The 72,089-nt window shown below is 46.5% G+C and overlaps 1 protein-coding gene across 2 annotated transcripts; it reads right to left on the bottom strand.

Moving 5' to 3' along the window:
• Window positions 1-36,399: 36,399 nt before the first annotated feature.
• On the bottom strand, window positions 36,400-43,399 carry LOC100194293 (leunig-related7). Of its 2 annotated transcripts, XM_008678413.3 has the most exons (5): window positions 43,101-43,399; window positions 40,797-41,694; window positions 38,846-38,947; window positions 37,649-38,275; window positions 36,534-37,127 (listed from the first exon to the last, which is right to left on the bottom strand). In XM_008678413.3, exons 2-5 carry the CDS (start codon window positions 41,589-41,591, stop codon window positions 36,855-36,857), a joined length of 1,797 nt encoding a protein of 598 aa, XP_008676635.1. In that variant the 5' UTR covers window positions 41,592-41,694; window positions 43,101-43,399; the 3' UTR covers window positions 36,534-36,854. The 2 variants fall into 2 exon arrangements, with proteins under 2 accessions (NP_001132804.2, XP_008676635.1); NM_001139332.2 differs by lacking the exon at window positions 40,797-41,694 and having other exon boundaries at window positions 36,400-37,127; window positions 43,101-43,383.
• Between the last annotated feature and the right edge of the window lie 28,690 nt (window positions 43,400-72,089).

Genomic DNA, 72,089 nt, shown 5'->3' with positions numbered 1-72,089 from the left:
ATACTTATTAGGTATTTTACTAGGATTTTCTAAAGTTTCTAGCCAAAGGGGTGCTTTCTACTACCACTATATTTGAAAAATATCAAACAACAGATTTCTGATTTTTCCTAGCTTCTTATTTGTGCAAGAGCAATCATTCTGAAGTTTGGCATCGTTTTGCTTAAGGGAAGGGGTGGTATGCATTAATTGGATTAAATGGCCTTTCTTATAAAATATTGGCAATAGGTATTATTTTGCATTTTTCCAATGGGTTTATATTTTTCTCTAGTGGCCTATCTCTTTATTGGCCTAGCAAAATTTTATTTGCCCATTATTGCATTATTGTGGGTTACTCATGATTTAATTGAACTATGGCTCATTATCATGTTCTATTTATTTACCCTACTTAAAATGATGGGCTGGGGTGTTTATTATTTTTGTAGTGGGGTTTTAGTAGTTACAAGTGCACTGGATTTTTATTATCAATTTTGGGTCTGGTTTTGTAATTCTAATAATTGATTTCTAGTTGGAATAATGCTAATTAAAACATTTCACTTTGAATCTGATCTGGAATAGAGGTTCCTTTATTTTCCTAGGTTCTTTGTTACTTAAGCAAACTAGGAAAAATAATTTCATCCACTGGTCATTAATTTCTAAGGCCTTTCTGATTTTCCTAAGGTTTGGGCAGAAATGGCTTTTAATGGATATCTATACTAAAATTTTCAATACTGGGTTCTCATTATTTTTAAATAGTGTTTAAATGGGGTTTGAACATCTATAAATTTTCTTAGGTTCAGCACAGGAGCATAACTAATTTTCCTTAATTAAATAAGGTTTGGTCAGTTTCTGTATTTAATTTTAAACTCTAAAAATTAGAACAGAAAGCATAGGGTTCAGTATTTTTAATTGATAGTTCATAATATTTAGAATTGAGCAAAATTGGTTTGACAACTTTTGATTAAGTATTCATCAAGTTATGAATTTTCTAAGTTCTCTGTTCATTAAAAAGATTAAACAGAAATGATTAAATGGAAAACTACTTTGCAGCGGGGTCCCTGGCGGGTGTTTTAAGTTTTCCTTACAGACTAGTCCCTGGGATATTATTCAATTGAGTCACTGACATCTCAGAAAACCCCCTGGATTCTTCTAATCCTAACCCGAGGTCCTTCCCCCAAATTAAACAGTACCCGCGGCGGAAGAAAGGTCGGAGGGGCTTACCGGCGGCGAGATTGCTCCGGTGAGGTGGCCGAGGGTGTAGGGGAGGTTCTGAGGGTCACGGCGATGTGTGGGTCGCCGTTAGGGATGGTCGGAGTTGGTCGGTCCGCGTGCGCAGGCGGGGGAGCTCGTCGGCGGCGAGGAGTCCGGCCTATCCAGGGCACAATTGACCAATCAAACGGGTCAGAGAGCTTCACCAGGGATCAAGAAAGGTGTGTGCGCGAGGAATTGAAGAATGGCTCACCGGAGTGTCCAGTCTACACGCGCAGGCGGCGGCCGAAGTCCGGTGAGGTCGATCTTCGCCTTCCGGTGAAGTTCTGCCAGGTCCGAGGGCTTGGAAAGCTTCACGGGCCAATGACGGAGCTAACCGAAGCGCTGTCGCGACTTGGGGGTGACTGGAGTGGGCTGGCCACGGTGGCCGAAGCTCTGGCGACAATGGCAGGCGGAAAGGAGCTCGCTGGAGCTGAGGAGGGGTGTCTAGCCGGAGATGGTGAGCATGGGGTGAAGTGAGGCGCGCCCGAGGTGGCTTTATAGGCGCGGGCGAGCACGGCCGAGGGCGGGGCTCTAACAAGCGCTCGGGGCGTGCGCGGCGAACGCCAGTGCGCGCTCTGGCGTCTGGCACAGCGTCGAGCACGAGGCAGCGCAGAGAGAGGTCGAGTTCAAGCGCGGATTGGCCCCAAATCTTTGAGATTATGGCCATGATCCCGTTGAGAGATCTCTTCCTCTCAGGTTCCTTTGCCGTTTGTGTGTGGAGGCTAGCAGGTTTGGCTGACTGGATTAGGAGATAGAGAGGGGAGAAATCTGGTTTGTCTCACTGCCGCACACAGGGAGAAGATCTCTGGTTTGACGTGTCCAAGGCATGCGTCCCGATGCCATCTTCTGCACAGGACAGAGAGGTTAGTTATGCATGTTTTTGTCAATGGGGCCATTAGGATTTGAGTTAGGGATCAAGGTGAACACGCTTGATCTTTGGCTCAAGGTCTGAAATTTAGAATTCTAAATTTCAGAATTCCCTAATGAAATCCCACTTGAGAGGCTTGTTTAGGGTTTTATTTAAATTGTTTTGGCCAAGCTTCCATAATATTTGTTGTTGCTTATTTAGTATACTTTAATGTTTATAATTGGCCCAAGCCATGATTCTATGTTCTTCACACTCTTTTGCCCTTTCTCTTGAATTTTGTTTATAGGGCTCAATTAGGGTTTTTATTGGGGTTGCACATTTTGCCTTTTTGAAAAACCCATTTGTTTTGAACATGATACTTTTAAGTATAAGCTTAGTGGATCCTTTATTCTTAAGTCAATTTGATGTTCATGCTCAATTTTGGTTCACATAAGATGATGGTTCTTGGGTTAGCACTTGAGAGAAACCCTAGGTGACACTGGGGTGTCACAATGGCTTTAAGCTCTATTAAATGGACGTGAAAAGTGCCTTCCTCAATGGACCAATCAAGGAAGAGGTCTATGTTGAGCAACCTCCCAGCTTTGAAGATAGTGAGTACCCTAACCATGTTTACAAACTCTCAAAGGCGCTTTATGGGCTCAAGCAAGCCCCAAGAGCATGGTATGAATGTCTACGAGACTTTCTTATCACTAATGGCTTCAAAGTCGGTAAAGTCGATCCAACTCTCTTTACTAAAACTATTGCAAAAGACTTGTTTGTATGCCAAATTTATGTTGATGATATTATTTTTGGGTCTACTAACAAATCAACTTGTGAAGAGTTTAGTAGGATCATGATTCAAAAATTCGAGATGTCTATGATGGGGGAGTTCAAGTATTTCCTAGGATTTCAAATCGAGCAACTCCAAGATGGCACCTTCATCAGCCAAACTAAGTACATTCAAGACATACTTAAGAAATTTGGGATGAAGGATAGCAAACCCATCAAGACACCCATGGGAACAAATATGCATCTCGACCTCGACACGGGAGGTAAATCCGTAGATCAAAAGGTATACCAGTCGATGATAGGATCATTACTCTATTTATGTGCATCTCGACCGGATATTATGCTTTATGTATGCATGTGTGCATGATTCCAAGTCGATCCTAAGAAAGTTTACCTTAGGGTCGTGAAGAGAATCATGAGATATTTAGTTTACACTCCTAAGTTTGGGCTTTGGTACCCCAAGGGATCCACTTTTGATTTAATAGGTTATTCTGATGCCGATTGGGTAGGGTGTAAAATTAATAGGAAGAGCACATCAGGGACTTGTCAGTTTCTAGGAAGATCCCTGGTGTCTTGGGCTTCAAAGAAACAAAACTCAGTAGCTCTTTCTACTGCCGAAGCCGAGTACATTGCCGCAGGCCATTGTTGTGCGCAATTACTTTGGATGAGGCAAATCCTAAGGGACTATGGCTACAAATTGAGCAAAGTCCCTCTCCTATGTGACAATGAGAGTGCAATCCGCATGGCGGATAATCCCGTTGAACATAGCCGCACTAAGCACATAGACATTCGGTATCACTTTCTGAGAGATCACCAACAAAGGGGGGATATCGAAATAACTTATGTAAACACCAAGAATCAATTAGCCGATATCTTTACCAAGCCATTAAATGAGAAAACCTTTAGCAAACTTAGAAATGAGCTAAATATTCTTGATTCTCGGAACTTTGATTGAAACATTGCACACATAGCTCCTTCATAATACCTTTGATCATATCTCTTTCATTTTGGTACAAATGCATATCTCTTATTATTTATGTACCAAGGCTAAGACTAATGTGCTCTCAAGTGTATTTTTATCCTTAGTCTTAGATTGAAAGGGAAATGGAGTATTCGGCAAAGACAACGCTTCCACTCAACTCCATCTGTATTATTTACCCCTTTGTCGGTATTCCAACAACACTCTCAAATTGGTATAATGTTTCACTCATATTTACTTGTACCAATGGGGGAGAAATTATTGTAGGGCTCTCAACGTCTCCGTTTTTGGCGTTCAATGCCAAAGGGGGAGAAAATATTAAGCCCAAAGCAAAAGGACCGCACCACCAATTTTTTTAAAAAATCAAAATGAAGCTTTAATTGATATTTTTTTCATTGTTATCTATGTCATGACAATATATCAATTGATATCTTTATCTTGAGAAAGCAAAATCTCAATTGGTATTGTTTTAAACTTCAATTGGTATCTTGTAATGGCAACTTCTTCAATTGGTATTGTTTTCAATTTCAATTGGTATCTTGTAATGGCAACTTCTTCAATTGGTACATGTAAAGATAAATTTTCAAAACTGATATCTATTAAAACCCTCTTGAAAACTAAGAGGAGAATTTCATTTAGGGGAAGTTTTGTTTAGTCAAAGGAAAAAGCATTTGAAAAAAGGGGGGATAAATTTCAAATCTTGAAAATGCTTCTTGCAATCTTATTTATATGCCTTTGACTATTTGCAAAAGACATCGAAAAGATTTTCCAAAAAGATTTGCAAAAACAAAACAAGTGGTGCAAATGTGGTCCAAAATATTAAAGGAAAGAAAAGCAATCCATTCATATCTAGTAAGATTATAAATTGGTTTAATTCAAAGTAACCTATGCACTCACCTTATGCAAACTAGATAATTTCTGCACTTTATATGTTTGCTTTGGTTTGTGTTGGCATCAATCACCAAAAACGGGGAGATTGAAAGAGAAATAGGATTAACCTTTTCTCACAATTAATTTTGGTGGTTGAATGTCCAACATAAATATATGAATTAACTAGTTTACTTTAGAATACATGTTCTACAGGTGCATAAAGGTTCAATACAAACCAATAAATATTCAAGTTACGGATCCAATTTAAAGGAGCAAAAGAAACCAAGTGTGCTCTGGTCTGGCGCACCGGACTGTCCGGTGCACCAGGCCCATACAGGGTTGAACCAGCCACTCTTGGGTTTCAGCAGGCACGCTCCGCTATAATTCATCGGACTGTCCGATGTGCCACCGGACTGTCTGGTGTGCCACCGGAGCAATGGCTAACTCGCGCAATGGTCGACTCTGCAAAGTTGAACAGTGCACCTACAGTGCAACGCAGAAGTCAGAGCAGAAAGTCAGAGGGGCACCGGACTGTCCGGTGTGGCACCGAACTGTCCGGTGCCGCAAGAAGACAAAGCTCCAACGGTCGACCAAGCTCCGAACCCTAACAGTTGGGTGATGTGGCGACGCACCGGACTGTTCACACACTGTTCACTTTTGCAGACGACCGTTGGCGTTGTTAGCCATTGCTCCGCATGGCACACCGGACAGTCCGGTGCTACACCGGACAGTCCGATGAATTATAGTGGAGTGGCTCCCCAAAAACCCGAAGGTGGTAAGTTCGGAGTTGATCTCCCTGGTGCACCGGACACTGTTCGGTGGCACACCAGACAGTCCGGTGCGCCAGACCAGGGCAGCCTTCGGTTGCTTTGCTCCTTTATTTTTGGACCCTTTCTTTTAACTTTGTATTGGTTTATTGTGAACCTTTGGCATCTGTAGAACATATTATCTCGAGCAAACTAGTTAGTCCAATTATTTGTGTTGGGTAATTCAACCACCAAAATCATTTAGGAAAAGGTTTGACCCTATTTCCCTTTCAATCTCCCCCTTTTTGGTGATTGATGCCAACACAAACCAAAGAAAATATATAAGTGCAGAATTGAACTAGTTTGCATAAGGTATGTGCAAAGGTTGCTTGGAATTAAACCAATTTACATTTTTATAAGATATGCATGGATTGCTTTCTTCATTTTAATATTTTGGACCACGCTTGCACCACTTGTTTTGTTTTTGCAAATTCTTTTCAAAGTCTTTTTGCAAATAGTCAAAGGTATATGAATAAGATTTTGAGAAGCATTTTAAGATTTGAAATTTTCTCCCCCAGTTTCAAATGCTTTTCCTTTGACTTCAACAAAACTCCCCCTTAATGAAATTCTCCTCTTAGTGTTCAAGAGGGTTTTTCAAATTGAAAGAAGATCAAATATTTTAGATACCAATTGAGATAGAATTTCTTAGAGGAAAACTTATTTCAAAGATACCAATTTTGAAATATCATAAATACAATACCAATTGAAAATAACATTTAAAACTTTTGAAATTGACGTGGTGGTGCGGTCCTTTTGCTTTGGGCTAATACTCTCTCCCCCTTTGGCATGAATCGCCAAAAACGGAGTCATTAGAGCCCGTTTCAAACTCTCTCCCCCTTTGGCAAATAATATATGAGTGAAGAATTATAACAAAGTTGGAGAGCGATGCGGAGTGACGGCGAAGGAGAAATAATACGATAGAGTTGAGTGGAAGCCTTGTCTTCGCCGAGGACTTTATTTCCCTTTCGATCTATGACTTATCATGAAATACACTTGAAAACCGCATTAGTCATAGCAAATGAAAGATATGATCAAAGGTACATAAATGAGCTATGTGTGCAAAGTATCAATCAAAATTCCGAGAATCAAGAATGTTTAGCTCATGCCTAAGTTTGGTAAAAGTTTTCTCGTCTAATGGCTTGGTGAATATATTGGCTAATTGTTCTTTGGTGCTCACATAGGCTATCTCGATATCCCCCCTTTGTTGGTGATCCCTCAAAAAGTGATACCGAATGGCTATATGCTTAGTGCGGCTGTGCTCAACGGGATTATCTGCCATGCGGATAGCACTCTCATTATCACATAGGAGAGAAACTTTGGTTAATTTGTAACCATAGTCCCTAAGGGTTTACCTCATCCAAAGCAATTGCGCGCAACAATGGCCTGCGGCAATGTACTCGGCTTCAGCGGTTGAAAGAGCTACTGAGTTTTGTTTCTTTGAAGCCCAAGACACCAGGGATCTTCCTAAGAACTGACAAGTCCCTGATGTGCCCTTTCTATCAATTTTACACCCTGCCCAATCAGCATCCGAATAATCAATTAAATCAAAAATGGATTCCTTGTGGTACCAAAGACCAAACTTAGGTGTATGAAGTAAATATCTCAAGATTCGTTTTACGGCCCTAAGGTGAACTTCCTTAGGATCGGCTTGGAATCTTGCACACATGCATACGGAGAGCATAATATTCGGTCGAGATGCACATAAATAGAGTAAAGAACCTATCATCGACCGGTATACCTTTTGATCTACGGATTTACCTCCTGTGTCGAGGTCGAGATGCCCATTGGTTCCCATGGGTGTCTTGATGGGCTTGGCATCCTTCATTCCAAACTTGGTAAGTATATCTTGAGTATACTTGGTTTGGCTGATGAAGGTGCCCTCTTGGAGTTGCTTCACTTGAAATCCTAAGAAATACTTCAACTCCCCCATCATAGACATCTCGAATTTTTGAATCATGATCCTACTAAACTCTTCACAAGTAGATTTGTTAGTAGACCCAAATATGATATCATCAAAATAAATTTGGCATACAAACAAATCATTTGCAATGGTTTTAGTAAAGAGAGTAGGATCGGCTTTTCCGACTTTGAAGCCATTAGCGATAAGAAAATCTCTTAGGCATTCATACCATGCTCTTGGGGCTTACTTGAGCCCATAAAGCGCCTTAGAGAGTTTATACACATGGTTAGGGTACTCACTATCTTCAAAGCCGAGAGGTTGCTCAACATAGACCTCCTCCTTGATTGGTCCATTGAGGAAGGCACTTTTCACGTCTATTTGATAGAGCTTAAAGCCATGGTAAGTAGCATAGGAAAGTAATATACGAATTGACTCAAGCCTAGCTACGGGTGCATAGGTTTCACCGAAATCCAAACCTTCGACTTGTGAATATCCCTTGGCTAGAAGTTGGGCTTTGTTCCTTGTCACCACACCATGCTCATCTTGCTTGTTGCGGAAGACCCACTTGGTTCCTACAACATTTTGATTAGGACGTGGAACAAGATGTCATACCTCATTCCTCGTGAAGTTGTTGAGTTCCTCTTGCATTGCCAACACCCAATCCGAATCCCTTAATGCGTCTTCCACCCTGTATGGCTCAATAGAATACACAAAGGAGTAATGTTCACAAAAATGAGCGACACGAGATCGAGTGGTTACCCCCTTATGAATATCGCCGAGGATGGAGTTCACGGGGTGATCTCGTTGTATCGCTTGGTGGACTCTTGGGTGTGGCGGTCTTGGACCCTCATCATCTTCCTTATCTTGATCTTTGGCATCTCCCCCTTGATCATTGTCCTCCTCTTGAGGTGGCTCTTCTTGATCTTCATTTTCATCATCTTGAGCTTGATCCTCATCTTGAGTTGGTGGAGATGCTTGTATGGAAGAAGATGGTTGATCTTGTGCTTGTGGAGGCTCTTCGGATTCCTTAGGACACACATCCCCAATGGACATGTTCCTTAGCGCGGCGCATGGAGCCTCTTCATCATCTAGCTCATCAAGATCAACTTGCTCTACTTGAGAGTCGTTAGTCTCATCAAACACAATGTCACAAGAAACTTCAACTAGTCCAGTGGACTTGTTAAAGACTCTATATGCCCTTGTGTTTGAGTCATAACCAAGTAAAAAGCCTTCTACAACCTTAGGAGCAAATTTAGATTTTCTACCTCTTTTAACAAGAATAAAACATTTGCTACCAAAGACTCTAAAATATGAAACATTGGGCTTTTTACCGGTGAGGAGTTCATAAGATATCTTCTTGAGGATTTGGTGAAGGTAGAGACGGTTGATGGCGTAGCAAGCGGTGTTGATTGCTTCCGCCCAAAACAGGTCCGAAGTCTTGTACTCATCAAGCATGGTCCTCGCCATGTCAAGTAGAGTTCTATTCTTCCTCTCCACTACATCATTTTGTTGTGGTGTGTAGGGAGAAGAGAACTCATGCTTGATGCCCTCGTCCTCAAGAAAGCCTTCTATTTGAGAGTTCTTGAACTCTGTCCCGTTGTTGCTTCTAATCTTTTTGATCCTTAAGCCGAACTCATTTTGAGCCCGTCTCAAGAATCTCTTTAAGGTCTCTTGGGTTTGAGATTTTTCCTGCAAAAAGAACACCCAAGTGAAGCGAGAATAATCATCCACAATTACAAGACAATACTTACTCTCGCCGATGCTTATGTAAGCGATCGAGCCGAATAGATCCATGTGGAGTAGTTCAAGCGGCCTGTCGGTCGTCATGATGTTCTTGTGTGGATGATGGGTACCAACTTGCTTCCCTGCTTGACATGTGCTACAAATCCTGTCTTTCTCAAAATGAACATTTGTTAGTCCTAAAATGTGCTCTCCCTTTAGAAGCTTGTGAAGATTCTTCATCCCAACATGGGCTAGTCGGCGATGCCAGAGCCAACCCATATTAGTCTTAGCAATTAAGCAAGTATCAAGTTCAGCTCTATTAAAATCAACTAAGTATAGTTGACCCTCTAATACTCCCTTAAATGCTACTGAATCATCACTTCTTCTAAAGACAGTAACACCTAAATCCGTAAAAAGACAATTGTAGCCTATTTTGCATAATTGAGAAACAGAAAGCAAATTGTAATCTAAAGAATCTACAAGAAAAACATTGTAAATAGAGTGGTCAGGTGATATAGCAATTTTACCAAGTCCTTTGACCAAACCTTGATTTCCATCCCCGAATGTGATAGCTCTTTGGGGATCATTGTTTTTTCATAGGAGGAGAACATCATTTTCTCCCCAGTCATGTGGTTTGTGCACTCGCTATCAATTATCCAACTTTAGCCCCCGGATGCATAAACCTACAAAACAACTTTAGGCCTTGTTCTTAGGTACTCAAACGGTCTTGGGTCCTTTGACATTAGAAACAAGCACCTTGGGAACCCAAACACAAGTCTTTGAGCCCTTGTGTTTGGCCCCCACATATTTGGCAACTACTTTGCCTAATTTGTTAGTTAAAACATATGAAGCATCAAAAGTCTTAAATGAAACAATAGGTTCATTTGATGAAATAGGAGATTTCTTTTTAGGCATTTTAACATGTGTAGAACGCCTAGAGCTAGAAGCCTCATAAATAAAAGCATGGTGAGAAACCGAATGAGTCTTCTTAGCATGAATTCTCCTAATCTTGTGCTCGAGATAACCAGCAGGATATAAAATATAGCCCTCGTTATCCTGAGCCATGGGATCCTTACCCTTAACAAAACTAGACAATCTTTTAGGGGCATTGAGCTTGACATTGCCTCCCTGTTGGAAGCCAATGCCATCCTTAATGCCAGGGCGTCTCCCACTATAAAGCATACTACGAGCAAATTTAAAATTTTCATTCTCTAATTCATGCTCGACAATTTTAGCATCTAATTTTGCTATATGATCATTTTGTTGTTTAATCATAGCAATGTGATCATGGATAGTATCAACATTAACATCTCTACATCTAGTGCAAATAGAGACATACTAATAGTAGATGTAGAGGGTTTGCAAGCATTTAATTCATCAATCTTAGCATGTAAAATAGCATTCTCATCTCTAAGATTGGAAATAGAAATATTACAAACATTTAATTCTTTAGCCTTAGCAATTAATTTTTCATTCTCAATTTTAAGGCTAAAGAGTGATGCATTCAATTTGTCAATCTTAGTAATTAAACTAGCATTATCATTTCTAAGACTAACAATTGAATCATCACAAACATCTAACTTCTCAACCTTAGCAATTAATTTTGCATTTTCATTTCTAAGGTTTGAGATAACATCATGGCAAGTGCTTAGCTCACTAGTCAATTTTTCACACTTCTCTACTTCCTGAGCATAAGCATTTTTAACCTTAATATGCTTCTTGTTTTCTTTAATACGGAAATCCTCTTGGCTATCCAAGAGTTCATCCTTCTCATGAATAGCTCCTATCAAGTCATTTAGTTTTTCTTTTTGTTGCATGTTGAGGTTGGCAAAAAGGGCAAGCAAGTTATCCTCATCATCACTAGAGTTTTCCTCATCACTAGATGTTGCATATTTAGTGGAGGCTCTAGATTTTACCTTCTTTTTGTCGTCCTTTGCCATGAGGCACTTGTGGCCGACGTTGGGGAAGAGGAGACCCTTGTTGACGGCGATGTTTGTGGCATCCTCGTCAGAGGAGGAGTCGGTGGAGCTCTCATCGGAGTCCCACTCCCGACAAACGTGGGCATCACCGCCCTTCTTCTTGTAGTACCTCTTCTTCTCCTTCCTTCTTCCCTTCTTGTCGTTTCCCCTGTCACTATCACTTGATAATGGACATTTAGCAATGAAATGACCGGGCTTACCACACTTGTAGCATACTTTCTTGGAATGGGGCTTGTAATCTTTCCCCTTCCTTTGTTTGAGGATTTGGCGGAAGCTCTTGAAGATGAGCACCATCTCCTCGTTGTCGAGCTTGGAGGCGTCGATGGGGAGTCTACTTGGTGTAGACTCTTCTTTCTTCTCCTCCGTCGCTTTGAATGCAATGGGTTGCACCTCGGGTGTGGAGGTGGCGCCTCACTCGATGATTTGTTTGGAGCCTTTGATCATCAATTCAAAGCTCACAAACTTCCCTATAACTTCCTCGGGAGACATTAGCTTATATCTAGGATCACCATGAATTAATTGTACTTGAGTAGGATTAAGAAAAACGAGTGATCTAAGAAAAACCTTGACCATTTCATGGTCATCCCATTTGGTGCTCCCGAGGTTGCGCACTTGGTTCACCAAGGTCTTGAGCCGGTTGTACATGGCTTGTGGCTCCTCTCCTTGGTTGAGCATAAATCGACCGAGCTCCCCCTCGATCGTTTCCATCTTGGTGATCTTGGTCACCTCGTCTCCTTCGTGCGCGGTCTTTAGTACGTCCCAAATCTCTTTGGCACTTTTCAACCCTTGCACCTTATTATACTCCTCTCCACTTAGAGAGGTGAGGAGTATAGTAGTTGCTTGGGAATTGAAATGTTGGATTTGGGCGACTTCGTCCGCATCATAATCTTCATCCCCTACGAATGGTACCTGTGCTCCAAATTCAACAATGTCCCATATGCTTGTGTGGAGTGATGTTAGGTGATACTTCATCATTTCACTCCACCTACTATAATCTTCACCATTAAAAGTCGGTGGTTTGCCTAATGGGACGGAAAGTAAAGGAGTATGTTTAGAAATGCGAGGGTAGCGTAGGGGGATCTTACTAAACTTCTTGCGCTCATGGCGCTTAGAAGTGACGGACGATATGTCGGAGCCGGAGGTGGAAGGCGACGAAGAATCGGTCTCGTAGTAGACCACTTTCTTCATTTTCTTCTTCTTGTTGCCACTCTAGTGCGACTTGATGCGGGGAGGTGATTCCTCACTCTTCTTGTTGCCGGACTCCCCCGATGGAGCTTTCCCGTGGCTTGTGGCGGGCTTCTCGCCGGTCACCATCTCCTTCTTGGCGTGAGCTCCCAACATCACTTCGAGCGGTTAGGCTCTAATGAAGTACCAGGCTCTGATACCAATTGAAAGTCGCCTAGGGGGGTGAATAGGCAAATCTGAAATTTATAAACTTTAAGCACCACTACAAGCCGGGGTTAGCGTTAGAAATAAAATCGAGTCCGAAAGAGAGGGCGAAAACAAATCACAAGCAAATGAAGAGTGTGACACGGTGATTTGTTTTACCAAGGTTCGGTTCTTGCAAACCTACTCCCCGTTGAGGTGGTCACAAAGACCGGGTCTCTTTCAACCCTTTCCCTCTCTCAAACGGTCACCTAGACCGAGTGAGCTTTTCTCCTTAATCAAATGGGACACTTAGTCCCCACAAGGACCACCACACAATTGGTGTCTCTTGCTTTGATTACAAATGTCTTGGGAACAAGAAATGGGGAAGAAGAAAAGCGATCTAAGAGACAAGAACTCAAATGAACACGGGCAAAACTCTCTCTTCTAGTCACTAATTGCTTTGAGTGGAATTGGGACTTGGAGAGGCTTTGATTGAATCTATTTGTGTCTTGTATTGAATACACTAGCTCTTGTATTGAATGTGTTGGCTGAAAAACTTGGATTCCTTGAAGTGTGGAGGTTGGGGGATATTTATAGCCCCAACTACTAAAGTGGCCGTTGGGGAAGGCTGCTGTCGAAGGGCGCACTGGATAGTCTAGTGAGCCACCGGACACTGTCTGGTGCGCCAGCCACGTCACCCAACCGTTAGGGTTCGACTGCTGGAGCTCTGACAAGTGGGGCCACCGGACAGTCCGGTGGTGCACCGGACAGTCACTATTCACTGTCCGATGCGCCTTCTGGCACCTGCTCTGACTCTGCACGCGCTGTCCGCGCACTGTTCACGCACTGTTCACTTTTGCAGATGATCGTTGGCGCTGTTAGCCGTTGCTCCACATGGCACACCGGATAGTCCGGTGCTACACCAGACAGTCTGGTGAATTATAGCAGAGTGGCTCCCCAAAAACCCGAAGGTGGCAAGTTCGGAGTTGATCTCCCAGGTGCACCGGACACTATCTGGTGCGCCAGACCAGGGCAGCCTTCGGTTGCTTTGCTCCTTTCTTTTTGGACCCTTCTTTTAACTTTGTATTGGTTTATTGTGAACCTTTGGCATCTGTAGAACATATTATCTCGAGCAAACTAGTTAGTCCAATTATTTGTGTTGGGCAATTCAACCACCAAAATCATTTAGGAAAATGTTTGACCCTATTTCCCTTTCAAATTTGAATGAATATAAACATTTTAAATATTCAACTTTAAGAATACGAATACGGATAAAGATCAGATATGAATCGGATACTAAGTACTCGGATTCGGATATGGATAAGATTTCAGCTCTTTTAGGCCTTGTTTGGTTAGGGGTAGATTGGAGGGGATTAAATCATTTCCTTGCCAAAATTGAATAGATAGGGATTTAATCCCTCTCAATCTCCTGTGATTTATATGCAACCAAACATAGCTTTAGACAGGTCGAATTTAAATACAGATGGACAATATTCGTATCATTTTGACCTCTAGTAAAGACCCCACTGAACCCAGGACGCTCTAATTCCAGTGCAAGGTTGTTCGCTTAAAGTCAGTTGTTCGGGCTGTTGCAACTGCAAACCATAAAGACAAAGTGCCCATTTGGTAGGGCTCCTCAGCAGCTCTGGCTCTAGCTTCTTGCTACAGCCCTCCCAAACAACGCTCAGAAAACGACTCTGTGTAGAGAGCAGGAGCTGGTTTATAGGTATTATCGGTGTTTGGGACCCGACCGCGCACCCGGGGTTACCCCTCGAGGTGCTTTTGGGTAGAACGGTGTTACCGACTGTAGCTTGATGGTTCGTGCTAGGCGCACGAGAGACGATAGACAATTTTATACAGGTTCGGGCCGCTTAGAGAGGCGTAACACCCTACTTCCTGGTGTGGATCTTTATGTGGTGGGTTATAGGGGGATCCTCTAGTATGAAGGATGCTAGAGAATGGAGTAGATGGCTAATGAGTGACCTCCCTTTTGATGGGGTGCCACCTAGGCCTTATATACTCGACTGTGGGGCATTACATGCGGGTATGTTAACAACGTGCACCTAAGTAATAGTGAACCGACTGAACTTATCTTCCTATAACTGCCAACTTATCCTCATTTAGTTCCAATGACTGAGGGCACTGCGCGGGAGAATCGGATCAACGCTGTGGATAATGCTTAAACCCAATGAGCCGTCTGGGCTCGAGTTTATCCAATCTTGCGTCAATCCATTCCGCCCGCGGCTCCTCCCCTGGCCCACGAAGGGATGGCCTTGCGAAGTAATGGGCCCAAAGCCTTTTGCGAGGCCTTCTAGCCTTTTAGTGGACCCGGGGGATATCTGTCCCCCACAAGCCCCCATTCTTTGAGTTGATTTCGAAATAATCGGCCCAAAGATTCTAGGTCCAGCTTGCGGTTTTGATTTTAGGTAGTGGATGCTCTGAAAGTACACCTGTTGAATTGTTGCTTCTGAACTCTAATCAATCCTGTAAAAAACAACCTTCTGTTATCCTTCTTTAGCTCTTTCAACAGTCTTCACCTTATACTTCAGAGATCAGTGCTCGGTTACCGGCTTATGCTTTAGAGATCAACATTCTGTCCTTAGGGGTTGAGGATTCATTGGGTGCACTGGAGGTGCACCCAATGGGTGTAGCCCCCGAGCTTTGAGTGGATTACTGAAAATAATCCACTCAAAGGTCCTCATCTCATGCTTTTTAGAAATCATTGGTTTATCTTCGTCTCATGCTTTAGAAATCAGCATTTTGTCGTCGGTCCATGCTTTAGATATCAGCATTCTGTCCTAAGGGGTTGAGGATTCATTGGGTTCATTGGGTGCACCGAAGGTGCACCCAATGGGTGTAACCCCCGAGCTTTGAGTGGATTACTGAAAATAATCCACTCAAAGGTCTTCATCTCATGCTTTTAGAAGTCATTATCTTATCTTTGTCTCATGCCTTAGAACTCAGCATTATATCACCAGCTTATGCTTTAGAGATCAACATGTTGTCTTCAATTCCTGCTTTAGAAACCAGCAGCGTGATCTGCCCATGTCCTGTTAGGTTTGAAATTTATTTGATCGGCGACAGATTGGACGTCTGGTAGATGGCTCTTGGCTGGTCTTCATTTCGCTTTGTGCTTCAATGCTTCTGTTGATTAGACTTGTACTTCAGTAGCTATATTTGGCTTTCCTCTGATCTCCATCGATATCTTTCTTCAGTCTTGATACATTCATTGCGTATACTGTATGTATGTGACTGCTTGGGAAAATCTATTAAAAATTCTTGGACATCCCCTCCCCAATGGGTGTAACCGAGGGACGGCTTGGTACGCCGAGCGTTTAGCAAACTGTCCTTGAGTAGTAACTTGACGTGACCGTGGGGTGTAATCATATCGTCCAAGCAGTTGACCTCAGTCCAAATGGTGTCGTGTTACGCAAAACGACGTCTGCTGCCTGACTTGCTTCCAGACGATTTGAATTGCTTATTGAATACTTGCGACTGTTCGGTGACCGTGGTAGGAGATGAGCGGTTGCTTCTGGCCTCTATAAATAGACTGCCTGCCTCACTGGTGTCTTCACACATCTTCTAGCCATTTGTTGCTTATTTTCCCACTTTTCTCTTCTCTTCCAACCAACCATGGGCAAGAACAAGAAGGGTGGAAGTTCGTCGCACCACTCCGGCAACAAGTGGAAAAGCGAGCCAAGTCTTCCCTCAGAGGACTTTGGGGACTCCGAGTACTCGGAGGAGGAGTTTTCCTCCGAGTCCGAGGGGGCGCCAGTCTACGCCTCTCCCCCGGTGTCGTCCGATGACTCGGACGATTCCCAGGGGATCGCCGCCGAGGTGTGGACGTACATCCGGGTCGTCGCGCGCTTCGGGCTCGAGGGCTCGGATGAGTCGGAGGTCTCCTCGGACGAGGAGAACTCCTCCGACTCGTCCGAGGAGGAGAGCGGCGATAACGACGACGACGAAGGCGATGGAGGTGACGGCGGTGATGACGGCGACAGCGACGGTAAGGGCGACGGAGGCAATAGCGGCAAGGGCGACGACGACGGCGGCAAGGGCGATGGCGACGACAAGGGCAGCGGTGGCAGCAGCAAGGCCAGTGGCAAAGCGCCACTGGTTTAAATATTAGTATAGATAATTAGTAGTAGCAGTAGTAGTAGTAGCAGAATAATGTAGTAGCAGTTAGTAGTATAGTGTAGTGTGAGTAATGTAGTAATGTAATGTAGTGTAGTGAAAAAGGGAGAAAAGGCCGACTCATAATGAGTTGGTCTTTAAGTTTGTGAAAAACTTCCCTCCTCTATATATCCAAGAAAATTTTAGCTTGTTCTAAGTAACCTTTTGCTTTTCCGCCGTTCTTCCTTTATAGTCGATTGATAGTTTGCCTTCGCGCCTAACGCTGCTGACATTATTAGAAATAATTACCAAGCAATAACTGGTAACTGTTGAGTCATGTTTGGTGAATCTCGGCGTTTTTTAGAGAAAACAGTCGAGTTATGACAGACACTGTCGGCGTTTTAAAGGTAACAGCCGAGTGGCGCTTGACGTTGTTTGCGTTTCAGAGGTAACGGCCGAGTGGTGTTTGATCCCGTCAGCGTTTTAGAGATAACAGCCGAGCTATGGCAGACACTGTCGGCGTTTTAGAGGTAACGTTCGAGTGGTGTTTGATGTTGTCGGCGTTTTAGAGGTAACAGCCGAGCTATGTCAGAAATCTCGTTTTCCCGAGTGATGACTTGGCACTTCTTTAGAAACGGTGCCTAACACGGGAAAACCCCATTTATACTCATGTCGTCGTGCGCTTTTGAGTTCTGAGCCCTAACTTCACGTTTCCGCCTCAAACCACTCTGTTTTCCTCCGATTTCGCCCTTGTTCGACCCGCCGGCGAGATTGGGATGGCGCCCAAGCGGAAGAACCAGAGTTCTATTGTGGTAGTCATTCCTCCCATCGATCCCAACAGCCAGTTGTCGTCCATATGTCTGTTATCTCGGAATCAGATCTCCTCCACCTTGTTGATGTCGGAGTTCTTCCTCCAAAAGAGCTCTGCTCTTGGTGGATTTATCGTGGGGTCACTGTTCCGATAGAAGATACCCACGAGTCCGTCGTCTACGTTCCTTTTCTCATCCGCGGTTTTGCTCTTCCCATTTCTCCCTTCTTCCGCAGCATCCTTGATTTTTACAATCTAAACCTGGCTCACCTGAATCCCAATTCCATCTTTCAAATTTCTATCTTTGTACATCTGTGTGAGGCCTACTTTGGAATTCTTCCTCATTTCGGATTATGGAAGTATTTGTATCACTGTCGGCCTAGGATGACTGGGGGGCAATACCAGCATGTTGGTGGTGCAAGTCTGGTGATGCGCCGCAGGAGGAAGATGGAATACCTTGACATTCCTCTCAAGGACAACATTAAAGGGTGACGTCTTGAGTGGTTTATTGTGGAAAACCACGACAAGTCCCTCCCCCCTCGGTCGGGGAGACAGCCAAATGTACGCACTCCAAGTTGGGTTGAGTCTCCCACTGCCTTGGAGGTGACGGAGGCTAGGGTTCTGCTTGCTGAGATCTGTCTGCTAAAGGAGAGAGGTATGACTGCCGAAGCTGTGGTTGCTGACTTTGTTTTCAAGAATATTCAGCCTTTGAAAGACAGAGAGTATCTAGCTTACTTGTACAGTGGTATTACTGACTCAACTCGGGTCACCAACAAGAAAATTCCTACTGAGGATCTAGTGAGCTGACTAGACATGATCCTAAGGGGCAAAGTATCAAATGTTGGTGCTCATGTTGCTTATTCTGCTTGGAATCTGCCACCTCCTCGGTCATTTTCAATTTCGTGTCCAACCCTCCTGCAAGTGATAGTGGTCTAGGTCTTAGAGTGCGACCCTCTCCTGAAGACATTGAGGTTCTAGTTGCTCCTCTTCGTGATCTTCCCAATGATGAGAGGCAAGTTCACTTTGAGATGCCGACAAGTCCGAATGATGCAGAAATAGATGTTGTACTCAATATGTTGGCTGGAGAATCTTCTGACTTGGCCCATGCTGAACCGATGGCTGTTACGGTTGGACAAGAGCTTAACAAGAGCTTAACAAAACAATGAACACCCGAAGGCCTGAGGGTACTCGCCCAAAGCGTCCTCGCCAAGTTAGCCGTCCAACTACGCCTGTTGAGGAGAAGAAGAAGAGGCGGCTTCGGCGACTGTCATGCTTGGACCAGGATGCTGGCCCTTCTGCTCCTGTTTGTGAAGAAGTACCAGCAGAGGTCCTTCCTGAGGTTGATCCCAATGGGTGTGACCATGCTAAAGCTGATCCCAATGGGTGTAATCGTGCAGAAGCTGACCCCAATGGGTGTGACCGTGCAGAAGCTGACCCCAATGGGTGTGACCGTGCAGAAGCCGATCCCAATGGGTGTGACCGTGCACCGACTATTGTCCGTATTTTTTATGAGGACGAAGAAGAGGAAGAAGAAGTTCTGCTAATTCGTAAGAATAGCCGGTGTTACAGAGGTAGTAGGGGGGATAGTGATATTCCTTCTCCAGCTCTGTCTGCTCTTGTCAGCCTTCAAGAATTGTCCATAACAGATTTTGATCAGGCCCTTGAGGATGTCGTTCCTGAAGATATGCTGTCGGAGCCGACTGCTGGCGACATGATGGATGTTTTCTCTGAAATTCCAGACGTGGGATTAGAGGTATCTCGAGCAGTGTCTCACGCATCGTCGACTTTGGAAGGCAGTCTTCGATGTCAAGAAGTTGGTCAGGATTGCCCGACTCCCATGGAGGTGGCTGAGGATCCTTCAGCCTTAGAAGTGGCTGTTGCAGAAAACCTAGACCCCGAGGGTGTCGCTGGTAGTGATCCGGCTCTGGTGGGTAGCGCGAGCTACAACACAGCCCCCGAGGGTGTTGCCGGTAATGATCCGGCTCTGGTGGGTGGCGCGAGCTACAACCCAGCCCCCGAGGGTGTCCAAGTGAGCTCTCCTTCCCACACCTCCATGGATGTCCATGTCGGGTCGTCTCCACCACAATCTGATGGGGTGATGGCGATGCATGCTTCTTTGACTTCGAGCGAGCGAGTCGCCTTGGAGGTCAGCGAGCCAGATGCAAGAATTCTGATATCCGCTGGTGGGGCTGAGTCAACCCCTGACAATGTTCTTCAAATTCTTTCGGTTGATCTTCCTTCGTCGAGCTACGACGCAGCTTCTCCTGACTTGGGATTACCCTCCTTCTTCTCCAATCTTCAGGTAACTCAACTCTTTTCGTTTTATCGTTCCTCCTAGTAAATTATCTTCCATATACTCATTTGCCTTTGATCACAGGCTTTGGTTGACGAAATGTCTGCTCAGTTGAGATCACATGGTGCCACTATCCTAGAAGGGGCTCTGTCTCTGACGCAGTGGAACCCATTGCTGCTTCAGAAACAGATAGTTGACTTGAAGGCGTCAAATGCTGGTTGGTAACTTTGTTTCTTCCTTGGCTGATTGATCAACTTGTTTTTAACCGTGTATCCTTCTTCGACTACTTTGTCAGATATGGCCCAGCGGTGCTCTGAGCTTGAGGAAAAACATCTTCAACACCAAGCCGACTCAACCTGACAGTACTATGATCTTGAAGAGAAGTATTCTCAAGGTCAGACTGACCTGGCTCGGGTTTCTGCTTCTTTGGACGATGCGCATTTTTTGAATTTTTCTCTCAATGCTCAGCTTAACTCTGAAAGGACAACTCATGAGGTAAACTTCCTTAATCGGCTCTGCCGTGCTTACTGTTTACTGGATGCTTGAAAGTTGATTCTTGTTTGTAGGAGGAGAGACGAGCACTTGGAGCTTCTCGTGACAATATGGATAGGTTGTATCGTGATGCCAGCAATTCCTTAACCATCTTGGAGAGAAGCCATCGCTTTACTATGTCACATCTGGATCATCATCGTCGTGAACTGCAAGTGTCCCAAGATGAGGTCCTGCGGCTTAGACAGTTGGTGTCAAGCAAGGATTCCATCATCAAAGATCTGTGTGCCTCCAAGAAGTCCGTCGCCCAAGAGCTAGAGGCCGCTCGACTGGCTACCAAAGTTTCAGAGGACAACTGCGCCATTCTGAAGGCTCAGCGCGACAAGGCTATGGACAAAGCCATTCGCGCGGGGCGGATCTTGATGAGAAGGCCCGATGTAGTTGTTCCTGATGACATTGTTGCCGACGTCAAGGCTGCGCCTGATGCCTCGAGTCGCCCTTCTTCCTCAATTGCCCCTGCGAAAGACATTGCCAAATAGAGATGTTTCACCATAGTGACGTGTTTAGAAGATACTGAATGTATTTGTGAATTATATGTGTGTGTGATCATTGTGCTCGGATATTCGGTGGATAGAGCACTATAATGTGCCCCTGGTGCTAACAACTATAACATTTGTTTCTGTTGTCAGGATGTAACAGTCATCTTGAACAATTGCGGAAGTAAATGCGGCGTGCTGGTTTTGGAGTTTTTTCCTGACTTATGCCAATCGTTTGGCTGGTAAGGCATAGTGGTTGCCCTAAGATGAGTAGACGTGAGCATGTTGCACCGTCTTAAGTCATTGCCGACTTAAGTCGATTGCTTCGTTAGTAGGGTATAGTGGCCACCTAAGTCGAGTAAGCGCGAGCATGTTGCACTGTCTTAAGTCAATGCCGACTTAAGCCGATTGCTCCGTTAGTAAGGTATAGTGATCACCCTAAGTCGAGTAAGCACGAGCATGTTGCACCATCTTAAGTCATTGCCGACTTAAGACGATTACTCCGTTAGTAGGGTATAGTGGTCACCCTAAGTCGAGTAAGCGCGAGCATGTTGCACCGTCTTAAGTCATTGCCGACTTAAGTCGATTGCTCCGTTAGTAGGGTATAGTGGTCACCCTAAGTCGAGTAAGCGCGAGCATGTCGCACCATCTTAAGTCATTGCCAACTTAAGTCGATTACTCCATTAGTAGGGTATAGTGGTCACCCTAAGTCGAGTAAGCGCGAGCATGTCGCACCGTCTTAAGTCATTGCCGACTTAAGCCGATTGCTCCGTTAGTAGGGTATAGTGGCCACCCTAAGTCGAGTAAGCGCGAGCATATTGCACCGTCTTAGGTCATTGCCGACTTAAGTCGATTCCTCCATTAGTAGGGTATAGTGGTCACCCTAAGTCGAGTAAGCGCGAGCATGTTCTACCATCTTAGGTCATTGCCGACTTAAGCCGATTGCTCCGTTAGTAGGGTATAGTGGTCACCCTAAGTCGAGTAAGCGCGAGCATGTTGCACCGTCTTAAGTCATTGCCGACTTAAGCTGATTTCTCTGTTAGTACGGTATAGAGGTCACCCTAAGTCGAGTAAGTGTGTTGATTCCAAGTATAATCAAATCGAAGTCAATTGATAACCAATAGTTTGAATGCCTTTGAGAATGAAATCTTTTATCGATGACGTATTTTCCAATTACAGAGTACAACATTGCTCCGATAGCTTTTGAAGTCTTGCTAAGGATAAAACTTCTTGAGATGCTCTATATTCCATGAATTCCCCACTTCTGTGCCATCCATTTGAGTAAGTCGATATGATCCTGGCCGAGTGGCTTCCGATACCATGAATGGCCCTTCCCATAGCGGTGACAATTTGTGTCGTCCTTCTTCCGTTAGAATTCGGCGAAAGACCAAGTCTCCCACTACAAAGGATCAATGTCGTATAGCCTTATCATGATAGCGCCTTAGGGTCTGCTGGTATCTAGCTGACTGAATTACTGTATTCAATCGCTCTTCCTCCAGCACGTCAATATCTTCTAGCCTAGTAGCTTCTACTTCAGCTATGCTTTCAAAGACCAGCCTTGGTGCCCCAAACTTAAGGTCGGCAGGTAGCACTGCCTCCGAACCATAGACCATGAAGAAGGGGGTGTTTCCATGCAGAGCTCGACTGGGTTGAGTTCTTAGGCTCCAAACCATATAAGATAACTCTATGATCCACTTCACTGTGAACTTTTCATTCTTGTCGAAGACTTTCTTCCTGAGTGCTTCCAGTATCATTCCATTAGCCCTTTCCACTTGACCATTAGCTCTTGGGTGTGCTACTGATGCATATTTGATCTAGATGCCCTGTTGTTCGCAGAAATCAAAGAATTCAGAGCTAGTGAAGTTGGATCCCAAGTCAGTTATGATGCTACTCGGTATCCCAAACCTGAATATTATATCTTGTATGAATTCCACTACCTTGGCTGAAGTTAGAGAAGCAATGGGTTTGTACTCTATCCATTTGGTGAATTTATCGATGGCAACCAACACGTGAGTATAGCCTCCCTGAGCTTTCTTGAAGGGTCCAATCATGTCCAATCCCCAGCACGCAAATGGCCATGTTACAGGTATGGTCTGCAGCTGCTGTGCTGGTAAATGTTGTTGCTTCAACAAGAATTGGCAAGCTTCACATCTCTAGACTAACTCGGTTGCATCACTCTTTGCTGCTGGCCAATAGAAACCAGACCTAAAGACTTTCCCAACCAGAGTTCTGGATGTTGCGTGTATTCCACACTGTCCGGCGTGAATCTCATCTAATAGTTGTCTCCTAGTAACCGAGGAAATGCATTTCACGAGGACTCCTGTTGCGCCCCTTCTGTACAGTGCGCCCCCTATGAGGGTGTAGTGGGCCGACTGTCTTGCGATGTGCTCTGCTGCAGCCTTATCATCCGGTTCTTCTTCATTATTTATATACCTGATGATAGGCTCTCTCCAGTCATTAGAGTCTGACTCTGGCTGGCTCAAAGTGTTGCATTCTTCCGTCTGATATGAGGGAACGCTTGGGCGCGACACTTCCTGAACGAAGACTCCGGGTGGGGCCTAGGCTCGACTGGATCCTAGCTTCGACAATGCGTCTGCTGCTGCGTTGCGATCTCTTTCCACGTGATGAAATTCCAGCCCTTCAAATTTGTCTTCTAATTTTCGGACGGCTGTATAGTACTTGCCCATAGAATCAGTCGAGCAATCCCAGTCTTTATTTATCTGGCTTATGACCACCAGTGAATCTCTATATACCATCAACCTCTTAATGCCCAGTGATATGGCAATGTTCAATCCATGGATCAGAGCCTCATATTCTGCTGCATTATTCGATGCTGGGAATGATAACTGAAGAGCATATTTGAGTTGTTCACCTCCAAGGGCAATGAAGAGGATTCCTGCGCCTGCTCCTTGCAGTTTCAGCGAGCCATCGAAATACATTCGCCATACTTCTGTAGCCTCCGGGTTGTCAGGTACTTGCTGCTCGGTCCATTCTGATACGAAGTCAACCAGTGCTTGAGTCTTTATTGTTGTGCAAGGCCGAAACTCGATGTCGTGAGCTCCCAGCTCACAGGCCCACTTGGCTATTCTTCCGATGTCTTCTTTGTTGTGAAGAATATCCCCTATTGGAAAACCGGTGACTACTATGACTTTGTGGTCGTCAAAGTAGTGACGGAGCTTACGAGCAGTTAGAAGGACTGCGTACAATAGTTTTTGAACTTGAGGATACTTCTTTTTAGAGGGCCCTAGAACTTCACTGATGAAGTAGACCGGATGCTGTACTGGATATGCGTGCCCTTCCTCTGCCCGCTCGACTAATAACGTGGTGCTTACCACGTGAGTCGTGCAGGAGATGTATAACAACAGATCTTCCGCCGGCTGATCTGGCATGGCTCGGCGTGGTGGCTTTAGCACTGGTGGCGTGGTTAAGAACTTCTTTAGTGCATCGAGAACTTCCTGTGCTTCTGTGGTCCACTAGAACTTGTCTACCTTCTTGAGCAATTTGTAGAACGGTAAGCCTTTTTATCCTAGCCTTGATATGAACCTGCTCAGGGCTACCATGCATTCAGTAAGCCTTTGCACTTTCTTTTGTGATCGTGGTGCTTCCATTCTCATGATAGCCTCGATTTTTTCCGGGTTAGCTTCAATTCCTCGGTGGCTGACAATGAATCCGAGCAACTTCCCTGCTGGTACTCCAAAGACACATTTTTCTGGATTGAGCTTCCACCGGTATCGCCTCAGGCTGTTGAAGACCAGCTGCAAATCTTCAATGAAGTTTTCTGTTTTAATCACCACATCATCAACATAAGCTTCTACCCGCTTGCCCCAGTGATCGGCTAAGCATGTTTGAATAGCTCTCTGGTAAGTCGCTCCAGCATTCTTGAGGCCAAATGGCATGGAGGTATAGCAGAAAGCTCCAAACGGGGTAATAAATGCAGTTTTTTCCTCATCTTCTTTTGCCAGGCTAATCTGATTGTATCCATAGTAGCAGTCCAGGAAGGACAACATAGAACATCCGGCTGTCGAATCTACCACTTGATCTATTCTAGTAAGTCCAAAGGGATCCTTCGGACAGTGTATGTTGAGATCTGTATAGTCGACACACATGCGCCAATCCACTTTATTCTTTTTAGTACAAGAACAGGATTTGCTAGCCACTCAGGATGCAATACTTCCCTAATGAACCCTACTACGACTAAGTGAGCTAGCTCGGCGCGAATAGCATCTCCCTTGTCAGGCGTGAAACGACGCAGCTTTTGTCGGATCGGCCTTGCTTGGGGATAGACCTTCAGTTTGTGCTCGGCCAGTTCTCTCGGGACTCCCAGCATATCCGCAAGCTGTCATGCGAATACGTCTCGGTTATCTTGCAGAAACTGGATGAGCGCGCCTTCCTATTTGTCGTCCAGGTTGGAGCTAATGATGGTAGTCTTGCGTTCGTCAGCGAACCCAATGTTGATTCTCTTCGTCTCCTCGGTCGGCCGCATAGAGGTCACGTCTTGAGCTTCATTCGCAGGTATCGCGAGGTCTTCCTCAGGCTCTGAGTTCGCCTGCGCGGAAGAAGTCGTCAGTGGTTTGGTGGTGAGGGCCGCCTGAATGGCCACCCGGAAGCATTCCATGGCTCCTTGGAAGTCAGCATGCACGGTGATGATTCCTTGTGGTCCCGACATCTTCAATATCATGTACGAATAGTGTAGAATGGCCATGAATTTCGCCAATCCTAGCCTGCCGATGATGGCGTTGTATCCACAGTCGAAGCTTGCTACCTCGAACCTAAGGAACTCGGTTCTGTAGTTTTTCGGAGTTCCAAAGGTGACAAGCATGTAGATGTGTCCAAGCGGGTATTCTCCTTCGGTCGGCACAATGCCGAAGAAAGGAGTGTCTGACTCGTGGAGCTCTTTGAGTGCAACTCCCAATCCTAAGAGTGTCTGGGGGAAGGTGACGTTGATGCTGCTTCCCCCGTCCACCAACACCTTCTTTACCCTGCTCTCTCAGATCACCAGATCGACGAGGAGTGGGTACTTGCCAGGATGATCGAAGTTGAGCCATTGATTTGCCCGAGTAAAGGTGATCGGGTGCTCTGACCACCGATACGGGGCAGGAGCACTAGTGGTCGCCATCAGTACCTATCGATCGTTGAGCTTCTGCTGCCTTTTGTTCTCTTATGACCCGTGTCCGCCGAAGATGACGTTGACTTCTCCATCGACGCGCGGGAACACTCCGTCTCCTCCCCTTCCTGCTGTTGAGGTTGTCGAGGTTCTCCAGGTCCTCCTTGTGGTGGGGGAGGTGGTAGAGGTTGGAAGGGTAGGTCATACCCGACGGAGTGATTGAAGTCTCTGCAGTTCCGGAGGGTATGACGCATATCCTTGTGGTACGGGCACTGAGCGTCGAGGATGTCGTCCAATGTTCGTTCGCCTCCGTGGGGTGCCCCTTGGGCACGAGAGACAGGTGGTCTAGCGGCATGGACTTCTTCATGAGGCCTTTTCTCCCAGCGCTTGTCGGTCTGCTGGTTCGCGTCGCGCCGTGGTGCGGATGGAGCAGGCTTTGTTCCCCCGATGAGGTCCTGGGCACGCTCGTCGGTGGTGATGTAGAGGTCTGCCTCCCTGAACAGCTGTTTGGAAGTGGTTGGCGCCTTTTGTAGTATGTCTCGGACGAAGGCCGAGTCATTAGACCCCCGGTAGAAGTTCTCGATCACTGCTGCTTCAGCGACCTCGGGAATACAATTTCTCATGGTCTGAAAGCTTTTGAGGTACGACTGAAGAGTCTCATCCCCTCGGCGCCTAATGGATTTGAGGTCCCATGGCTGCGCCGGCTTGTCGGAGAGGGATTGGAAGTTGGTGATAAAACACCGACTGAAGTCACTCCAATCGTCGATGTAGTGTCGGGGTAGGTGTCGTAGCCATTGCAGTGCATCTTGCCCAAGGACGATGGGTAAGTACGCAGTCATCACATCTTCAGTTGCCCCAGTGGCCCGGGCGACAGTGGTATAGACGGCCAACCAGCCTCCCGAGTCCTGCTTGGGCTCGTATTTGTCAACGTTGGAGACCTTGAAGTTTGGGGGGCATTGAATGGCCCTAAGACACGGAGTGAGCGCAGATACTCCACACGTGTCCTCCTATCGACGATTGTGATGTCGGTCCCAGGGAGGGGAGTTGCCGACGTGCTGTCTCGACCGTCCCTGGGTTGTGCCACCAGTTAAAGTCGTTGCCGACTCAACTCTAGTGGCCTGACTTTGTGCAGGGACGCCATGATCTCGATCGTACTCCTCTCAACGTCATATTTCATTCTCATGTCGCCGTTCACGTGAAGCGTTGATGGAGCTCCGCGCGTCCCGTCGACTGTTGATGGCGTGTCGCAGATCGCTCGGAGGATGAGCGAGAGGTAGAAGATGATTAGCTGCCCGGGTGAGCAGCCGTCGATAGCCCTCAGCGTCTGGAGTCCGGGGGAGGCCATCGGCTATCCGAGCCAACACACCACCGACCTCGCTCGGCGTGTTCATGGCTCGGGTGAAGTCAAGGTTCAGGTTTCGTCTGAAGAGAGGGTTCTCTCGGCGTTGTCTCGCATCCTGCTCAGCTTGCTCCTGAGCCTGCCGTCGATCACGTCAGTAGGAATTCCTCCTTTCCCTAAAGACTCGTTCATTAGGAGTTTCTCCCACTTCCGAGATCTCATCTCGAAATACAGGTTGTGCTGGGTCACGTTCTCCGGCTTCATGATGTCGCCGAACATTCTGGCGTCGGTTCCTCCGTCGGCGAGCTTCTCGCTGAGGAGGTTCTTCCCCAGGCACGGTTGGCTCGTCGTCGGAGATGGGGGACGATTCCACTCTTCCCCTGATGAAGAGTATGTCGGGGTAGAATGGAGTTGTCGTGACGACAAGCTTCTCTCTGTTCTCCTTTGAGGGCGAAGGTGCCAGAAGAGCAGCTTGATGGGGCCTTTATTTCGTTTGCTTCTTTTTTCCTTATAATCCGTGTCCATCTTTTCGTGGATGAGGTGGACAACGGGGTTCTCCGGGTAAACAAATTCTCTGCTCCTGGCTTGTAGGAGGTAGTCTTCGCCCGGAGTGCTGGAGGTTGTGCTTTTTCTTGCTCCGTTCTGGCCTTTTCGGAGATTTTCGAGGAAGGCTTCTTCTCCGGTGGATCCGTTATACGATGCAGAATTCCTTCTTCGTCTGCCAAGGATGAGATGGTTCCGAAGCAGAACACGGATCCAGGTCGGAGGGCAATCTTGTGTTGGAAAACGATGGCCATTGAGCTAGCTTGGATCAGCGACACACCCCCTACCTGGCGTGCCAACTGTCGGTGTTTGGGACCCGACCGCGCACCCGGGGTTACCCCTCGAGGTGCTTTTGGGTAGGACGGTGTTACCGACTGTAGCTCGATGGTTCGTGCTAGGCGCACGAGAGACGATAGACAATTTTATACAGGTTCGGGCCGCTTAGAGAGGCGTAACACCCTACTTCCTGGTGTGGATCTTTATGTGGTGGGTTATAGGGGGATCCTCTAGTATGAAGGATGCTAGAGAATGGAGTAGATGGCTAATGAGTGACCTCCCTTTTGATGGGGTGCCTCCTAGGCCTTATATACTCGACCGTGGGGCGTTACATGCGGGTATGATAACAACGTGCACCTAAGTAATAGTGAACCGACTGAACTTATCTTCCTATAATCCTGCCTACTTATCCTCATTTAGTTCCGACGTTTGAGGGCACTGTGCGGGAGAATCGGATCAACGCTGTGGATAATGCTTAAACCCAATGAGCCGTCTGGGCTTGAGTCTATCCAATCTTGTGTCAATCCATTCCGCCTGCGGCTCCTCCCCTGGCCCACGAAGGGATGGCCTTGCGAAGTAATGGGCCCAAAGCCTTTCGCGAGGCCTTCTAGCCTTCTAGTGGACCCGAGGGATATCTGTCCCCCACAGGTATGGAGCCGGAGCCCCGAAATCTGGCTCTGCGCTGCTCCGCTCCCTCTCTCCCATGCACATTTCTCTCTCCCATGGCTCCTCTCTCCTAGGCGGAGTCTGTCGTCGTTCCTCAGCGTCGTTCCTCTCTCTGGAGCAGTCCGGCGTTCCTCGCGCAGTCGTTCGCCGCCGACGTAGACTCTCGCGCTCACATACAGCTTCTCGCGGTCGCGATCGTGGATCCATGGTGGCTAAGACTGAATCTGATGGACTTGGGCCTGGTCGTGGATCCGTGTAGTGGTTTCACAATGTTTCAATTAGCTGTGGCTTCAACAGGTTTCAGCTAGTCGTGGCTTCAGTTAGCACTTCTCAGCAAGTAGTAGGTTTTAGCTTAGCAAGCAGCAGGTTCTAGCTTAGCAAGTAGCATGATTTAGCAGCTTAAGCAAGCAGTGGTTTCATCAAGTGGCAAGTAGCAGGTTGAATGTCATTCTCCATGTTTAGCAGCAAGTAGCAGGTTCAATGTAGTGGCTTCGGACATTTGCCCCATACACAAAATAAAAAATATATAGAATGAGCCATTTTGTCAAACAATTTGTAAAAAAAACATTTTTCTCCTATGAAGGAGCTGCTCCTTTGTAAGAGCCGAAACTAGAACCATTTTTAGAAAAGATGGAGCACTGCAAACAGACCCAAAACACCGTAGAAATAGTAGAGCCCGTTTTAGATTAAGGGGGTGTTTGAATACACTAAAGATAATAGTTATTGGCTAAAATTAGTTAGAGACATCCAAACAACCTAGCTAATAGTTCAGCTATTACCTAAAATAGTAAATTAGCTACTAGTTAGCTAACTATTTGTTAGCTAGCTAATTCTACTAGTATATTTTTAGCTAACTAATAGTGCATTCAAACATATTCTAAAGTCAGTTAAACACCTTGAAAAAAGATTACGTAATAATAAACTACTCGTAAGTTGCTTGCTGAAGCTGACCACGACCAGTGGACCAATCCACCATTTTCAAGCGGTAAACTATACGAGCTCCAGATTCATATATGAACCATTTTCAAGCAGACTTTGCTTTGGCCTTGAGCTCCTCAGCTTTCGTCTTCCTTGCATCCCCTGCTCCCCATTCAATCCTCCATCCATCAGCATACCCAGTGCTCGCTTCACCTGCTCCATCCCCACATCTGCCTCCGCCCTAGCGCCGCCGCCGTCTTTGGCACCGGTCAGCACGCCCTCCGTGGGCTTCGTCACGCCGACAGACACTCTGATGCCCAGCACGCCAACGGCCAGCTTCTCGTTCAGGAACTGCTCGGCGGAGAACGCCAGGTGGCCATCGGCACGCCCGCAGCAACGCTCTCCAGCGTCGAGCCCCACCCACAGTTTGTCACAAAGCCGCCAACGGTCGGGTGCTATTTTGAAACGGATAAAGTATTCGATAAATATTTGAAATATTAGTTTAACAATCTAAACAGCGCATCGTTTTGCATATTTATGTATAAAATAAATAGGTTTAACAGAAAAATATACTAACGTCTAGGGCCCTCTGTTTTTTAGCCTGATGCGGCCACACCCTGGCACCCCCTCAGGTACGGCCCAGGGCTCGCAGCCGTCCGGCAGGCCGGCTTCCATGGCCGGGAACGGGAGCGCGGTGACCGTGGTGTCCGCCGAGCCCGCTTGCCCAGCGCGGTCGTCCACGCGGCTCTGGACGAGCTGCGAGCTGGAGGGCGTGGTGATGATGGTGACCGGGGCGCCGTCCGCGGCGAGGAGGCAGCCGATGTCCACGATAGGAATCATGTGGCTAGTGGCTGGCCATGGGATGACCAGGAAACGAGGCTTGGGGCACAGGGTGACCTCGTCCATTAGTTTCCTGACACCTCTGTCAAGACAAGACTGCAACAACTTTGCACAGGGACAGGGGTGCTACTCCTACTGCTATATATCTGCAGCTGCTTCTCGAGCATCGATCGACCTCACGGGACCAGGCACACGGCCGACACGGCAGCACGCGACCAGACGGCTCTCACGTGTATGCGGATTCCAGTGCATGCGATGTAGAGATGTCCAAACCCACCGGCGGGCGGCCTAAAACCCGGCACGACTGAACGGGGGCCGTGCCGGCCGGCCGTGCCTAGATCGAAGACGTGGCACGGTGGGCTAGGTTCGGCATAGACCGATTTTATTTTTTTCTATTTTTTTATATAAATACATATATTATACTTGAATATACAGAAAAACAAGTTTTTAAAGTGAGGTAACTAAACTTAAGTTATTTAGTCACCAAAAGGATGACTAAAAGGGACTAAAGTAGGATTTTTACCTTATTTGCTCTCTCTATTTTTTAGTGCAGCAGACATCAACTAATTAATAAGAGTAATGCAGTTATTATTTGCACCAATTAATGATTTTTAGTCAGGTTTAGTCACTATAACCAAACGGGGTACTTTAGTGACTAAACTTTAGTTGTTTGGTTTCTTTAGTCTAGGGACTAAAGTTTAGTTAGTGGACTAAAGTTTAGTCCCTAACATGTTTGGTTCTAGGGGCTAAAAATAATAAAATATACTAAATGACTTATAAGAAGACTAAAATGGTCTTTAACATTCTTGTCGGCGTTTCGAACCCGGAGGGTCCCTGGACCGACGAGTAAATTGTCGTCGCGTGCCCCAGCCCAGATGGGTCGGCGCGAGACGGAGCGCGAAGGGGGGAAGAGAAGCCAGAGGGAGACAGGCGTGAGAGGTGAAACCCGCGGCCTTCGTGTTTGTCCCGCGCCCAGGTCGGGTGCGCTTGCAGTAGGGGGTTACAAGCGTCCACGCGGGAGGGAGCGAGCGGCCCTGCGCGAGCGTCGTCCCGTCCTTCTCCGCGCGGCCAACCCTCTGTAAGAGGGCCCTAGACCTTCCTTTTATAGGCGTAAGGAAAGGATCCAGGTGTACAATGGGGGGTGTAGCAGTGTGCTAACGTGTCTAGCGGAGGAGAGCTAGTGCCCTAAGTACATGCCATCGTGGCAGCCGGAGAGGTTTTGGCACCCGGTTCGTGTGGTGTCGTGGCTGTCGGAGGAGCGCTGGAGCCTGGCGGAAGGACAGCTGTCGGGGCTGTCGGGTCCTCGCTGACGTCCTCTTGCTTCCGTAAGGGGGCTGAGAGCCGCTGTCGTTATGGAGCATGCGGGGCGCCATCATTACTTGTTTAGTGGAGCGAGCCAGATGGGACGCCGGTCTTGTTCCCCGTAGCCTGAGTCAGCTTGGGGTAGGGTAATGATGGCGACTCCAGTGACGTGGTCGGTCCGAGCCCTGGGTTGGGCGAGGTGGAGGCTCCTCCGAGATCGAGGTCGAGTCTGTCTTCCAAGGCCGAGGTCGAGTCCGAGCCCCTGGGTCGGGCGAGGCAGAGATTGTCGGCTGAGGCCAGGGCTGAGTCCGAGCCCTGGGGTCGGGCGAAGCGGAGTTCGTCGTCTTCCGGGGCTGAGCCCGATTCCGAGCCCTGGGGTCGGGCGAAGCGGAGTTCATCGTCTTCCGGGGCTGAGCCCGAGTCCGAGCCCTGGGGTCGGGCGAAGCGGAGTTCGTCATCTTCCGGGGCTGAGCCCGAGTCCGAGCCCTGGGGTCGGGCGAAGCGGAGTTCGTCATCTTCCGGGGCTGAGCCCGAGTCCGAGCCCTAGGGTCGGGCGAAGCGGAGTTCGTCGTCTTCCGGGGCTGAGCCCGAGTCCGAGCCCTGGGGTCGGGCGAAACGGAGTTCGTCGTCTTCCGGGGATGAGCCCGAGTCCGAGCCCTGGGGTCGGGCGAAGCGGAGTTTCCTATGGCACCTGAGGCCGGACTTGGCTGCTGTCAGCCTCACTCTGTCGAGTGGCACAACAGTCAGAGCGGCGCAGGCGGCGCTGTCCTCTTGTCAGGCCGGTCAGTGGAGCGGCGAAGTGACTACGGTCACTTCGGCTCTGTCAACTGGAGGGCGCGCGTCAGGATAAAGGTGTCAGGCCACCTTTGCATTAAATGCCCCTGCGATTTGATCGGTTGGCGTGGCGATTTGGCCAAGGTTGCTTCTTGGTGAAGACTGGGCCTCGAGCGAGCCGAAGGTGTGTCCGTTGCTGGAGGGGGGTCCTCGGGCGAGACGTAAATCCTCCGGGGTCGGCTGCCCTTGCCCGAGGCTGGGCTCGGGCGAGGCGTGATCGCGTCCCTCGAATGGACCGATCCTTGACTTAGTCGCACCCATCAGGCCTTTGCAGCTTTGTGCTGATGGGGGTTACCAGCTGAGATTTAGGAGTCTTGAGGGTACCCCTAATTATGGTCCCCGACAGTAGCCCCCGAGCCTCGAAGGGCGTGTTAATACTCGCTTGGAGGCTTTTGTCGCACTTTTTTGCAAGGGGACCAGCCTTTCTTAGTTGCATTTTGTTCCGGTGGGTGCGCGCGAGCGCACCCGCCGGGTGTAGCCCCCGAGGCCTCGGAGGAGTGGTTTGACTCCTTCGAGGTCTTAGTGCGTTTCGCAACGCTTCGGCTGGTCTGGTTGTTCTCTCATGCGAGCTGGCCGTAGCCCGGGTGCACGGTCGGGTCCCAAGTTCTCGGGCTGGTATGTTGACGCTATCAACGGTTTGGCCGGAGCCAGGTTTGCGAGAGCAGCCCCCGAGCCTCTGCACAGGGCGAGAGGACGGTCAAGGACAGACTCGACTTTTTTACATACGCCCCTGCGTCGCCTTTCCGCAAGGAGGAGGGGGGGAAAGCGCCTTGTTGCCCTTGGAGGGCGCCGAACATGGTGTCTCCAGCGAACTGCTGACGGGTAATCCGAGTGGACGCCCGTGCCCCATTTGTTAGGGGTCGGCTAGAGGCCCGGAGGCGCGCTCCAAAAGTACCTGCGGGTGATCTGCCGGACCCGGTCCCCTTTTGACGGGTCCGAGGGCTCGATGTCTCCCTCTGATGGGATTCCGTTACACGATCGTTCCTGCTGGTCTCGGAAATGTCCTAGGGTACCTCGGGAGCGTAGCCCGAGCCTTGGTTATGTATCAAACGTACCCAGGGTCATCCCTTGCTCTGCGTCTAAGGCGGCTGTGAACCCTTCGAGGGCCAGCCTACGAACCCCTGATCAGTAGTGGGCGCGGAGCCCGAGTGGCCTGAGGCGGCCGTTGAACCCTTCCGAGGGGCCGGCCATCGAACCTCTGACCAGTAGTGGGCGCGGAGCCCGAGCGCTCTGAGGCGGCTATTGAACCCCTCCGAGGGGCCAGCCTTTGAACCTCTGATCAGTAGGGGGGCTCGAGGCCTGTTTCCTTCGCGGAGAAGGATCCCTTTCGGGGTATCCCCTTTCCCGGTCCCTGTTGTAAGAGAGAGAAAGAGGAAAAAGGAAAGAATACGAAATCGAGATGATGTGGCGCACCTTTTTTGACGTGGTCATTATGGCGAAGGTGAAGCGTCGCTCGCTTCTCCTGCCAAAGGTGCCGCCTGTCCCGCCGCGGAGTTAATGCGACGGGGCGAGTGGTTCGCGGGGCAGCCGTTGCGCGTGCGTGAGCCGTTCGAGGAACGGAACACGGGCGCGCCGTCTTCACGCCGTGGGAGAGGGTTCCCTTGCTGTCCCTGGATGGGACGTAAGCTTGGCTGACGACGCGACCGCTGCTTCCGCCCGCCTGCCACCGCCATTACTGCCGGCCCATTTTTGGCCGTATTGACCGTCGTGCCTGGCTGGCACTGTTGGGTTATACGCAGGGTTGCCTCGAGTCGCGGTACTGGTTCCGCAGTCGAGGAGGCGCGGTAGTGGCGCGAGTGGCGGTGCAGTTGCTCGCACGTAGCAACTGGCGCGCCGGTTGCATGACGTGTGAGCCTGGGCCTCCATGCTGGGTGCGTTGGAAGTCGAAGGGGTGCGCCCATTTGGCGCGGTTGCATGCCGCCTGCATGGATGTCCGCCCTTTCACCCGCTGGTCTAGGCGATAGTGGAGAAATGCTTCTAACCGCTGGGCAGTTGCATGCACCGCGCGCGGCGGTTTGGCTTCTTCTGCCCTGGGCCCGCTTGCATGATGCGCGGGACCCAGCCCCCGTGCCGTAAAGGGAGGACCTTGGAGCGTGTTGGAGAAGACTCAGCCCGCGATGGCTGAGGACGCAAGTGGGGAGAGTCACCTTTAAAAGGAGGGTGATCCCCTTGAAAGGCGACCATGTCTTTGCGCCCCCTTATGCATCGCGTCTTTCCACCTTCCGAGCCCCCGGATGGGGAACACCCGCAATCCTCCCGCCTTGTCGTTGGAGGAACGCAACTTCGCGGAAGTTGGTACCTTTCAGCCATCGTTCGGCTTCAAGAATTTTCATCATGCAGCCCGGCCGCATCCCCTCGCCGGCGGTCACCCAAGACGGTGACCACCAGCCCCTGGGTGGGGAGAAGCAAGCCGGGCTGCGGCCTCTGCCCCTCCCTCAGCTTCAAGGATTTTCATCATCAGTGTTGGGGAGGGGAGTGCGCCGAGTTGGGGTCGGTCCCTGCGCGGGTGGCGGCCCGCTCCTTCCCTCAGTGATGGGGGGAAGGGCGTTCGCCATTCGTGGCGCTGGCAGCTGCCGCGCGCCCGGCTCTCTGACCCGAGTGGCTTCGGAGCCGCTTCCGGCGCCGCCTTCCGCCACGGCAGCCAGAAGAGGTTTCTCCACGGACGAGATAGCCGGTGCCGCCCACGGACTGACCTCCAACTCTACGGCCTTCTGCTCGTCCTTGCCTCTCGAGTGAGGGCATGGACGAGGGCCTTATGGCAGCAGCATCCGCCCTGAGGTCATCGCTGCTGCTGTTTGGCCCCCCGGAGCAGAAGTCGTCGTCGTCGCTGCTGCGGGAGCGGGCGACGGCGAGCCATCCGTCGGCCTTCTGTTGCTCTGCAGGCCCCCCAATCGTGTGGGGTTGTTTGTACCCGTGGAGGTGGAACCGGAGTTCCGTTTGTAATGGCACCTTGAATACCGGTATTTTGTTCATTGCGGCTGTCGGGGCCTGAACATGTATGTATTTTCGGCACGGAGCCGTGTTTTTTCCTCATTTCGAGCACTAAGACTCGCCTGTCGGCTATCTGAACCGCTTCACCAAGCGTGAGTTGCCTCGTGCAAAGGTAACGAGTGAGGTATCCGTATCCCGGAGGCGTAGGAGTCCCTAAGCTCGGTCGGCCTTGCTGTCCGAGGCTTCTCTTGCTTAGTTAAATGAACCCTCGGCCGCTCTTCGATGAGCCGAAGCCGGAGGTAATGGTGTCGGCACGAACAGAGATAGAGTTGGCTCGAAAATTTTGAATATTTTTAAATATACAAAATGAAAAGGCCACGAAGACCGTCCGTCGTGAAGCGCTCAGCCCGGCGCCGTGCTTTTAAAAGGCCATCTATAATCGTAAACTGCCCTATTTATGGAAGTTAGGGAAATACTTAAGTTTAAGGACTTGTCGAAGGAAATTAAGGGATATTTGATTTGAAGAATCAATCTATTCTAAATCTATTCTAAACGAAGTGGTGTATCATAAATCTATTATATAAATTTGGTATAATAAATTCATTCCTCCTACTATTACTAATTATTAGCCTATAAGAAATACGATAGTGATAGATAAACTCATCATATTTCAGAAAAAAAGTAAGAAGTAAAAAGATGATCATTGCATTCCACAATCTAAACAAAAAAAGTAAGAAGTACGAAGATGATAGACCACCTTACTTCCCACACCCTATAAGTCTCACTAGTTAAAATTAAATTAAATTGAATTATTTTAATCTCTTCCAATCCTTCAATGGTGCGAACACTAATTAGATGCTTGGTTTGGGAAATTATCAACATTTCTATTTACACCAGACATTTGTCTACAGGGAATAATATGACAATCAAACAGACCACTTAATTCATTGGAAATAAATGATCCATGAATCTACTTAAATTTGTGATAAGATGTTCCGTCCCGTTCTTTAGACGGAGCATCCTAGGCCAACATTTGTTTCTTCTCAAGGCAAAATGCAATAAGAGGAGTTAACAACCATCACCACCAAAATGCAGTTACAATCAATCAGAGAGGGCAAATCAAGATATCAAAGATGCAAAGTAATACCATAATTCCATCCCAGCTTGAATTAAGAAATACATGTGATGACAGTCATGAAGGAACAAGGGAAAGATAGCGCACGAAACCTAGCAGGTTCCCCACACTTTGTGCTGCAGCTTTGTTGTTGTTGTCTTAACTATGGCGGTGGCGATTCTTCTTCCACGAGGGAAGTAAAGGACAGGGGGATTTACAGACGCCAGTCAACCATCCATGGGGATACATTGCCCTGGCAAATCATTTGGTGTTGTTCCCGTTGCACTTTTGAACGAAAACGTTGTTATGTGCATTGCCATTCGAGCGAGAACCGTTACTGTTGCAATTGCTGCTCCCAACATCCTTGCGCTTAAGACTGGACTTCTTTGCCCCCCATATACGAACTGTGTGATCGTCGCTCGCTGAGGCGAGCATGTGGGGATTCGCAGGATTCCAACTGACGCAGTTGACTGTGCCCGAGTGACCAGCAAGAGTCTCAATGAGATCGCCAGTGGCTCTATGCCATATGTAGACCTGGAAACATGACAAGTGTTGCATATTGTTCAGTTGAAGAAACGGACAATTTCAACATATTTATAACATACTGAAAAAAACCAGCAGCATGGTTTGGTCAAAGACTGATAGGAAGTGACAAGTATGCTGCATGCCGAATGTATGAAACTATAGAAGATAGGTGGTTGAAACTAGCATGTGCGTGTCAAGTATGCTGCATGCAGACATAAGCACTTGTGCAATGAGGATGGTTCAAATGACAAACATGTTTCTAAACTATAAGGTGTTTTGGCTTTTCTAGGTACATACCTTTTGCTATGCACCTAGATATACGCTATGTCTAGTAATGACATAATTTGGAACACAGGGTAGCTGCATACTCTATTAGATTTGACTCGTTGGACAACAAAAATAATTGTCTAGAACAGCATTTGTCTGGGAGTAACAGACATATTAATAAAAACAGCACATAAAAGACAACAAAATGTAAGTGCATACTATAGCCATTAGGTGGGTCACAAGGCAATCATCAATCATCATACCTGTGAATCTTCACTCCCACTAGCAATGAACGCCTGCTCAAATCCGCCAAAACAAGACCTTATCACAAACCGGGTGCGCTTATGACCATTGTACCGGTTGACACGAACAGGATCATTTCTTATGTTCCACAAATGAATCTCTTCGCTTACAAGATTTACAAGCAGGAAATCACCGTCTTCTGATAGACAAAATGAAGTAATTGTACTACCCTCTTCAATTATTCTCTCCTGTTTTGTCTCCCTATCAAATAGAAGAATTGTGTTCTGCTTGCTCATGCTTATTATAAGGTTTCCATCTTTTGCTACAGCAAAATCAGATGTTCCTGTTGATCCCTGCCCTTTCCAGCAATCTACTTCCTTACCATCTAAATCCCAAATGCAAAAGTTTTGATCAGCTAAACCAGATAATTGCTTTCCATCTGGGAACCAAGCACATGATATCAAACCAGTGGCAGACTTCTCGTAAACATGAAGACATTTGCCAGATTTAACATCCCAGCGTCGGATGGTTTCTTCCTGCCCACATGTGAGGAGCTGACAATCATCAGGGCTCCATGCAACCATCATCACTGACTTTTGATGGCCACTCAATGTATGCCTCAGTAATAGCTCTCCATCCTCATCAACCTAAGAAACGAAAAGATTAATTCATGAAGATATAAATGAAAAAGGGGGAAAGTAAACCGCACAGCATGGTCAATAACATCAGAACAGAAGTAAAAAATCAAACCTACCTTTATCAGTAGCAAATTACAGGATCAAAGTTTCTACATGTACTAGGAAGAAGGACTACAACTCAATCTTCACTGCTGTGTAACTGTAAGATGGTGGGGGCATACACTTCCATGATCAACAAGAACATAGAGAAGTGCCAGGATTCAAACTAGGGAGCAAACTTGGCACACATCTAAATTGAATTTAGTTCCAGAAGCTAACACGATGTAATTAGTAGTAGGCTTTCAGCGGGGAAAAATAATATGAAATGGCAAACTTCTGCCTTCGTTTTGAAAACAAGCAAGGATTTGACAGTCCACTTTTTTGTAAAAACATAACAAACAGGTGATGGAAACAATTAGTAAGATTGCACAAGTTCAGTTCTTGTTATGAGATGTAAAATAGGAACTAAGGAACAGGCCACCCCGTTTGTATGCAGACCATGAGAAAAGAAGACATTAGAAGCACAGGCCACAAGTTTACCTCCCATATAATTGCAGATTTATCATTTGACGCTGAGGCTAAATACTTTCCATTATTTGAGAATTGAATAAACCACACTTCATCGTGATGTGCACGCAAAACCTGCAACATATTTTTTTACTTGTGAACATCAAACTCTAAGATATGCATCTACTAGAAAAATAATGTCTTGACCAAATTATCTAATTCTCACATCCAGTTAGAAGTGAAAACAAAGTACAATACAAGTTGACGGTTTCTATTTATTTTTGTCAAAGTGAAATAAAAGTTTCTTAACAAAGGAAACATAACCTCAGCTAACAGAATATTTTTATGAATTCCAGAGATAAGTGGCACTCTTTTTTTCTGTAATAATACCTCTGCAGTAAACTGAATTATACAAATTATTATTTTGCAACAGATGGTGAGAAGTGAGGAGAAAGGAGATGGTCAGATGAAGCAAGGGGGAGCTAGAAGGAAGCTTAAAAAGGTCTACAATGCTATAAAGCTGGATCATGACTTCAGATTTGCAAACTGCAGCATCAGCATTGTGACTTCCATTGTTTTCATCCAAATTGCTATGTATGGGTAGGGCAGATCCAATGCTAGAGGCTCTCCCACATGAGCGGGGTCTAAGGAAGAGGTAAACCTATGTAACACCCTGTCCAATCCCTGGACCAGCGATACTTACTCCTGGCAGCTCTCTAGGATCATATATTGTCCCCACAGTCCAACACGAGTATTTTATGCGCACTTTGTCCTCACTCATGCGCACCGAGAAAACTTCTCGGTCGGTCACCCATCCCAAATTGCTCCAAGCCAAGCACACTTAACTTGGAGGTTCTTTCGAGATAGGCTTCGAAAAAGAAGATGTGTCTTGTTGGCATGGATACACTATTAATTCTATTAAGCCTTGGGCCAGGACATCACCATCCTAGGGACCAGGACATCACAATCCAGCCCCCTTAGAAGACCGACGTCCTTGTCGGTCAACCTCAATCCAGGAACCTCCCCTCTTAGCCACGTCTGTGTGTCTAGTGTCTTCATATGTCATGACATGTGACCACTCCGGTCCCACATGCACCATGTGCCATGTACCCGAACCCCGTAGCCCACACACACCCGTGAAACCTCGAGAGTCGGCTCTGATACCATTTGTAACACCCCATCCAATCCCTAGACCAGCGGTACTTACTCCTGGCAGCTCTCTAGGATCATATATCGTCCCCACAGTCCAACACGAGTCTTTTGTGCGCACTTTGTCCTCACTCATGCGCACCCGAGAAAACTTCCCGGTCGAGCACCCATCCCAAATTGCTTCAAGCCAAGCACACTTAACTTGGAGGTTTTTTCAAGATAGGCTTCCAAAAAAGATGCACCTTGTTGGTATAGATACTCTATTAATTCTATTAAGCCTTGAGCCAGAACATCACCATCCTAAAGGCCAGGATATCACAACCGAGGCAGACCTTCCCTTGCAAACGCGGAGAGCCTGGAGAGCCTGCTTCGAACCCACACCCTAGTGACTCAATGAGACCTCACCACTGAACCAGGCCTGCCCTTCAGATTTACTATCCCATAAATGCCCTTCAATTGCTATGTATCATAATCCAAATATAGATAAAAAGGATAGATCCAGTGCTGGTGGCTCCCACTGTCCCACATGAGTGTGATCTTGGAAAGGAATAATCGAGACAAGCCTTACCCCTGCATTTTGCAGAGAGGCTGCGTCGAACCCAGGACCTTTGGCTCAGTGGAAAGGCTTCTCACCACTGTGCAGCCAAGCCTGTCCCATTGAGACAATGGTAGTGAAATATAAAACAAAAAGAACCATGGAGAAGTGTTTTAAATAACATACAAATAACAAATCAAGGCAGTACATGAGTGGCTGACCAGCAGACACAGCACTAGCACTTATGTGGGGCCTTAGCGCTCCACACAAACACCAAAGCAGGTATCAGAGTTTTTATACCTGTAGCGTGCAAGATGGTATCTGATCTTTCCCACAGTGATGATCAATGTAAAGTGACAACCCATCAACAGAATTATGGAAATAGCAAGCATCTCTTTGCACAGTAAGTGCTTGCTCAACTAAATTTTCTAACCTCCTCTCTGGCACCATAACAGCTGGAGGAAGCACCTTCTGCAATTCCTCTAGAAGCTTCAACCGTGAACTAGAAGAATCAATTCCAAGCTTTGAAAAACCAAGGAACAACTGCTGTGAAGAACAAGAAATCATACAAGTCGACAGTTCATGCACTCTTTTTCTATTAACACCAAGGGGTGTGATCTCACATCGTAAAGTCTTCATAGCACCCATGACATTGTCATTTTTTAGAAGTTCAAAGAATTTTTGCTCCAATATCAAAAATGCCGCAGATTTCAAGATGTTTTCATCTTGAAGGCCAATTGTATTCATGGTAACCACCGCATTATCCCAATTTCCATCAATCACCTGTTCTCTGAAAAGTTTCACCATAGGGTTATGTAAAATAATCCCTGATTCCTCCTCCAGAACTGCTCCACTTTTTTCATATCCAAGACTATACAGAGTTTTGGTGATTATCCTAACAAATTCCTCCTTCTTAATAACACCCTTGGAACCAACCATAACTTCTTTCCCTTGGGAAGGCAAAGGTCTAGCCATTGTACTTCCCAAAGGATTGGAAAATTTCGAAAACGAGAAACAGTCTGGTAAACTTGCAGATTCTACTGAGGATGTTCTTGCGCGTTTTGAGGGTGGCTCGTCATCTTCAGAACCTCCCATGAAATGCCAAGATCAGCCCATATATTTTTCACTTCAGGGAAGGTGATGGTATGCAATCTCCACACAAACTGTTGCAAACAGTTACCGAAACAGATAGAGGATTCTGCAGAGAATGAATTAAAAAAATGAGTCATGAACTATCAAGCAAGGTCGCAATTCTATTCGTCTCAACCTGGTACAGTATGTGGTGCAAACCCAAGAGAGTTTTCATAATATAAAAGTTAATCACAACTAATGCAAGGAACACACTGCGTTGAGAACAAACTACAAAGTGACAATCAATCCTACTGGATATAATATGTACCACAAATGACAAGGGCCACCTGCCAACCAACAAAAAAAATGAAACCACTAGTACCAAGGAAGTTGAGAGAAAAAATAGCTATAGCTATTAGTATAATCTCAGAGATAAGGGTACCATGTTGAAAATTATATACAGAAATAAATAATTGGCCCCAGCCCCGCTACAGATCTCACCCTGGCCTCGGACTGCACTCACTTGACAGAGGATAAAACACCCATTTGATACTCAGCAAAGGGAGTCATAGATTTCTGGTCGTTAACCTTCGTATCCAACTAGAATTATCTGATTGCTTGGCAGCGTATCCCACAGTGTAATCAAAGGCAGGACAAAAATTAGCTTGCGCACATCAAAGCGAAGCCATGGCAACACTATCTTGTGCCAGGCATCTCTGAATTAAAAGAACCTTGCTACAATGTAGCCAACCGTTGTAGTTGGAGAAACAACCAATGGGTTAGCTGTGATTACCTCTACTACCTGAACCAAAAAGTGGCAAGATGATCCGATTTCACCTAGTAATAGAAAATACTAAAAGGAGTGCGCAGAGCAAACTATTGATATGCCAATCAATATCAGCCAGCCTACGAAGCAGCCAAAAAAGTTCAGCAGCTATTCTAGTCGCAATACCTACAGGTGGTAAATTTATCACTGCAAGCACATTCGACATAGGGATGCATAAGTTGCAGTTTGGTTGTAAATTTAGTACAAACAAAAAGTGTGCATGCTTGGGTAAGCCAAAGTCTCCAACAACCCACTGAATCCTATCTTTGACCATGTCAGTACAGGATAAGGCACGCAAAAATCAACTCCCTAGCTTCCTTGCACACCAAAGATTCCACGCACAGGGGGCACGCATCCCTTCCCAACCGAAGCACAACTTGCAAATGGATCAACACAGAGTCATTCACGGCAATGGCAGATCCCCATCAGCAATCTACCTCTCCGCAACCCACTCCGGGCATCGGACAAGAACACGCAGCAGGCGGCGCCGTGGCACGCCCCCGATCACGGAATCGTTCGCCCCACCCAACCCAGCACCAGTTGTAGAGCAGAAGTTCGCTCGTCTGTTCATCGCACCTAGACAGGGCGGCGAGGGAGCCGGTCGCGGGCAGTAAACCGGTGCACGCAAATGGCCAAACCCCCCGCCCCACGCGGTGGACACCAAGCAGCGAGGGTTAGCAATCGGAGGGTAGAAGGAGGGACCTGACCTTCAGCCGGGAGTCCCGATCCCCGCTGATTCGCCGAGAAACCCCGAGAGGAGCCCCGAATCCGCGCCGAATCTCCAGGGAATCGCCCGCCCCGGCGGTCGGATTGGGTGGGGAAAGCGTCGAGGGGGAGAGGATGCGTAGGGAGGGAGGGAAGGATGGTGGTGTTTGGCTTGGGGGAGAGGGGAACCGACTGAATAGAAACGGGATTGGCACGGGGGTGCAGAGTGCAGACTGCAGACGTCCAGTCTGGGAGAAGAGGTTCATGGCCTCATGGTACTCTCGTCTGAACCATAGTTTCTAGAGCTTTTCGGCGGTTAGTTTTTTTATTTTAAAAAAGTAATAATAATTTTTAGTTGATATTCTTAGTTTTTTAAACTTAGACACTCTATTAGTTGTTAAAATTAGTTAAAAACATTTAAACAGTATAACTAATAATTTAGTTATTAGCTACTTTATTTAAAGACACCCTAGACACCTCCAGCTAATAATCTATCTAATTATTAGTTACGCTCTCAACTACTCATGAGTTATTAGTTGGTTTAGAGTACCTATTTGTTAATTGGATAATTCCAATAGCAATTTTTAGCTAGCTAGGTATTTTCTCTAGTACATTCAAATAGAACCTTAGAGAATGAGGCTTTTAATATTTTATATAAACTCAACTTTTTTAAGCTAAACAAAAGCTGGTTTAGGGTACATATTTGTAGTTTCATCGAAGCCAAACAGAAGCTGGTTGTTTGAGTTGTTCAAAAACTAAAACTAACAGGACCTTAAAATACTCATATTTTTCTCTTTTATTTAAAAGATAAGAAAAAAGTGTCTCGTGGTAAAAGGGAGAGGTTACTTCATTTCCAGTAACATCCGGGCCTATTGTTGTAATGTTTTTCTAGGTATAAAATGTGACTGTAATGCCATTTGCTAAAAAGCTCAAGTAGAAAGAGATAACTATGTCACTCACAGAAGGAAATATAATCTTGAGATATATTAGTTTATGCTTCAAACGTGAATAATTTCACTGGAAGAAAGGAGCTTTTATAAGGCAACAAGAACAATGTACAAGGAACTAGAGCATGCCAGACCCGAGCACATTTCAACAAAGTTAGTGTAAAAATCATTTTCTTTTCTTTGAATTAAAAACTAGAATAAGAGAAACATAATCTCAAAGTGTGGAAACCTTTTTTTTTTAAAAAAAGTACATCATGCATGCATCTATGTTCCTTCCATGGGATGAGAACGAGAGAGAATGCCACAATATAATTGAGGAAGAACATCGTTTACGTCACTGTTGCTAGCAAATATTCAGTACAATTTCGAATTTGGATCAGGATAGTTAGAGTTCGCAAAAAAAAACTTAGATCCTGCGCTCTACCCAAGAAGCTTGTCAATCACCTGTTAGAATTATAGGCATTTTCCATATCATTTTAATTCCATAAATTAACATTATGATGATGACATATAAAAGATAATTAACCATATAAATCGTGATCTCAAATATATCCATAACAATATGGATCATGGGAACACAAAGCATATGAAGCATATAAAACATATAAATATAATAAGCATGTAAACTGACTGAACAATTGAAAATAAACAGATATAAACATAAACAGCATTTAAAACAAACAGATATAACATATTATAATAAGACAGAACAGATGAGATAAAATCATTGCTACATATGAAACATCTCAGATGAATATATGAAACATATATAATCTGCAAAACGTAAAACAGTAAGGAAATAAACTGATCATACCCTCTCATGCGCTCTGATGATCCAGATCCTTGTTTAGCTTCCCTTGTCATGTCGCCAGGAAAAAGATCTTTTGGGCAGTCGCGTAGACGCTCCCCAAAAACCTAATTGTCGATCCCTCATGCAAGGTCTCGAACGGCAAGGGCTTCGAAGGCACCTGCCCTCTCGCTTCTCTATGCGCGCAGAGCTACGAGATGGAAACATCCACACTTGTGCTGGACTGTGATTCTGAAGGTTCTGCTCTCGTGTACCAAGTGCCTGCCTGCCTGCCACGCCCGGCCCGAGCCCGGCCCGGCCGGCGGCGGCGGCGCGTGCGCGCGCGTGTGGCACGCCCTTGTCCGTTTCTTGACTTCTCAAGTTAGGTGGAATAATTCCCACCATATAAGTCAATCCAAACGACCCTTGGACTTCCAATATGGTACTATTGATATTCTCCACCATTACACACCATAGAGTTTATTCAATAAATCGGCCAAGCCCATAAAAGATCCAACAATCCCACCAAACTCTAGGGTTTGTAATGATGAAGTATCAGAATCACAATCCTTTGATATACCAGTGTTTCGATGGAGATTGTTAAGTTGAACATCCATCTAGAATAAGAGTTTCACCCATTCACAACTGAACAATGGACTAAGCCTTGAATTGACAGTTTTGTGTGAAGTGAGATTCACTCAAATCCTTTGCTGATACTAGGCTGCAAAAGGGTATTCCCGCTGTTTAGAAGCTTATAAGTCACACTTCAGTGCCTTTCATGAGTATTTAGGGATTACCCAAGTCCCATAGACTGTGACCAGCAGTCTGACTCATATAGGTGTATTCCTCAAAAGATGTTCTGTAGGACAACATCTCACCTTTATAAGACTCTTGGAATACATTAAGGTAAATACCATCCTGCCTTACAGATAGGAAAGATGTGCATCAGAAATGAGTTAAAGAAGGGATCTTTCCTCACAATCTACTCCTAGATTGTTTCTCCACTCTACTTCACGGGATCTCCGATCACATAGAGCAGGTTACCACTAGAGTAGATTTCACATGGGTCTCATACCCATTTCTCTCGATGCACTTTCTATCACATTGCGTGACAGACCCTTAGTGAATTGATCTGCCAGATTATTAGATGTGTGGACATAATCCACCGTTATAACTCCGGAGTTTTTCAGCTTTCTGACAGATATCAATCTCCTCTTAACATGCCTTGTAGACTTCATGTTATTCCTAGAACTGTTAACCTTTGTAATCACAGTTTGGTTGTCACAGTTCATGGAAATAGCCGGTATCGGTTTTTCAACTACCGGTAAATCCAATAGGAAATCACGAAGCCACTCGGCCTCAGCCCCAGCAGTGTCTAATGCTGCGAGTTCTGCTTCCATTGTAGACTTCGTTAAGATAGTATGCTTGCAAGACTTCCAGGAAACAACGCCACCTCCAAACAGAAACACATATCCGCTTGAGGCATAAAGCTCATTAGCATCAGAAATCCAGTTGGCATCACAATAGCCTTCCAACACTTTTGGATTTCCAGTATAATGAATATTGTATGTCATAGTACCTTTCAAGTACCGCAACACTCTCTCAAGAGCACGCCAGTGATCATCTCCTGGTTTCGACACAAACCAACTCAGCTTACTCACAGCATAAGAGATGTCTGGCCTTGTTGCACTTGCAAGGTACATGAGCGAGCCAATGATCTGGGAGTATGTCAATTGATCCCTTGTTATTCTCCGATTCTTTCTCAATAGCACGCTAGGGTCATAAGGTGTTGGAGCAGGATCACAGTCACTAAAACCAAAGCGACTTAATACCTTTTCCACATAATGGGATTGTAACAAAGTTACCCCACCATCAGCTTCTCTAACAAGCTTGATGTTTACAATGACATCAGCTTCTCCCAAATCTTTCATTTCGAAATTGCTCGATAGAAGATTTTTAACTTCCTCAATCACATTGAGATTTGATCCAAAGATCAAGATGTCATCAACATAAAGGCACAGCATAACAGACTCACCCCCACCATACTGATAATACACACATGTGTCAGATTCATTTACAGCAAAACCAACAGCTGTAAGAGTATTATCAAACTTTTCATGCCATTGCTTAGGTGCTTGTTTTAGGCCATACAATGATTTTATCAACCTGCACAACTTGTTCTCTTGACCATCCGCAATGAACCCTTCTGGCTGATCCATATAGATCTCCTCATCCAACTCTCCATTTAGGAAAGCTATCTTAACATCCATCTGATGAATGATAAGACCATAAGAGGCTGCCACGGCTATTAATGTGTGAATTGTAGTCAATCGAGCCACTGGTGAGTAGGTATCAAAGAAATCTTCACCCTCCTTTTGGGTATATCCTTTGGCCACAAGCCTTGCCTTGTACCTCTCGATTGTACCATCAGGCCTAAGCTTTTTCTTGAAGATCCATTTGCAACCTATAGGTTGACAACCATAAGGACGGTCAACGACCTCCCAAGTTCCATTAGACATAATAGATTCCATCTCACTCCTTACTGCTTCCTTCCATAAGTCAGCATCAGGAGAGGAATATGCCTCACTAATGGTAGTTGGTGTGTCTTCCACAAGGTACACTATAAAGTCATTACCAAAGGATTTTGCAACCCTCTGTCTCTTGCTCTTTCGAGTAACTATAGTGTCATCCACCTCAGGGATGTGCACGTGAAGATCCTCAGCATGATCTATAGGAATAGACAGTTCATGCTCATAGGGAATTATAGTCTCATGACTTGTATCACTAGGTGTATTCTTCATGGGAAACTCATTCTCAAAAAATGTTGCGTCTCTTGATTCCATGATAGTATCAACATACATATCAGGCACATCAGATTTTTATAGTTAAGAACCTATACCCAGTGCTGTGAAAAGAGTACCCAAGGAATATACAATCAACAGTTTAGGCCCAAGTTTACGCTTTTTGTTGATTGGCACATTCACTTTAGCCAAGCAACCCCAAGTGCGCAAATATGAGAGATTTAATCTTCTCTTTTCCCATTCCTCAAATGGTGTGATCTCTTTGTTCTTTGTTGGAACTCTATTCAGGACATGACATGCTGTTAAAATCGCCTCACCCCACCATGCCTGGGATAATCCCGCTGTATGAGTGGCATTCACCAAATCTGTTAGAGTGCGGTTTTTCCTTTCAGCAATCCCATTGGATTGTGGTGAGAATGGCGGTGTCCTTTCATGAATAATACCATGTTCCACGCAGAACTCATCGAACACATTAGAGAAATATTCTCCACCTCGATCGGACCTTAACCGTTTTATTTTCCTCTCAAGTTAGTTCTCAACTTCAGCTTTATAGGTCTTAAAATAATTGAACGCTTCATCTTTTGTTTTTAAGAGATACACATAGCAAAATCTAGTGGAGTCATCTATATGAGAAAGTATCTTTTACCACCTTTGGTCAAAATTCCATTCATCTCGCACAGATCAGAATGAGCAAGTTCTAGAGGTGCCAAACTCCTCACCTCAGCAGCCTTGTGAGGCTTGCGGGATTGTTTTGATTCAACACACACATGGCACTTAGACTTTTTGACCAAGTTAAATTTAGGAATTAAATTTATATTTGCTAATCGCATAAGACAGCCAAAGCTTGCATGACAAAAACGTGAATGCCATAAATCTAACTCATCAGAAAAATTAACAGAATTCACCATTTTATTACACACATCATGCAGTGATAAGCGGAACAAGCCTCCGCAGTCATATCCTTTACCAACAAAAATACCATGTTTCGACACAACACATTTATTAGACTCAAGAACAACTTTGTATCCGTCTCGACATAGCATAGAAGCGCTAACGAGATTCTTCTTGATAGAGGGCACATGTTGCACACTCTTCAATGGCACTGTCTTTCCCGAAGTAAACTTCAGAATGACCGTACCAACACCAAGAACATGAGCACGCGACCCATTTCCCATTAACAAGGCGCCAGACCTCCCGACCTGGTAGGAAGTGAACATAGAGGCATCAGCACACACATGAATGTTTGCACCACTGTCCATCCACCACTCAGGTGAATTACAGACTGAAAGAACAAATGGTAAAGAATTACCATACCCAGATGTTCCATCATCAGTTTTAGTGGTTACAACATTAGCTGATTTCTTGTCCTGTGTGAACTTGCGATTAGGGCACTCTCTAGCCCAATGTTGATCACTGCCACAGACAAAGCATCCTCCCTTTCCCTTGTTGTTGTTGTTCTTCTTTTTAAACTGTGCTGTTTGAACAGGTTTATTTGTATTCTCTTGTTTGTTCTGGGTTTTCTTCTTGTTGAACTTGCGGAAGTTTCTCTTCTGCACCACATTAGCAGTAGAGGTCTCCACACCTTTTCCATTGTCCTTTGTTCTAGCCCTTTCCTCAACATCAAGAGTACTAATGAGCTCTTCCACATTGAACTCTTGTCTCTTATGTTTGAGAGAGGTAGCAAAGTCCTTCCAAGAAGGTGGCAACTTGGAGATTATACCTCCAGCCACAAACTTGTCAGGCAAAGGACAAGGAAAAAGTTCGAGTTCCTTAGCTAGTGCCTGAAACTCATGGGCCTGTTCCACTACAGATCGGTTCTCAACCATCTTGTAGTCATACAGCTGCTCCATGAGATACAGCTCGCTACCAGCGTCAGTCACTCCAAACTTTCCAATAAGTGCATCCCACAGCTCTTTCCCTGTAGGAAGGATGATATAGCTTTTCTGGAATTTTGTATCCAGTGCGCTAATTACTACTCCTCGAAAGAGGTTGTCTTCAACCTTAAACTTAGCCTCATCCTCAGGAGGTAAGTCGGCAGGCTTGCCCTCAGCGGCATGAAAACAAGACATTGCAGTAAGCCACAATTCCATCTTAGCTTTCCAAATCAAGAAGTTTTTACCATCAAAAGGATCAGGCTTTAGCACAGCAGCAAAACCTCTGACAGAAAAATGCCTAACATTAGGTTTTTGGATTGTTAGAATTATAGGCATTTTCCATATCATTTTAATTCCATAAATTAACATTATGATGATGACATATAAAAGATAATTAACCATATAAATCGTGATCTCAAATATATCCATAACAATATGGATCATGAGAACACAAAGCATATGAAGCATATAAAACATATAAATATAATAAGCATGTAAACTGACTGAACAATTGAAAATAAACAGATAGAAACATAAACAACATGACTGTAAAATTAAAACAAACAGATATAACATATTATAATAAGACAGAAGAGATGAGATAAAATCATTGCTACATATGAAACAACTCAGATGAATATATGAAACATATATAATCTGCAGAACGTAAAACAGTAAGGAAATAAACTGATCATACCCTCCCATGCACTCTGATGATCCAGATCCTTGTCCAGCTTCCCTTGTCATGTCGCCAGGAAGAAGATCTTTTGGGCAGTCGCGTAGACGCTCACCAAAAACCTAATTGTCGATCCCCCGTGCAAGGTCTCGAACGGCAAGGGCTTCGGAGGCACCTGCCCTCTCGCTTCTCTATGCGCGCAGAGCTACGAGATGGAAACACCCACACTTGCGCTGGACTGTGATTCTGAAGGTTCTGCTCTCGTGTACCAAGTGCCAGAGGTTCTCCTCTACTTAACCTCTCGCAGAGGGAACCTGAAGGAGAAGGGTCGCATGCTGCACTCCAAGGGACGGGCATCTGAAGAACAAGAGTCTCGCATGCAGCTGACAAAGAGACAGGCAACTGAAAGGTGTACACGGTTAGTGAGTGCTAAAAATTAACACAACCACACCCCGCCCGCTCGCCTGCCTGCCTGCCACGCCTCACCACGCCCGACCCGAGCCCGGCCCGAGCCGGCGGCGGCGGCGCGCGCGCGTGTGGCACGCCCTTGTCTGTTTCTTGACTTCTTAAGTTAGGTGGAATAATTCCCACCATATAAGTCAAGCCAAAAGACCCTTGGACTTCCAATATGGTACTATTGGTATTCTCCACCATTACACACCATAGAGTTTATTCAATAAATGGGCCAACCCCATAAAAGATCCAACATCACCTTTCTTTCGATTCATCAATGGTCTCCTGATTCGTCATGATAACCGAACATGCATAGTCTATTTTCCACTACAAAACCAAAATATATACAAGTCGTCACTTAGTGGTCTCAATGGTCACCTGTCAACAAAAGTTATACCTGTCAATAAATATAAAAAAACAAGATGGAAAACTAAGGCATGGGAGCATTGAGTATAAACATGTGCCTCTAGTTGGTGGTCGAATCCAATTCCAATCACTACATCATCAATAGCATAACCAAAATAATGCAACATATATTTACACATACATATGCTATATAACATCTAGGGTGGAGTTTCACTCAAATCCAATCGACCCAAACGAGGAATCAGGCAATGTGCGGTGATTTTCGGATCCGCACACCATTTAACGGGTCCGTGAATACCCAATCGAGAAATCAGGCCATGTGCGGTGGTTTTCGGATCCGCACGCCATTTAACGGGTCCGTGAATGAGCCCACAAATATCTATACTACTATATTAATGCTGAAAGGGTAGTATATCTCCCCTGGTTTTGCCTTCCACGGATTTACACCGTCCATCTACATCCATCAAATCTAAACCGTCCGTCCGTGTGCCCCCGCCCCTGATCCACCAACATTCCTGGTCCTCGCCCCCACGTCTGATCCGCACACGGATACCCTGGCCCTCAACAACCTCCACTGCAAACGACATGCGCCCCACCCCCACACGATGATATGGAGCCTCTGCGACCTCAACCACCATGCCGCTCCCGCGGGCTCCCTGTCAGCGTCGTGCGTCGCTCTCTCCTCTCCGCACGACGCTCGCGCGACAACTACTCCCTCCGGGTGCGTCTCCTTGTTCTCCGCTCTCTTCCTCCTCTCCTCCCCGCAATTGTTCTCTTTCACCGTGTGGCACCGAGGTAGAGGAAAGAGGGGCAAAAAAACCCCGTCGGCCTCGGTCCGGCCCCCGACCACCCCATGTAGTTTTGAATCAAGCTCCACCTCCCCGACACCAACACACATCGTCGTCTGTTCGCGTTCGTGGTGCCCCGCCTCCGCCACACCCAAGCCAAGCGGAACCTCGGCGGGGAGCGCGTCTCCGTCGATCAATCAAGCGCATGGCCACCGTTCCCAGCGACGCCCCCGCCGAGGTGGCGGAGCTCGTGCCGACAGACTCCTCGCCGGAGCCGGTCTATGGCGCGGGCCACGTGGTGGAAGCCGGCGCTCGCGCTCGTGTACCTGGGGAAGCACCACACGGGGTGCCTGTTCTCGGTCGAGGTCGACACTACTCGCGGCGTGCCGGCCTGGCGGCCTCCATGGAGGGGTTCCGCCTCGCTGTCACTGTGCGCAAGGCGGAGACCAAGGACAGCTCGGTGCAGACCCCGCTGTGCTGGGTACGCAACGTCGTCGCGGACTTCGACGAGACGCTCGTCGTCAAGTTCGCCCTCCCCTCGTGCTCTCTGGATCGGACTGTGGTGGCTTGGACTGTTCCCCTTGCAGTGTCGTCACGGAGGGAGGAACGAGACCATCGCGGCTGCGTCGAGTTACCCACGATCTCCTCCACACGTCTTGTTCTGGTTCAAGGAGGAGTGCGATGAGCCGGTACCAGCGACGCCGTTCCGGACCTTGCTCGACAAAATCTTCGGTGGCGACAGCCCCTACACGGGCTTCCCTCCTGAGCACACGGCAACTGGTATGCTTCTGATATCTGTTAGACAGGAGATCTCACCTTCCATCATTGGCCCCTGTAATCTCGTGTGATTGATTTGGTGATTGATTTGGTAGATTGATTTGGTTGCCCTCCCGGGTTCTGTTTCTATAAACCGGGATGAGGCTTTGTCTATATAAATGTAACTTGTACGCATGATTCAATCAAGCAGTACTACTCTCCCACATATCTGTCTTCATGGTATCGGAGCTTAGTTCTTTCCTCTCCTCGCTTCCGCTCTCCTTCCATGGCTACCGAAGTTCCCATGACCTCTGCTGCTACCGTCGTTGATGCTAGCACCATGTCTCCTGCAGCAGTAGCAGCGATGCTCCCACTCGTCCCGGACAGCGCCAAGGTTGCCGCCGCGGCTGCTGTTCGCCAGAAGCTCCAGGACGCCATCGCTCGTCATGAGCGTGACCTCGCTGACGCACGCCGCCAGCTTGAGGAAGCTGATGCCGCTGCTGACGGCGCCTTCGACGGCGCCATGGACGATGACGCTGCTCCACCCACTAGTGACGCCGACGCTGTAGCTGCTCTCCATACGCAGGCTCTCGATATCCTCAATATCCGCGCCCTCGTCCCGGTCGTCCTCGACCTCGCCACGCCTTCCTTCTCCAAGTGGCGCCACCTCATGCTCCTCGCCCTCGGCAAGTATGCACTTGCTGACCATGTCCTATGCGACGCCTCGTTTCCTGCTGTCCCGCACTGGGTGCGAATGGACCTCCACGTCTTGTCGTGGCTCTATGGCTCCGTCACCGACGACCTCTACGAGATTGTCACAACACGGACTCCCTCTGCCCGCGGCGCCTGGATTGCTCTGGAGCAACAGTTCACCGGCAACCGTGAAACTCGTGTCCTTCTCGTGGATACTGAGTTTCGCACTCTTCAGCAAGGCGCCCTCTCCGTCTCCGACTACTGCCGTCGGATGAAGACCATGGCGGACTCGCTCACCGAGCTCGGCAAGACCGTCACCGACCGCGCCCTCGCCATGAATGTTCTCCGTGGCCTCTCCGACCGGTTCAGCTCTCTCCGCCTCCTCCTCAAGTGCCAGCGGCCTTTCCCCTCCTTCGTCGAGATCCGCTCCGAGCTGCTGTTAGAAGAACTCACCATGGCGCCAACGTCGCTTGCCGCTCCTCCGACGGTCCTCGCCGCAACCACTGCGGCAGCGCCCTCTGCCCTCGTCGCGGGGCACTCCACCCCGCCCCATGCTGGCTCTGGTGGCAGCTCTAAGAACCGCCGCCGTCGCAACCACGGTGGCTGTTCTGGCAGCGCAGCGCCCTCGGCTGGCGGTGGCGCCTCTGCATCCGGCACGCGCCCTTCTGCCCTCGGCACCGGCGGGGCTGCCTGGCCCACGATGTATAACCCTTGGACCGGCACCCTTCAGATGTGGCCCGGTCCGGTCCAGGGGTCTCGCGCTACTGGATCGTCTCGCCAGGCTGGGCCGCAGACTGCCTTCGTCGCTGCTGCGCCTGGGCTGTGGCCATCTCCCTAGTCCTTTCCTGTGGGCTGGCCCACCACTGGTGCCCCCGAGCTGGTCCCGCAAATGCCGCCTACTGGTGGGCCGCCAGCTCCGCCCACGCTTGCCCCCCTACCACTGCAGGCCGTTGGGGGGGGGGGTCTTAGGCCCTAGGACCAAAATGCTCTAGCGTGTGCTTTCAGCACTGTGTCTCTCACTCCTCCAGCTCCTTACGGTGATTGGTACATGGACTCGGGTACCACATCCCACATGGCCACCCACCCTGGTATTCTCTCACTTTCCCACCCACCCTCCCCTTCCAATCCATCCTCTATTATTGTTGGCAATGGCGCTCCATTACCTGTAACCACCATTGGCTCCACGTCCGTTGGCCAACTTCGCCTGGATAATGTTCTTATTTCTCCCAAACTTATTACCAACCTTGTTTCTGTTCGTCAATTCACCATCATAATTCTTGCTCTGTTGAATTTGACCCCTTTGGTTTTTCTGTGAAGGACCTCAGGACCCAACACGTGATCACCAGGTGCAATAGCTCTGGCCCCCTCTACCCGCTTCGCCCCTCAACAGCTGCCACTGGCTTCCTCACCACTGCGTCTCCAAAGCAATGGCACCAACGCCTTGGTCATCCTGGTTCTGAAGCCCTCTCCCGCTTAGCCAGCACTGCTTCCATTACTTGTAATAAAAATATCAATAATGCTGACCTCTGCCATGCATGTCAGTTAGGTCGCCATGTCCGTCTTCCCTTTTCCTCTTCCCAGTCTCGTGCTTGGTACCCTTTTGATCTTATTCATTGTGATCTCTGGACCTCTCCGGTTCCCAGTATGTCTGGTTTTAAGTATTATCTTGCAATCCTCGATGACTGCTCGCACCACCTGTGGACATTTCCTCTTTGTCTCAAATCCGACACGTTCTCCACTATTGCTCACTTTTTCTCCTACGTTGCCACGCAATTTCGTACTACCATTAAGAGTGTGCAATGTGACAATGGTCATGAATTTGACAATTCATCTTCACGCGCCTTCTTTCTCTCCCATAGTGTTATCCTTCGCATGTCCTGTCCATACACGTCCCAGCAGAATGGCAAGGCTGAGCGTGTCCTCCGGACTGTAAACACCATTATTCGTTCCCTCCTTTTTCATGCACATCTCCCCCCTGTCTTCTTGGTTGAGGCTCTTCATACCTCCACCTATCTTTTCAACCATCACCCCACTAAAACCCTCTCCTTTTCCACCCCTTACCAGGCCTTGCACGGTACTCCTCCCGACACACCCACCTCCGTGTCTTTGGCTGTCGATGTTATCCCAATCTCTCTGCCACCACGCCTCATAAACTTGCTCCCCGGTCTTCTCTCTGTGTGTTTCTTGGATACTCCAACAACCACAAAGGTTACCGTTGCCTTGACCTTGCCACCAACCGCATCATAATCTCTCGACATGTCACCTTCGACGAGTCCTCCTTCCCTCTCGCTACTGCGGCCCCCGCCCCAGTAGCTTCTCCCTCTAACCTTGATTTTTTGGATGAGTTTTCCACTGTGCAGGTGAAAGGGAAATGTGCCCTTGGGCCATTTCTAAGTATTTTGGTGATTGAGTGCCAACACAAGTGCTTAAATGTGAATCTATACCCATGGATGGACAAAGTGCAAATCAAGAGTAAAGGTATGTTTCTAAGACTTAGTACATTGTTTTGAAGACTAATGTATTGTATCTAAGTGCTTGAAACAGGAGAAATCGAGTCAGAGAAAAGTTGGTTGTGTACAGCCAAAAGGCTGTTCGGTCTGGGGCACCGGACTGTCCGGTGGTGCACCGGACAGTGTCCGGTGCGCCAGACTGACTCGGGCGAACTGGACGCTCTCGGGAATTTACCAGCGACGTACGGCTATAATTCACCGGACTGTCCGGTGAGCCAACGGTCAGCAGGGCCAACGGTCGGCCGCACGATCTGCGCGGGACACGTGGCCGAGCCAACGGCTAGAAGGGGGCACCGGACTGTCCGGTGTGCACCGGACATGTCCTGTGCGCCAACGGCTCTCTGGCGGCCAACGGTCGGCTGTGCCGTTTAAGGAAAGATATCGGGCACCGGACAGTGTCCGGTGTGCACCGGACTTCCGGTGCACCAGTCGACAGAAGGCAAGATCAGCCTTCCAGATTTGCTCTCAACGGCTCCTAGCTGCCTTGGGGCTATAAAGGGACCCCTAGGCGCATGGAGGAGCACACCAAGCATTCCTACAACATTCCTAAGCACCAAGACATCGATTTTGCGCATTCGTTTCATTGTGATAGCATATAGAGCTCTAGTGGAGTTGTGAACTCATTGAGTTGTGTTGCGAGCTCTTGTTGCGACTTGTGTGCGTATTGACACTCTGATTCTTGTGTCTTGTGTGCGTTGCTAATCCCTCCCTTGCTCCGTGTTCTTTGTGAATTTCAAGTGTAAGGGCGAGAGGCTCCAAGTTGTGGAGATTCCTCGCAAACAGGATATTGAAAGGCAAAGCAAAACACCGTGGTATTCAAGTTGGTCTTTGGACCGCTTGAGAGGGGTTGATTGCAACCCTCGTCCGTTGGGACGCCACAACGTGGAGTAGGCAAGCGTTGGTCTTGGCCGAACCACGGGATAAACCACTTTGTCATCTCTGTGTTTGATCTCTTGTGGTATTGTGTTTTGTTGAGACTCCTCTCTAGCCACTTGGCGATTATTGTGCTAACACTTAACAAGTTTTTGTGGCTATAAGTTTAAGTTTCACAGGATCACCTATTCACCCCCCCTCTAGGTGCTCTCAATTGGTATCAAAGCCGTTCTCTTCACAAAGGGACTAACCGCCCGAAGAGATGGATCCTAAAGGGAAGGGAATCGTGATCAACGACAAGGAGAAGGAGTCCTTCGTCAACGAGCCAAGGGATGACAAGTCCAACGACTCGGGCTCGGGCCACAGACGCAAAGATGGGAAGAAGAAGAAGACAAGACGCATCAAGGAGATCGTCTACTACGACAGCGATGAGTCTACTTCCTCCCAAAAGGACGACGACCACAACGAATACGAGAGAAAGAAACCGGTCAATTCAAACTTTTCTTTTGATTACTCTCGTATTCCTCAAAGTACTAATGCTCATTTATTATCTATTCCACTTGGTAAACCTCCTCATTTTGATGGAGAGGACTACGGATTTTGGAGTCACAAAATGCGTAGTCACTTGTTCTCTCTCCATCCTAGCATATGGGAGATTGTAGAAAGTGGAATGCACTTTGATAGTACGGATAGTCCCATGTTTATTAATGAACAGATTCATAAAAATGCACAAGCTACTACTGTGTTGCTAGCCTCTTTGTGCAGGGACGAGTACCATAAGGTGAGCGGCTTGGACAATGCCAAGCAGATCTGGGACACCCTCAAGATCTCTCATGAGGGGAATGATGTCACCTTGCTCACCAAGATGGAGTTGGTGGAGGGTGAGCTTGGACGGTTCGCAATGATAAGGGGCGAGGAGCCAACTCAAACATACAACCGGCTCAAGACCCTTATCAACAAAATAAGGAGCTACGGAAGCACGCGATGGACGGATCACGACGTCGTCCGCCTAATGCTAAGGTCCTTTACCGTTCTTGATCCTCATTTGGTGAACAATATTCGTGAAAATCCTAGGTACACCAAGATGTCGCCCGAAGAAGTTCTGGGGAAGTTCGTAAGCGGGCGAATGATGATCAAGGAGGCAAGATATGTGGACGACGCGTTGAACGGTCCTATTCATGAGCCTCAACCCATTGCTCTCAAGGCAACGAGGAGCAAGGAGGCGCTACCGAGCAAGGTGGCGCAAGTTGAGGCGGCCGGGCTAAATAATGAGGAGATGGCCCTCATCATTAAGCGCTTCAAGACGACGCTTAAAGGTCGCAAGGGACAGCCAAGCAAGACCAAGACAAAGGAGAAGTGCTCGTGCTTCAAATGTGGTAAGATTGGTCATTTCATTGCTATCTGTCCCGATAATGAAAGTGACCAGGAAAAGGGGAACAAAAGGGAGAAGAAGAAGCATTACAAGAAGGCCAAGGGCGAGGCACATATCGGAAAGGAGTGGGATTCGGATTGCTCCTCCTCCGACTCCGACAATGAAGGACTCGCCGCCACCGCCTTCAACAAGTCATCCCTCTTCCCCAACGAGCGTCACACTTGCCTCATGGCAAGGGAGAAGAAAGTAAGTACTCATGATACTAGTACTTATGCTTCTTCAAGTGAGGATGAGTCTAGTGATGATGATGAGATAGATTACTCATGCTTATTCAAGGGATTAGATAGATCTAAAATTAATAAGATTAATGAGTTGATTGATGCTTTGAATGACAAGAATAGATTACTAGAAAAACAAGAGGATCTTTTATATGAGGAGCATGATAAATTTGTTAGTGCACAAAATTCTCTTGCTCTAGAAATTAAAAGGAATGAAATGCTCTCTAGTGAATTATCTACTTGTCATGAATCCATCTCTAAATTAAAAAGTGTTAATGATGATTTGAATGCTAAGTTAGAAATAGCTAGTAAATCAACATCTTGTGTAGAAATTGTTGAAACTTGCAATAGGTGTAAAGATTTTGACATTGATGCTTGTAGTGAACACCTAGTTTCAATTTCCAAACTTAATGATGAATTGGCTAGTCTTAATGCTCAACTTAAGACTAGCAAGAGTAATTTTGATAAGCTAAAATTTGCAAGGGATGCCTACACAATTGGTAGACACCCCTCAATTAAGGATGGACTTGGCTACAAGAAGAAAGCCAAGAACTTGACAAGCCATAAGGCTCCCATCTCCGCCAAGGAGAAAGGGAAGGCCCCTATGGCTAGTAGTGTGCAAAAGAACCATGCCTTTATGTACCATGATAGGAGACAATCTAGAAATGCTTATAGGAGATGTAATGCATATGATGCTTTTGATTCTCATGACATGTTTGCTTCTAGTTCTTCTTATGTGCATGATAGAAATGTTGGTAGGAGAAATGTTGTTCATAATATGCCTAGGAGAAATGTTGTTAATGTTCCTAGGAAAGTAATGAATGAACCCTCTACAATTTATCATGCTTTAAATGCTTCCTTTGCTATTTGTAGAAAGGATAGGAAAATAGTTGCTAGGAAGTTAGGGGCAAAATGCAAGGGAGACAAAACTTGCATTTGGGTCCCTAAGGATATTTGCACTAACCTTGTAGGACCCAACATGAGTTGGGTACCTAAGACCCAAGCCTAAATTTGCCTTGCAGGTTTATGCATCCGGGGGGTTCAAGCTGGATTATCGACAGCGGATGCACAAACCATATGACGGGGGAGAAGAAGATGTTCACCTCCTACGTCAAGAATAAGGATTCCCAAGATTCAATTATATTCGGTGATGGGAATCAAGGCAAGGTAAAAGGGTTAGGTAAAATTGCAATTTCTAATGAGCACTCTATCTCCAATGTGTTTTTAGTTGAGTCTCTTGGTTACAATTTGCTATCTGTTAGTCAACTATGCAATATGGGATATAATTGTCTTTTTACAAATGTAGATGTGTCTATCTTTAGAAGAAGTGATGGTTCACTAGCCTTTAAGGGTGTATTAGACGGCAAGCTTTACTTAGTTGATTTTGCAAAAGAAGAGGCCGGTCTAGATGCATGCTTAATTGCTAAGACTAGCATGGGCTGGTTGTGGCATCGCCGCTTAGCACATGTGGGGATGAAGAACCTTCACAAGCTTCTAAAGGGAGAACACGTGATAGGTTTGACTAACGTACAATTCGAAAAAGATAGACCTTGTGCAGCTTGTCAGGCAGGTAAACAGGTGGGAGGAGCGCATCACAGCAAGAATGTGATGACCACATCAAGACCCCTCGAGCTGCTACATATGGACCTCTTCGGACCCGTCGCCTATCTAAGCATAGGAGGAAGTAAGTATGGTTTAGTTATTGTTGATGACTTTTCCCGCTTCACTTGGGTGTTCTTTTTGCAGGATAAGTCTGAAACCCAAGGGACCCTCAAGCGCTTCCTCAGGAGAGCTCAAAATGAGTTTGAGCTCAAGGTGAAGAAGATAAGGAGCGACAACGGGTCCGAGTTCAAGAACCTTCAAGTGGAGGAGTTCCTTGAGGAGGAAGGGATCAAGCACGAGTTCTCCGCTCCCTACATACCACAGCAAAATGGTGTGGTAGAGAGGAAGAACAGGACGCTAATCGATATGGCGAGGACGATGCTTGGAGAATTCAAGACCCCCGAGCGTTTTTGGTCGGAAGCCGTGAACACGGCTTGCCACGCCATCAACAGGGTCTACCTTCATCGCCTCCTCAAGAAGACTTCGTATGAGCTACTAACCGGTAACAAACCCAATGTATCTTACTTTCGTGTATTTGGGAGCAGGTGCTACATTCTAGTGAAGAAGGGTAGAAATTCTAAATTTGCTCCCAAAGCTGTAGAAGGGTTTTTGTTAGGTTATGACTCAAATACAAAGGCGTATAGAGTCTTCAACAAATCATCGGGTTTGGTTGAAGTCTCTAGCGACGTTGTATTTGATGAGACTAATGGCTCTCCAAGAGAGCAAGTTGTTGATTGTGATGATGTAGATGAAGAAGATGTTCCGACGGCCGCTATACGAACCATGGCGATTGGAGAAGTGCGGCCACAGGAACAAGATGAACGAGATCAACCTTCTTCCTCAACAACGGTGCATCCCCCAACTCAAGACGATGAACAGGTTCATCAAAAGGAGGCGTGTGATCAAGGGGGAGCACAAGATGATCACGTAATGGAGGAAGAAGCGCAACCGGCACCTCCAACCCAAGTTCGAGCGGTGATTCAAAGGGATCATCCCGTCGACCAAATTTTGGGTGACATTAGCAAGGGAGTAACTACTCGATCTCGATTAGTTAATTTTTGTGAGCATTACTCTTTTGTCTCTTCTATTGAGCCTTTCAGAGTAGAGGAGGCCTTGCTAGATCCGGATTGGGTATTGGCCATGCAGGAGGAACTCAACAACTTCAAGCGCAATGAAGTTTGGACACTGGTGCCTCGTCCCAAGCAAAATGTTGTGGGAACCAAGTGGGTGTTCCGCAACAAACAGGACGAGCACGGGGTGGTGACGAGGAACAAGGCTCGACTTGTGGCAAAAGGTTATGCCCAAGTCGCAGGTTTGGATTTTGAGGAGACGTTTGCTCCTGTGGCTAGGCTAGAATCAATTCATATCTTGCTAGCATATGCCGCTCACCATTCTTTCAGGTTGTACCAAATGGATGTGAAGAGCGCTTTCCTCAATGGGCCAATCAAGGAGGAGGTGTACGTGGAGCAACCCCCTGGCTTCGAGGATGAACGGTACCCCGACCACGTGTGTAAGCTCTCTAAGGCGCTCTAGGGACTTAAGCAAGCCCCAAGAGCATGGTATGAATGCCTTAGAGACTTCTTAATTGCTAATGCTTTCAAGGTTGGGAAAGCCGATCCAACTCTTTTTACTAAGACTTGCGACGGTGATCTTTTTGTGTGCCAAATTTATGTCGATGACATAATATTTGGTTCTACTAACCAAAAGTCTTGTGAAGAGTTTAGCAGGGTTATGATGCAGAAATTCGAGATGTCGATGATGGGCGAGTTGAACTACTTCCTTGGGTTTCAAGTGAAGCAACTCAAGGACGGCACCTTCATCTCCCAAACAAAGTACACGCAAGACTTGCTGAAGCGGTTTGGGATGAAGGACGCCAAGCCCGCAAAGACTCCGATGGGGACCGACGGACACACCGACCTCAACAAAGGAGGTAAGTCCGTTGATCAAAAAGCATACCGGTCAATGATAGGGTCTTTACTTTATTTATGTGCTAGTAGACCGGATATTATGCTTAGCGTATGCATGTGTGCTAGATTTCAATCCGATCCTAAGGAGTGTCACTTAGTGGCGGTGAAGCGAATTCTTAGATATTTGGTTGCTACGCCTTGCTTCGGGCTCTGGTATCCAAAGGGGTCTACCTTTGACTTGGTTGGATACTCAGATTCCGACTATGCTGGATGTAAGGTCGATAGGAAGAGTATATCAGGGACGTACCAATTCTTAGGAAGGTCCCTGGTGTCGTGGAACTCTAAGAAACAAACCTCCGTTGCCCTATCCACCGCTGAGGCCGAGTATGTTGCCGCAGGGCAGTGTTGCGCGCAACTACTTTGGATGAGGCAAACCCTTCGGGACTTTGGCTACAATCTGAGCAAAGTCCCACTCCTATGTGACAATGAGAGTGTTATCCGCATGGCGGAAAATCCTGTTGAACACAGCCGCACAAAGCACATTGACATCCGGCATCACTTTTTGAGAGACCACCAGCAAAAGGGAGATATCGAAGTGTTTCATGTTAGCACCGAGAACCAGCTAGCCGATATCTTTACCAAGCCTCTAGATGAGAAGACCTTTTGCAGGCTGCGTAGTGAGCTAAATGTCTTAGATTCACGGAACTTGGATTGAATTGTAGCATACATGTATTTATGCTTTTGATCATGTTCCTTTTTGCATTTTGTTGTTTAGTATGGTGCTCAAGTTGTACAAACACTCCCTGGACCTCACAAGTCCGTTGCAAAGTGATGCACAGTTTTAGGGGGAGATGTGTTACAACTTGACCCTTTGAGACTAACCATATGCTTGAGTTTGCTTGTTTTAGTCTCGAAGGAGAATTAAAAGGGAAAAGGTGGACTTGGAACATGCAAGACTTCCACTGCACTCCGATGAAAAGAGTAACTTTTCCAAGTTCATCTTTTAACTCTTATTGCCTATTTGCTCTTAATTGAAGATTTTGGTGAGGCAATGGGGTTAAAGGGCCAAGATTGATCCCGTTTTGGTGCTTGATGCCAAAGGGGGAGAAAATAAAGGCCAAAGTGATAAATGGATCAGCTACCACTTGAGAGATTTTGAAAATAGTAGAATAGAGTTTTTTGTTTTGTCAAACTCTTTTATTGTCTCTCTTGTCAAAAGTTGGCTTCTTGTGGGGAGAAATGTTGATTATGGGAAAAGGGGGAGTTTTTGAAATCCTGAATCAAATACTCCTGAAATGACTCTCTTTATGACTTAACATGTGTGTTTGACTTAGAGATAGAAATTTGAGTTTTGATTTGCAAAAACAAACCAAGTGGTGGCAAAGGATGATCCATATATGCCAAAATTGAATCAAAATAAATTTGAGTTTTATTTGAAGTGATATTGCACTTGTTCTAGTTGCTTTATGTTGTGTTGGCATAACTCACCAAAAAGGGGGAGATTGAAAGGGAAATGTGCCCTTGGGCCATTTCTAAGTATTTTGGTGATTGAGTGCCAACACAAGTGCTTAAATGTGAATCTATACCCATGGATGGACAAAGTGCAAATCAAGAGTAAAGGTATGTTTCTAAGCCTTAGTACATTGTTTTGAAGACTAATGTATTGTGTCTAAGTGCTTGAAACAGGAGAAATCGAGTCAGAGAAAAGTTGGCTGTGTACAGCCAAAAGGCTGTTCGGTCTGGGGCACCGGACTGTCCGGTGGTGCACCGGACAGTGTCCGGTGCGCCAGACTGACTCGGGCGAACTGGCCGCTCTCGAGAATTTACCGGCGACGTACGGCTATAATTCACCGGACTGTCCGGTGTGCACCGGACTGTCCGGTGAGCCAACGGTCGGCCGCACGATCTGCGCGGGACACGTGGCCGAGCCAACGGCTAGAAGGGGGCACCGGACTGTCCGGTGTGCACCGGACATGTCCGGTGCGCCAACGGCTCTCTGGCGGCCAACGGTCGGCTGTGCCGTTTAAGGAAAGATATCGGGCACCGGACAGTGTCCGGTGTGCACCGGACTTCCGGTGCACCAGTCGACAGAAGGCAAGATCAGCCTTCCAGATTTGCTCTCAACGGCTCCTAGCTGCCTTGGGGCTATAAAGGGACCCCTAGGCGCATGGAGGAGCACACCAAGCATTCCTACAACATTCCTAAGCACCAAGACATCGATTTTGCGCATTCGTTTCATTGTGATAGCATATAGAGCTCTAGTGGAGTTGTGAACTCATTGAGTTGTGTTGCGAGCTCTTGTTGCGACTTGTGTGCGTATTGACACTCTGATTCTTGTGTCTTGTGTGCGTTGCTAATCCCTCCCTTGCTCCGTGTTCTTTGTGAATTTCAAGTGTAAGGGCGAGAGGCTCCAAGTTGTGGAGATTCCTCGCAAACGGGATATTGAAAGGCAAAGCAAAACACCGTGGTATTCAAGTTGGTCTTTGGACCGCTTGAGAGGGGTTGATTGCAACCCTCGTCCGTTGGGACGCCACAACGTGGAGTAGGCAAGCGTTGGTCTTGGCCGAACCACGGGATAAACCACTGTGTCATCTCTGTGTTTGATCTCTTGTGGTATTGTGTTTTGTTGAGACTCCTCTCTAGCCACTTGGCGATTATTGTGCTAACACTTAACAAGTTTTTGTGGCTATAAGTTTAAGTTTCACAGGATCACCTATTCACCCCCCTCTAGGTGCTCTCAGCAGGTACCTCTACGTATACCCTCTGGCGCTGGGTCGCATGGTGCTCGGGATCCCCCATCCCTGGCCTCATTGGCTCGGCCGTCGGTAGGCAGTGCTGGGCCGCCTGGTGCTCAGGCTCCCCCATCCACGGCTTCAACGGTTGGGCCGTCTACGACCTCCCCTGGATCTGGCGCTAGATCATCTGAGGCTACCACACCTTCTGGGCTTCCGGCTGGGTCACCGCTCCAACCATCTTCACCGCCTACTGCGCCTGGTGCCGCTCCACGCATTGTGGATGCCTGGCGCTAGGCCGGGGCTGGCCAGCGCTCTGCCCGTGTGCCTCGGGCACTCGACGTCGATACTCGTCTCCCTGTTGGCGCTCTACCTGCTGCGCCAGTCAACAACCTTCATGGCATGCGCACTCGGGCTAAGAGTGGGTTTCGGCAACCTCGCCTAAACCTTCAAGCGGTTGTTGTCTCCCCCATACCCACCTCTTATCGACGTGCCCTTGATGATCCACATTGGAGGCACGCGATGGAGGACGAGTACCAGGCCCTCATCGACAATCATACCTGGTCACTCATCCCGCGCCCTCCGAATACCAACGTCGTCACTGGGAAGTGGATTTTCCGCCACAAGCTACATTCTGATGGTACTCTTGATCGCTACAAAGCTTGTTGGGTCCTTCGCGGCTTCACCCAATAGCCCGAGGTTGATTTTGATGAGACTTTCAGTCCGATCGTGAAGCCTGTCACCATCCGCACGGTCCTCAACATCGCCCTCTCTCGCCACTGGTCAGTTAACTAGCTCGACGTCAAGAACGCCTTCTTGCACGGTACCCTCTCCGAGACAGTTTACTGCTCCCAGCCCTCAGGTTTTGTGGATACAGCTCGCCCCGATATGTCTGTCGTCTCCATAAATCTCTCTACGGGCTCAAGCATGCTCCTCGTGCTTGGTACAGTTGTTTTGCCACTCACTTGCAGTCCTTGGGATTTCTCGAAGCTAAGTCAGACACCTCTCTGTTTGTCTACCGCCATGGCTCGCACACTGCGTACCTGCTGCTGTACGTGGATGACATTATTCTCACTGCCTCCTCCGATGACCTGTTGTGCCGGATCATTTCTTCCATGCAGGCTTCCTTTCCTATGAAAGATATGGGACCTCTTCAGCATTTCCTCGGGATCGTCGTCACTCGCTCACCTGCTAGGATGCTGCTCTCTCAGCGACAATACATCATCGACATTCTCGACCGTGCTGGGATGACTGACTGTAAGCCGTGCAATACACCTGTTGACACACAGACAAAACTCTCCTTGGATGGTGAGCCTGTCAAGGATCCCACTCTCTACCGCAGTCTTGTTGGAGCTTTGCAGTATCTGACGTTCACTCGCCCAGACATCACCTATGTAGTTCAGCAGGTATGCCTTCATATGCATGATCCTCGGGCGCCGCATCTCACTGCTGTCAAGCGTATTCTTCGATACCTTCATGGCACAGTTGATCTTGGGCTCTCCCTCAGTTGCACTTCACCCGTCGCCCTCACTGTCGACACTGATGCTGACTGGGCCGGATGTCCCGATACTCGTTGTTCGACCTCGGGCTATGCAGTATTCCTCGGTGACAACCTCATCTCTTGGAACAGCAAGCGCCAACAAACTGTCTCCCGCTCCAGTGCCGAAGCTGAATATCGTGTTGTTGCCAACGGTGTTGCTGAAGCCTCCTGGCTTCATCAGCTTCTACAGGAGTTGCATCAGCCCGTGTAGCATACCACACTGGTCTACTGTGACAATGTGAGTGCCGTCTACCTCTCGTCTAATTCGGTGCAGCACCAACGCACTAAACACATCGAGATTGACCTCCATTTTGTCCGGGAGCGTGTGGCTGCTGGGGCTGTCCATGTTCTCCATGTTCCAACGACTTCCCAGTACGTCGATATTTTCACCAAAGGCATGTCGTCTTCTGTATTTTTGGAGTTTCGGTCCAGTCTGAACGTTTGTTCCACCGACGTTCCTACTGCGAGGGGGTGTTAGAAAGGAGATCTCACCTTCCATCATTGGCTCCTGTAATCTCGTGTGATTGATTTGGTAGATTGATTTGGTTGCCCTCCCGGGTTCTGTTTCTATAAACCGGGATGAGGCTTTGCCTATATAATTGTAACCTGTACGCATGATTCAATCAAGCAGTACTACTCTCCCACATATATGTCTTCAATATCCATGAACTGCCAATTTCTTATCATTTTTATTTGTTTGATTTGCATTGAGTATAGCAAATATCCATTGACATCTGTTGCACGTGTGATGACTGGAATCAATCTAGCGTATAATTTAAACATATCTGCTTTTGGCAACCATGTTACTACTTTTGTTACGGAGTCTGGGGAAGTAATTGATGATCTCCTTAATTAAAGCCAGTTATCCCATTTATCATTATGTTGTGGTCATGGCAAAGTTGGGAGAACATATTTCGACCAAAGCAAGCAAGTGTGACCATAGATCTTTCTCAATGATACTCTTATACTTATTCCTAAGGCGGATCTACATAAAAAAATAAATTGAATGTCTCACCACTCTATTGTATTTTTTTGTGAAATTGTAACTTACTTCTGAAGATTTCCATTGATTTTAAGAATATTGGATTTGCACATGTGTATTTCATCTCCATTTCACTATTTATTGTTGAAATCATGTTTTATAGTTAATCAGTATGACTTGCATGTTGAAGATTTTATCAATAAATACCTCACATTGTGATGGTTTCTTTATATATGTCGGTACTAAAAATTTGACTTGATCCTTCAATGATCCCTTCCCTGCTTAATAATGTGCATGTGCACATATCTGAGGAAACTATCCTACAGCTCAGGCCTTAGGGCAAACCACCTTGTTCTCTTGGTGTTTATTTTTGGGGCAAGTAATTCTTATCTTCTGATCCTTACTAGTACTTCACTTTCATACTTTCTATTTCATATTAAATCAGCTCTCTATTGAACAATGAACACACTCATTCACCATTTTATATGTATCTATATGTTATTGGGATAAGCTTTCTGAGGCTTATTTGTTTCTACACTTATATATATTGCAGTTTTCTATACTGTTTATTTACTAAGATAAAAGTTTTGTCGTGTTTTATTACTTGTTACTTGTTGCTGCTGCATTCAAAATTGTCTAACAAGTTAGGGCGATTAGTGTTGGTATGGGAGTGGAAAATTGCCTATCGGTTTCTGGTTTTAACTGTCCATGCCATTGTTGATTAGAAAATGTTAGGCCACGCGCCGACACCGTTGAGTTCTAAAATTCACACGCATCAGGTACATGTCAATGCCTTTCATTGATGTCTGTTCGTTTCGTTTTTTCTTTGCAAATTGAAAATCATATTGATCTATTGTAGTGAATCCATTGAACTCATCTCATACAAATTATTGATTTGTCTACATTCATATAAATTGATTTCGAAGTCAAATCTCTAACTTTGACCATATCTATAGAAATAAATTGTTTTCTCTGCATTCATATAAATTCTCTACCAAAGTATATTGTGTGAAGAATCTGACAAATAATTTTGATGTTATAAATGTTGGTGGATTTGTCCTCTATTCACGATCGTGGCAGAAGCAGGGGTGTGCGGAGCGAACGTATTACAATGGCTGCAGTGGGGAGGAAGCATGAGGTACATCTCGATGCGATCTTTCTGTAGTTTTTGGCATCACAGACATGGTGTGATTTTTTCCTCTCATCAAATAACATGGTGTTATTTAGCACAAAGATTCTCAGTGGGTTGTCTGTTCTCATTTGTTGGGTAAAATTGATATAGATACACGGATGCGCCTGAGAAATCTATTACTAACTTGTTTAGCATGGTCGTTAGGAAATCTGAAACTACCCATCTTCATTTGATGTAGCCATGCTCTTGATGCTTTCCGTAATGTTTGTGCTTATGTTTGTGCTTGATATATTATGGTAGGATGAGGATGATGAAGATGTTGGATGTTAGTATTTCAGTTATGGCTGAATCTATTTTGCTCAAGTGATTCGGATCTATTCCTAACGTAATTAAATAATTAGTGGATGCACCATGCATGATCTCTCAATCTAAAATTTCCTGCCATACAAATCAAGATGTGCTAAAAATTGAACTAACATAGATAGGTTGACTATGTTTTGACCTTACTAACCTGATGTCTGATCTCTCCAAGAGCGGTGTTGTCCATAAAGAAGGAATTCAACTTGTAGAGTGAACCACTAATTGAGGGTCTCATCATTGCCATGTCCCTCATTAGGGCAACAGTCATCACGACGTTCTCCAGGGCAGTGGAAAGCTCTATTGGTAGGAGGCCCATGCTGATCGCCTGGGGTGTCCTCCACTTTGTTAGTGGGTTGGTGATGCTCTAGCACTGAGTGTATGTCTTGCTCCTTGCACGGCTCATCGATGGGTTCGGTATTGGTCAAGGAAAAGTCACTTGTGATTACCGAGAAAGGTGCTCAATCAACTGTCTCAAGATTGGTTCCAAGTTGAAACTTTGTCATTATATAGCTAGCAATACATCTGACAAAATGCACAAAGCAGACATTATATGCATCATTATGCTGAAAACATTGACCTAAGATCACACTGAAAAGAAATTATGCTTGCCACTATCATTAGTATTCCTTTGCCTTCCTTTCCTTCACATCTAGAAGCATGTCTTCTTCCTTCTTTAGCATGACAAGAACATCAAATGCATTGGTATTGTAGCATCACTATTCGGTTATGTTACTGTATTAGCCAATGAATGAGTTAGGGGTTGGTAGATGGGCCTTGGGACGATTGGTGGCTTGTTGCACACTTATTTTCTCATTAACACCTTACTATGCTACCTTGTTTCTCTATATCTTGAATACCATTGTTTTTATTGTTTGATAAATCTCTACTACTTATTAAGACGGTAAGGGGTAGGCTGCCATTCCGTGTTCTGCCATTCCCATTCCCCCCTCCCCGCACTGCCCGCCCATTCCCATTCCCGGCTGCTATTCCGTGTTCTGCCATTCCCATTACCCCTTCTCGCACTGTCTTTCTCATTCCCTCCTCCCCGCAAATCCCATTCCCATTCCCACGTGCATCTCACGCCTAGCTAAAACTAAATTAAAAAAACACAAATGTTGCCCCAATGGGATTCGAACCTGTGACCTCTCAAGAAAATGTGCTTGTAGCTACCACTACACCACATGTATGTTTATGTCAATATCTGTTACAGTAAAAATATCTACTACATCTCTTCCAAAGCCCATCTGCTACCTTTGCACAATGTGTAGTAATAGATAATTATCAACGAGATTCCCGAATTATATTTTGGATGGAGGGAGTAGTATTTAAAGAAGAGCCTTGCATGCAATTTCTTTTGTTTGAATAATGTTTTCAACTTAAATTCTTTTTTATATGTGTGACATTTATTCTCTGTAATATTTTTTCCATGGATCTGACTTGTGAGTCATTTTCATAAACCAACGCCAAAGATGAATCCATGTTTCTTACTTGGAAACCCCGAACAAACACCACTGGCAGGAGACGCTCGCGTTGGCGTCGCTTATCGACGACGAGAAGAAGCTTGGCGACTGCCAGTTCGACTCTGAAAGCAGTACTACGTGGCCGCATGCGTCGCTGTGTTCGGCAAGCTCCGGCACAGCCACCGCTTGGACGCGATCCAGAGCGGCTGCACCGCGCTGTCCATCTTCAAATAGGGGGGCCTCATGGTCGTCGCCAACGCCGGCGACTCTCGGGTTGTTCTGGGCACCGCATCCGACAACGGCACCGTCACACCGTCCAGCTCATCATCCACCTGAAGCTCAACCTCCCACGTAAGTCACTACTGACCGGCCATGAATTCTTGTGCGCTGGGACGACGGCCGTTGCTGACGTTGTGTGAGTGTCCTCGAACAAGATGTATGTAGAGGAGTAGCACATCCGGTGGTGCAACGACTAGGTGTACTACCTCGCTGATGAGCCAGGAGTGCACTTCGTTTGGCAGCCCAGCCAAGAGTCATCGGTACTCGCCATGTCGTGCTCGTTCGACGACTACTATATCAAGGACTATGACATTACCTTGGCACCATAGGTGACGCAGAGGAGGACCGACAGCAATGACCACTCGCCATCGTCGGGGTAGCTTTTGTGCCTGCCTGCCTTTAATTCTCTTCGCAAACACATACACTTGCTTTTTTATTTAAGCAAGCGTGTATGTTGGTGCGTACCTGATGACTGACAATGTACGAGGGAACTTCTACCGGCAGGTGTGACACGTGCTCTTCAATGATGAGATCATGCAAATCGTGGTATATATCGAAGTCTGCATGATACTGATGATTGCAATATAGTAGTGAAACACCTAAATTAAAATAACAAAATTTATGTACGGCTAGGATTACAAATGGATTATGAAATTTTTTTATAACAATATAAGACACATTTTGTATATAAGTTATTATGTTATTATATGTTGTTCCCGTTGCAACGCACGGGTACTCACCTAGTAGGTAAAAAGAATATATGAGCCACTACCTGATCCAAATGTATGAAGGTTACTTCTGCAAGATCAGCTCAAAGTAAAAGCATCCAAATTATCGGGTAAGTGCTTTAGGTCTAGGGTTTCTCCTAATAACTGCTTGATCGTAGTGATTGTATATGTAGGACAACTTTTTTCATGTTTGGCACAGTAGTAACCTGGAACTGATTCCCGACAGACCATGATTTTGAAAGACTTGTTGTGGAGACTGAAGGTATTGTGTTTCCTTTCTATTATATATTATAGTCTGAAAACATGGATATAGAGTTCTGGTTCCTGATGTTTCGTTTGTAGGGTATTGTGGTAGTGACCCGGGAGCCTTGTGCGAAGAAGCTGCAATGATGCCAATAAGAGAGCTCGACCCACAGAATATTCTTATTGTCAAATCAAATTAGGTATGGTTTTAAAACAACTGAGTTTGACTTTTCCTTACCAACTTTTATGCTTGCTAAAATTGTGAACACAAAAATCAAGGTTTTGTTGAAAGTCCCCCTTTTCCTTCCATATTTCTTAAGCTTACTGCTAGCCATATCTTTATTTTTTGGAATAATTAGTTGTTTCTTCCCCTTTCCATCCATGGTCACTTAGATACACTATGTCTACATAAATAACAATAATCTAGAAACGTTCAAACGTCTTATAATTTGGAATAGAGGGGGCATTTGTTAGCTAGAGAGATCACAAGGAGACTGAGAATGGTTGAACCACTATTGTTTTGCTAACAGTTCTCAACATAAATAACAGTTGGTAGTCTAGCTATCAAAATGAGGAAAATATATTATATATCTAAATATGATCCAGATAATGCTTCTAAATTTCTTGACAACAAAAAGTAACTTTGTTGTGGCATACATAATCTGGTGTATCATGTGGTAACTGAAGCTTCAATTACTGCCTCTGTACCTATTAATTAAAAAAATATGAGCTTCTCAAATTATCCTCAACCAAAATTAATTGATTAGTATAGAAGAGTTGTTAATCACAAAAGAAAAGTAGATATATGGTCAGGTGTCCACTTTGCCCATGATTATTATGCTTGTCATAAGC

The sequence above is a fragment of the Zea mays genome, chromosome 4 (genome assembly GCF_902167145.1).
Source record: "Zea mays cultivar B73 chromosome 4, Zm-B73-REFERENCE-NAM-5.0, whole genome shotgun sequence".
NCBI lineage: Eukaryota > Viridiplantae > Streptophyta > Magnoliopsida > Poales > Poaceae > Zea > Zea mays.
This window is presented reverse-complemented; position numbering and strand designations above follow the sequence as displayed.

Excerpts from the sequence above, each read along its gene's own strand:
- LOC100194293 (XM_008678413.3), bottom strand. The coding sequence starts at position 41,591 with ATGGGAGGTTCTGAAGATGACGAGCCACCCTCAAAACGCGCAAGAACA. Across the intron at positions 38,948-40,796 it reads TACCATCTTGCACGCTACAG|GTTTTGCGTGCACATCACGA; the intron begins GTATAAAAACTC and ends AATATGTTGCAG. Across the intron at positions 38,276-38,845 it reads AATCTGCAATTATATGGGAG|GTTGATGAGGATGGAGAGCT; the intron begins GTAAACTTGTGG and ends TTCGTTTCTTAG.